The 67,850-nt window shown below is 55.9% G+C and overlaps 3 protein-coding genes and 1 long non-coding RNA gene across 5 annotated transcripts; 2 read left to right on the top strand and 2 right to left on the bottom strand.

The window, feature by feature from the left end:
* Window positions 1-7,611: 7,611 nt before the first annotated feature.
* COL9A2 (collagen type IX alpha 2 chain) lies at window positions 7,612-22,663 on the bottom strand. Its single transcript, XM_072885047.1, has 32 exons — window positions 21,855-22,663; window positions 19,850-19,924; window positions 18,971-19,006; window positions 18,814-18,876; window positions 17,335-17,388; window positions 17,027-17,062; window positions 16,769-16,792; window positions 16,569-16,622; window positions 16,190-16,243; window positions 15,934-15,981; window positions 15,580-15,636; window positions 15,008-15,061; window positions 14,659-14,712; window positions 13,891-13,944; window positions 13,596-13,649; window positions 13,454-13,507; window positions 13,188-13,241; window positions 12,898-12,951; window positions 12,563-12,616; window positions 12,323-12,367; window positions 12,090-12,143; window positions 11,680-11,733; window positions 11,548-11,601; window positions 10,833-10,904; window positions 10,713-10,748; window positions 10,429-10,473; window positions 10,158-10,190; window positions 9,656-9,802; window positions 9,016-9,070; window positions 8,747-8,935; window positions 8,477-8,554; window positions 7,612-8,114 (listed from the first exon to the last, which is right to left on the bottom strand). Exons 1-32 carry the CDS (start codon window positions 22,029-22,031, stop codon window positions 7,909-7,911), a joined length of 2,178 nt encoding a protein of 725 aa, XP_072741148.1. The 5' UTR covers window positions 22,032-22,663; the 3' UTR covers window positions 7,612-7,908.
* Window positions 22,664-24,981: 2,318 nt separating this feature from the next.
* Window positions 24,982-44,462, top strand: SMAP2 (small ArfGAP2). Of its 2 annotated transcripts, none has more exons than XM_072885007.1 (10): window positions 24,982-25,170; window positions 38,690-38,823; window positions 39,411-39,496; window positions 40,357-40,435; window positions 40,805-40,891; window positions 41,358-41,439; window positions 41,962-42,062; window positions 42,178-42,343; window positions 42,603-42,925; window positions 43,339-44,462. In XM_072885007.1, exons 1-10 carry the CDS (start codon window positions 25,068-25,070, stop codon window positions 43,462-43,464), a joined length of 1,287 nt encoding a protein of 428 aa, XP_072741108.1. In that variant the 5' UTR covers window positions 24,982-25,067; the 3' UTR covers window positions 43,465-44,462. The 2 variants fall into 2 exon arrangements, with proteins under 2 accessions (XP_072741108.1, XP_072741109.1); XM_072885008.1 differs by lacking the exon at window positions 24,982-25,170 and adding an exon at window positions 25,740-25,761.
* Window positions 44,463-52,297: 7,835 nt separating this feature from the next.
* On the top strand, window positions 52,298-53,953 carry LOC140662182 (uncharacterized). The gene is made up of 3 exons (XR_012046008.1): window positions 52,298-52,558; window positions 53,289-53,432; window positions 53,567-53,953. It is a non-coding gene; the product is annotated as an uncharacterized lncRNA (long non-coding RNA).
* RIMS3 (regulating synaptic membrane exocytosis 3) lies at window positions 52,764-57,548 on the bottom strand. The gene is made up of 6 exons (XM_072885325.1): window positions 57,296-57,548; window positions 55,669-55,810; window positions 55,427-55,539; window positions 53,575-53,676; window positions 53,313-53,452; window positions 52,764-53,089 (listed from the first exon to the last, which is right to left on the bottom strand). The coding sequence occupies exons 1-6, from the start codon at window positions 57,513-57,515 to the stop codon at window positions 52,877-52,879; spliced, it is 930 nt and encodes a 309-aa protein (XP_072741426.1). The 5' UTR covers window positions 57,516-57,548; the 3' UTR covers window positions 52,764-52,876.
* Between the last annotated feature and the right edge of the window lie 10,302 nt (window positions 57,549-67,850).

Below are 67,850 nucleotides of genomic sequence, written 5' to 3'. Positions count from 1 at the left end.
GCTCGTGTTGAACACGACTCTATAAACAGCAAATCTGCTGGGGATTTTCTCTCCTTTTCCTGCAAGACAGGAAATAAAGGGCAAAAGAGAAAGGACGGGAAGGAGCAAGCACGGAAAAGGCATTTTCAGCGGGCCGTAACAATGGATGTGACACCAGGCTGCCTCCTGACGGGAGCAAAGTTATTGCAATGGAAATCATCGTTTAAGAGAAATGCAAACACGGCTCAGGAGCCAGAGCCGTGCCCGGGGCCAGCCAGCACCACCCCAGGGCTCCCCTGCCTCCCACGAGCCGGCACCCCAGCCCAACCGGGGCCGTTTCACTTTTTCCTCTACTTTTCTCCATTTATCACCTTTATCGTACTTTTGAGTCCAGGAAGGCAGATTCTGCTCTGAGTTAAATGGAGTAAGTCCAGCAGGAGCCGGGGAAGGCAGCGGCACCAGCCGCAGCATCTTCCCCCGGCTCTGCAGCCCCACGGCAGCAACACGGGGGCTCTGCCCTGCGCGGGTGGGAGGGCGGCAGGGTGAGACCCCACTCCGTGAGCAGACACAGAACTGTGCCTGACACAGAACTGTGAACAGACACAGTTTTCCCCGTTGCAGCGAGGCGAGAGCCAGCACCGCAGCCGTGTCTTCGAGGATTTTTCCCGGTGCTGTGCAAGCCCTCACCCCGGCAGCATCACGGCGGAGCAGGCAGGGGCACGGGGACGGGCGAGCGTCCTCGTCCGTGCACCGCTGGGCTCCGTGGGAGGACAGGCACAGGAAGGGGCTGAGTGGGCCCATACCCAGCGATTTGCATTCGCCCAGCAGCAGGCTGTTTACCCAGACTGCGCTTCCATAAATAGAGGGCTCTGCAGCCCATACGTCTGGATATAAAAATATGTATGTTCTGCATAAGGGGATTAAATGTTTATGAGCCATTATAAATTCGTGCTTTTCATATTTTATTCATAGATCCTTTGCTGAGCTCAGGCTGGACTAATAGACCCATTTCCAACGTGTTTCCCCCTTTTCCTTTGCCTTTCATGGGGCGATTTGTCGCTCACACGTGGAGTTCTTCTCATGCCATGCAACGTGTGGAGGATGGTATATCCATATAACTCCGATGCCACAGGCAGAGGATGAGGAAACATGGAGAAAACCTCTTCCAGAGAAGAGGAACTTTGGGTTTTCTCCTTGACTTTCCCTTTCCTGGGAGGATGCACTCCCTGTTTAGAAAGCAAGCATGAAAAAGTCCAGCAGATGAACAGCCTGAAAGCAATTACCGGGGCTGACGGGGTTTCCCTGCGGCACCTGCTCCCGCAGCCTCCCTGTCCCAGCTGCTCTGCTATAAATGCACGCAGCCAGGTAGCCCTGACCCTTTGGGAGGCTGTGGGTCTGTCCTGTGGCTAACAGAGCCTGCACTGAGGCTCCACAGCATCTTTATTTAAAAGTTGCATAAGTTTGGTGCCTGGAAAGCCTGAGATTGAGGTGTGCTGGCTGCCGAGGGGACGCGGTTCCTGCAGGGAGGTGGAGGCTCCTCTGCAAGCAGGTAAAACAGCGTGGGGGCACAGAGGGGGACTGGGGATGTGGGTGACCAGCCAGAGGCCACCTGAGCACTGGGTGCCAGGGCAGGAGGGAGAGGGAAAGCAGCAGGGAAGTGTGTTTTCCTCCTCCTTGCTGTTTGCTCGGTCACAGCCTGGGCAGTCCGGTGGCTCGGCTGCAGCCAGGGCCTGGGGAGCAGGGCTCGGTGCAGCAGCAAGTGGAAGTGCCAATTTCTCAGCTGAGAGGAGAATGAGGTTGAGAATTAATCCTGCTAATAAGATGTCAGGATTAGTTTGTATGTCCTTGTCACCAGGGCAGGGTGATGGCGTGTGAGTGGTGCTGAGGGGTCCCCAAGGCAGGCGGCTACTTGATTTTTCCTGGAAGGAAACCAAGCTGCTCGCAGCCGGTGCTGTCGTGGGCTGTGAAGCACTGCTGAGCTCTTCTTGAGGGCTCCCGGGGAGGGGGAGCCAAGGGCTGCGGGCAGGACCTTCACCCATCAGTAGCAGGGTCTCCTCTTACTTTGCCTGCCGGGACCCAGAGCCCAGGGTCCCAGGGCAGCAATACTTGGGCAGGATTAGCATCCCGTGTCCGTCTGTCCCTCCACCCACCCAGCCCACCGAGCCGTGCATGCAGCCAGCAGCTTGGGCTGTCCTGCAACCCCCAGACGCAGTGCATTTCCAGATACCCACCTTGCCACCAGCGTGTACCAAACAAATTCTTGTTTTTATCTCTGCTGAATGGAGACTCTGGAACCTTAGGAGACGTGGGGAGAATGCTGGTGCCCTGTGTTTGTTGGCTGCTTCAGCAGGATGAGTTTAAATACAGGGCAAGAAGAGGACTGAGGCTCTAATCCTGACCCTGCTTGTGTCTTGGCTGAGGCTTACAGGGGCTGTTGAGGGGCTGGGATCGTGAGTTCACCTGTGGATGTGGGCCAAGCATCTTGGGAGGGAGCTGAGGGCCCCTTCATCGCGGGGTGCCCCAGCAGAGCCCCAGACCCAGCTCCCCTCTGGAGCCATTGCCCTGCTCCATCCTTCCAGTCGCTTTCTATCAGCGTGAAGTAATTAAGTTCATAAGGCATCAGACAATCAGCTAGCAGCCCACAAGACGTTGTGTTTAATCATGTACTAATGGCATGTTCTTGGCAATAATTACAAGATAACAGTGTTTGCAGGCTGTAATCAGAACAATTCTAGTAATTAAATCAGCCTTTTGTCAGCACGCTCCTTCCTCCTTTGCCGGGTGTGGGAGCGGAGTGGCAGGACCCCTCCAAAGGAGGAGCGTGCGCCCCGGAGAGCTCTCGCTGTGCCGGTGGCCCGCTGCCACCGCCGCGGCTGGCACCGTTAATTGAAGTCAGAGAGGAACGGAGCTGCTTGCAAGGAGCTCGTTGCAGCAGCATCTGCCTCGGAGCTCTTGCCAACCCCGAACCCTCCAGTGAGAGCATGGGCATGCACCCCTTCCCAGGGCAGGAGACGTTGCCCTGCTCTGCCCGAGAGCGCCTGCGGGCTGGCCCCAGCTGGGGGGCCATAAGCTGGGCTGACCCATAAGGGGTCAGTGGCACAACCCCCCTGGCCCCTTCCTCCCCCATCTGCGCCGGGACAGCAGCAGGCACAGGCCATGGGACAGGCACAGAGCAAAGGCAGCAGTAAGGGCAGGAATTAACCCCTCATGTCTCCAGCACTGGTCTAACCCCAAATCCACCCCCCCCTCCTGTGCTTTACAGCCAAGCATATTTGCTTTCTGCCTGGGTACGAACCCATGCCCGTAGCACGTTTCTCCCCTGGAAGCCCCTATCTCACATTCAGGCCCACTCCCGCATGCACTCACTCACCCACAAACCTTTAATTTGGTCTCTAATAAGATTTCCCAGCCTCATTATAGCAGCCAGGCTCACCATTTACATTTAAATGAATGGGCTATTAACAAAGTTAATTCTCTGCGACACCGTATTGCCTGCCATCCCTGGTCTGCAAGAGTCTCGTTGCTTTTTTGGGTAGAGCCAGTATCCAAATTTGACCTTTTCCTTGGAGAAGCAGGATCAGCTCCTCCAACTGCCCGCGTGCCCCTTGGGCATCCTGCAGCACCGTTCTCTGCAGCAGAGGAGAGCTTCGCTTCCCCTGTATGTTGCTGATGGAGCACGAGATTCATTTACCCCGCGTGCCCCGGCTGGCACAGCTACGTGCGGCACTTCTGGCCACAAGCAGCAGAACAAGCCATTTTAAAAATAATGCCCTCTTCTTAAGAGGCAAAACCATCAAACAATAATCCAAGAATAAAAATAAGCAGTTTTATGCCTCCTCCAATAATTAACTAAGTTCTCAGCTGTTAATTTATGTACCCAAAGTCCTCTGTTTAATATTCTAATTTGTGGTTAATCATCTATCAAGAGAGAACAAACGGTGATTAGCTCATTTTTACCTCCTCGAGGGTGAGGGAGGCAATTTGGTCTAATCAATGCATTAGCTTGCTCAAGGAAACTTTTATCTCATTGCCCTGAATTATTCATGTGGCAGCGCTGCCCCTCACCATGGGCACTTACGGTGGCCTCTGGGCCACAGAAGTGTCACCAGGGTGGGAAGTGAGGATGATGCTGATGGGTGACCGTGGACAACCACGCAGGAGGCAACGCCTCCTCTTGGCAACACTCTGCTAGGGATGTCCCAGGGATGAAAAGCCCTTTGTGTACAAGGGTGGTCCATGAGATGACGGATCCTGCCCTCTCTGCTGGATGTCCCCTCTCCTGGCCACTGCCGGGACTCTCTGGCTGCCCCGAGCTGTGCGGGTGGGTTTCTCTTCTCCCGGTGGCATGCACGGGAAGAGTCTCTGCTGTGCAGGGCTCTGCTGGCGTGGAAGGGAGCCGTTCCACCGCCTCCTGGGCCGTGCCGGAGCACTAATAGCACGTTCAGCTGCAACAATGGTGCACGTGGCCCCGGAGTGGAACAAGTAGTGCTTGTCCAAATGCGAACTGCAGCCAGCACCGCCGGCCTCATCAGCCTTGAATGGCAGTAATGAGGCCCCCTAATTACTCCAGGCTACAGAAATTGGACTTCAATTTTTTTATTTTCTTTTCCCCAAGGCTTTCAAAGCAGAGGGGAAGAGAATGAAAGCTGTGACTCTTGCAGGAGGTCTCGACAGGCCCGGCGGGGCAATTGGTGTGACCCCGAAGGGATCTGCCTTGATTTCCTTTCACTTCTTCCCTTTTGTCTTTCACATCATGCGAAAGCCACCTGATGATGCTTGACTCCACACCTTCATGTTTTCCAGAGCCTTTGTAGCTGCACGGACAAGCTTGAGAGCAGGTTCTTAAACCCCTCGAAATGATTTTAAGAGATTCCACGCATTTTTGCTTTGAAAATAAGTCATGACTGGCCATGGCCAGGCCCCTGATGTTTGAACAGTGCTCTCAGCTGCTGTGTCTCATGGGAGCTGCATAGCCCAAAAGCCCCAAGGCCCTTTGCCTGTGGCCAGTGGGACAGGTGAGGTGGCAAGGACCTGGGCTGTCTCCCCATGGCCCCATCCGCAGGAGAATCCACAATGTCAAATTCGGGCACGAGCAGGTGGGAGAGAAAAGAACAAGAGCTCCAGACAGTTGCTTCCTTGGCACTTTAATTAAAACCTAATCTTCTTAATCTTCCCAGACACTGGCCTTGCCAGCCTCTGACTTGTGAGCCTGCAGAGAACCCAGCTGTAGCTGTGCCTGCCCTGCAGCATCTCCCGGGATCTGGCTGGGGAGCACGGTTGCCTGCTGAAGGTCAAAGCCGCCTCTCGCTGACGGAGAGCTCAGCCACCGCTGCATTCGCTTTTGGGAGGCCGCGTGTGGCTCTGAACAGCAGCGAGGTCAGCAAGAGCAGCGTCCCTGCCTCTGTGTGCTGGAGCACTTGCTCCATCCCATCCCTTCCCCGCCAGCCCTGCCTGGGGATGTGCACGCTTGGGGGTGAGGAGCCTCTGGGCTTCTTGGAGAGGACCCTGCATCTTCCCGGGCAGCCCGGGACCCTCCGCAGACACAATGGCAGCTTCCCTGCCTCCGGCAGCTCTTTGTCCTTCTTGGCAGTGGCCTCTCCCTGCTCTCGTCCCTCAGGCCCTCCTTGTACCCATGTCCCGGCAGCAAACCTCTGCGCCCAGCGTGTTCCAGCCGTGCCGCATCCAGCCCGGAGGTGGGAAGGGGCTGAGCGAGGGGGGTTCGCCCTTTTCCCCCCAAAGCGAAGGGGAGAGCGCAGCCCCGTGCCTGGGGGAAGCCCTGCAGCGAGCCCCTGCCCGGGGTGAAAACTGGTTTTAGTGGCAATAGCTCAAGTGTTGGGCTCCCCGGGAAGAGGGGATTCAGCGGGCAGGCAGCTCCCTCTCGTGGGAGAAAAAAAAAGAAAGAGATGGTGTGGGCTGTGCAGCCGGGCCGTGGCCCCAGATGTGCTGCACAGCTGGAGCTGGGGCAAGCCCAGCCTCGGGCTGTCCCCGAAGGGGTCTGCTAACCTGAATTCCTCCCCGAAAAGAATTAGGATGAATCTCCCCATTTGTCCAGAAATGGAGACGAGTGCTCAACAAGGCTCTTTCTTCACCTCTCCTGATAATGATTTGTTATTATTTGGGGCAGAGATTGGGTGCTTTCCAGCTGTTTCATTTCCACAGATCCTTGGGTTTCAATCTCTTGTCTCTGTAATGGCATCCAAGCTGCTATTTATTGGATGAATATTTATGAGGGCTCTGATGAAGAGGCAGATTCGGAGCGGGTTTGCCACTCATTGGAAACAACCAGAGTCTGGCCCCTAATTAATACACAGCCTTCTTAATTCCTTGATTAAATTCCAACTTGCAAATAAAACATTTGCATTTCACTCCCAATTTTTTTTAAGTAAAAGACAGTCCCCTTAACGTTAGCTGATTGCACATTAAGTGACAAGGCAGCAGTTTGCAAAGGGCACCAAGAAGGTAATTTAAATGGAGAGTGAGTATAGGACACTTCCGAAGAGTCTGGGGACACGGGGACAGATAAGGATCCATAGGAGAAAATGCTCTGCTACACAGCGAGGTGCGTACGGGGAGGGAAGAGCACACGGTGCTGGGTCTGCCTGGGCTTGGATCTGGTCCTTGCCAGGATTAGCCCCCTCCAGCCGAAGCACGCCTGCGTGGGGCTGAGCCCCGTCCCGTTCTGGCTGGGCTGTGCCAGCGGTCCCTGGGCCGGCGGCAGCGATGCTCTGTGCCACGGGAGGGACCTGGCCAGCCTTTCCCACCACCTCTCCCCGGGATTTGTTACCCTGCCAAGCCGAACATGCTTTGCTAATAAAAAAAATTGATTTTTATTTATCTTACAAAGCGAAGCCCCATTGCTCCCACCGCACAGCTTTAATCCTTTCTGCTGTCGATGGCAATAATGAGAAAGACACCTGCGGATCCTTTAGAGCCACAGGCCTCCTTTTTAACTATTACAAGATCAATACCCTTTGCAATGCTGCTAATAGGTTTCTGGCCCACTTGATTGCAAGGGGACTTGGGTGGACGCGGCCTTATTTGAAGGTGCCTGATGCATTTGTGGCAAATTTGCTCAGCCTCCGACACGGGGGGGCTCAGGGGTGGCAAATTCCTCTGCATGTTTGCAATGGTGCAAGAGGGAAAAAAGAAGGCGCTCTTGCTCAAGAAACTTATTGAGAGGCTGAAATTGTCCCCAGGGATGGGAATGAGCAATTGAGACACCCGATAAGGAGCCTGAAACAACAGAAAAATGAACTTCAGCTCTCAAATAATAACCCCCCCACCAGTATAGTCTTGGTTTGATTCAAAGAAATCAACACGTCATTTCAATTCATTAACAATCCATCTCATTTTTATTGTCCGTTTTTTAAAAAGTTGGTGTTTTTCTACCCATAGTTATAAAATAATCCTATTTTACAAAGATTTACAGCTCTGTGAGTGCCCAGCAGTGAACAAGGCTGGATCTGGCAAGTCTCTTAAATAATCAAACCACAATTTTGGTTTGTTTTTTTTTTAAAAAAAAAAAAAAAGGACAAAAAAGGAAATCAGCAATGAGCCAATTCAGCACCAAGCAGGACATAACAGAGTAAGAGGGTTTGTATAAAAGACAATTTATTTCTTTGGGAAGGGGCACAGGGAGCAGAGGATGGGCAGAGGAGGCAGGTAATGCACCCCAGTAATGAGGACAGGACTCGGGGTGACCTCTCTTTATTCTCCCCCGTCCCCTGGGCAGTGGGAAGGGGGTGATACCTACACCAAATTGAATTCCCGAGGCTGCGGTTCCCCTCCGGTGGCTGCCCTGAGCCCAGCGCCCTCCCGCAGCCGGGACGGGCAGAGGTCGCTCCCTATGGATTTGCAGTTTTCTGGTCTCTTTGCTACCAGCCCCGGCAAGGGTTTGCCGGCCGGGTCTGCCGCAGTGCTGGTGCCTCCTCAGTAGACGGGTCCCTTGACAGCCCCCGGCTCCGTCAGGCGCGCAGCAGCGTACGCCGAGGCTCCCAGGCAGGCAGCCGGCTCGCAAAACCCCGGCAGGCCAGCGGGACCAGGCAAGCCCGGCCGGCCAGCCTCTCCCGGGGAGCCTGGCAGGCCCCGCTCCCCAGCCTTGCCGTCAAGCGCGTGGCCGGGGATGCCCGGGAGACCTGCAACAGGAGCGTGGCCGTCGGCGGGTGCATGGGTGCTGAGCCCAGCCTTTGCCGGAGCAGAGCAGGGGCCGGGGTATGGGAAACGCTGCTGGTGAGGATGGGGATGCCTTAGCAGAGCGGTGTGGCAAGCGAGCAAGATTGAGGGGCCAGGAAAGCGGCTGGCAGAGCTGCAGGCAATGAGGATGCAGCAAAGGGTGCTACAAGTTGGAGATTTGCGGGATGAACCCACGCAGGTTTCAAGGGATGGGCCAGAAGGTCCCGAGCCACTGCTGGGCGCGTCATTGCACCAGCAAGGGGCACGGGGTCTGCGGGGACCCACCGCTGCCTGCCCTGTCTGTGCCGGGGGGAGAGGGGCTTACCTGGGATCCCCGGGGGACCCGGCATGCCCGGGTGGCCGCGGCCAGCTTCTCCCCGCTCACCCTTCTCGCCTCGTTTTCCTGCAGGGAAAGAAACAGGGAGGGAAGGACTCGCTGGAGTCACAGCGGGAAACACGGACCCTGCAGGGGAGGGGACGGGGTTGCCCCTGCTCAGGGACTGAGCTGGGGGACGAGCGTGGCAGGAGGAGGCAGGGTCAGCCCCGAGGAGGATTTTTGCCCGGCACGGTGTGGATATGGCCACCCATCACCTACCTTTAGGTCCTATGTTGCCGATCTGCCCAGCAGCACCCAGGATGCCGGGGACGCCTCGAGGTCCCATGGGTCCATGCGGGCCCTGCTCACCGGGTGGCCCTGGGGGACCAGGGGGTCCGGGGGGTCCCATGGCACCGACTCCACCCAGGGCTGCTCTCTTGGCGCTGACTGCCACCTCCGCCAGCTGCTCTGTAGGGCAGAGAGAGGCCGGCGTGGGACGCGACGTGGTGGCAGCCACCCCGCCGGCGGTGCCCCGCTAGCCCCCTCACCTTGCAGCATCTTCAGGACCACGTCGACGATGTGCTGGTCCCCAGCGTCCCGGCCCTGCCAGCGGCGAGAAGAGGGACACGCCGTAAAGGGAGAGGACTCCGGCCGCTCCCATCTGCACCCGCAGAGCCGGTCCCATGCCAACCCCGCCGTCCAGAGCACCTCCCTGCACCCGATGCTGCCTTCCCAACCCTTCTTTGTTTTCTGTTCGGTCCCAGTACAAGTGCTCCAGCCTCGGCTCACGCCATGCCCTGCCGTGCTGCAACCTCCTCGTGGCATTAACTTTCTACAGCCCCATTTTGCAAGTCTAAAATGAGGCTTATACAGAAAAATTCTGTCCCCCGGGCAGGCTGCAAAGATACATATTGGAGCTAAACCTGCTGCTGGTGCTATATACAGTGAGAAATAAAGAACTCTTATTTTCTAGAAAGGTGGGATCCCACCTCAGCCCCCCTGGAGAGCTCGTGGGGGAGCACCGGCAGCTCCTGAGCCGAACAGCAGCCATTTCCCAGAGGAATTGGTAAGAAAAGGTTGGAGGCAATTCACCTGCCGAGCTGAACAAGCTGACGGCGGCAGCCCCCAGGTCACCAGCTACGCGGTGCAGGAGGTGAGGAGGGGATGCGGGGCGCCGGGGGTACTCACCGCTACACCCCGCTGGCCGGGCATCCCCGGCACACCGCGCTCCCCGACGAGTCCTCGTGGGCCGGGGGGTCCCGGGTAGCCTCGCACGCCGGGTGCGCCTGCGTCCCCCGAGGGGCCAGGGAAGCCAAGCTCACCCTGGATGCCTTGCTGCGGTGGGGATGGAGAGTGGCATCAGGATCAGGGAGCTCAGCCCCATCCTGGGCACAGGGGCTGCGCTCCCAGACCCCGAGGACTTCCAGTACCAACTGCTGCAGCTGGGTTCTGAACCCCAAGCGGGGTCTGAACCTGAATCCAGGGCTGAACCTGAATCCAGGGCTGAATGTGGTCACTGACGCCCGTCTCCAGTGAAAATACTTTCTCAGGTGACCAGCGTGCAGCACGCAGCAGCTCCGTGGAGTGCCGCTGCCGTTGCCAGGAGGATCACCTCCGGGTGGGGGTCCCGCAAAGCCACCCAGCGCGAAGGTGCGGGTAGCCCCTTGCTCCCAAACCCCCTGTCACTCACCTGTCCCTTTGGCCCCGGCTCACCCGATTCACCCTGGGGACAGAGGACACAAGAAATGCAATGGGGAGACAGCACGAATTTAGAGATGCAGCTGGGGGGAGGCACACGTACCCCTCCCGGCGTGCACCGTGGCTGCGCTGGGGTGCAATGCTGCGGTGCCCGGGGCCATGCCTGGCAGGAGAACCCAGCACGGCCACAGCGCGTGGGCAGGGACCCGTGTCCAGCCCTGTCCCCCCACACCCCACCCCAGGACCCATCCGTGGGGACCCACCTTCTCTCCCTTCAGCCCCGCGAGGCCGTGGACGCCCGGGTCTCCCTAGAGGAAAGGCAATCAGAAATGTGAACCTCCACTGCCAGCACCCGTCTCCTCCGCAGCCACTTTAACCCCCCTTTCCACCCGCTGCGCTCAGCCGGGATGCTGGGGGTATTGACGGAGAAAGCGCCTGGTGTCAGTGGGTGTCAGCCCCCCCAAAGGCGGGTGCCAGCCCTGTTAAACATGGGTGTCAGCGATTCCCCACCGAAGCCCCAGCCCGGGCAGGAGGGTGATGTACTCACAGTACCACCTTCAGGGCCAGTTTTCCCTGGGGAGCCCTGGAGAAAGGAGAGGGGGGGTCAGCCCAGATCAGCACAGCTTCCCTGAGCTGGACCCCATCCCCTGCAGCCAGGAGCAGTCACCTTGTCTCCTTTGACTCCTGGCAAGCCTTGGGGTCCTGGGATCCCCGGTGGACCCTGCTCGCCCTTGGGCCCCTGGAGATCAAGGTAACATGGGGAAAAGAGAGAAGTTAGTGAGAAGAGGCCATGGGAAGACCCTTCTCCCCCATCAGAGCATCCTCTCCAAGGGAATGAGATGCACGGGCAGCTCCCCGTCCCCTCCAGCAGTTCAGGCTGCCCCACAGCATCCCAACCTGCCCTGAATCTGGCCCCTGTTGGGGGACAGGGCAGAAAACGATGGAGGAGCCTCCCCGCCGGCCGTGCCAAGAGAAGGGAGCTCCACCAGGGACGGGGCCCCAGCCCTCGGGAAGCCAGAGGGACAAAGGTCACTTTTTGGCTATTTTCCACCCCAGGAAAGTCTCCAAGAGGGGCCGGGCAGCCTCCCTGGGCTGGGAGGAAATTCCTCTCCCGGCTGGGCCTGCAAACCCAGCGTGGCCCCGGGACCGCTAATCCCCGCACCATTTGCCCCGTCGGCTAATCCCTCACCCCGGCAGCCAGGCACAGCGGGACGGGGCGCGTGATCGACCCCGGCCGTGATCAAAGCGAGAGGTCCACGCAGCAGTGCCGGCCGTGCCCTGCTGCCCCTGCCCTCCTCCCCAGCCAAACGCCCCGGGCTGAGCATCCCCGAGCCATGCCGAGGCGAAGCCCGCTTCCCAGCCCGGCTGCGGGTGCAACTCACCGCTTTCCCCTGCTCGCCGGGGGGACCCACGAGGCCACGCTCGCCCCGGTCGCCCTGCGGAGACCCGGGAAGAGAGCGGAGTCAGGGGCAGCTGCTGGCACCAGCACAAACCCTGCGGTGCCCACGACTCACCTTCATCCCGGGGACACCCTGGGGTCCCTGCTCACCCCGAGGTCCAGGCTCACCCTAAGAGGGGGGGAAAAAAAAGAAAACAAACAAAAAAAACCCCAGACCAGCCGCCTCTCTTGCATTCGCATGCCATCATCTACCCTTCATCCTTGCTCAAGGGATGTGTGGCCCTGTCCTTGTCCCCTGCAGCCACACGAAGGGCTGCCAGTGCACCGGGTGGCCAAGGAGGTGCTGGATGTGGGGCTGGAGAGGTGGCCCCAGCTGCCTCCCCGTGAGGAAGCTGCTGGGGGGGAGGAAGTGCCCAACTCTGCTTTCTGTTTGACAGCAAATACGGGAAAAAAAGCAAGAGAGAGAGAGAGAAAGCAACCCCCGGGCTGTGCCCAGGAGGAACATGGTGACGTCTTGGTACTTACGATCTGCCCTGGGGCACCAGTGACACCGGGCTGGCCCCGAGCACCCGCTTCACCCTGCGAATGGGAGAGAGGCGGTTCAGGGACAGCGAGGACAGGGGAGGGGACGGCACGGGGACAAGGCTGTGGGCTCAGGGACGGAGCGTGCAGGCTGCCGCAGCACCGTGCAGGGTGAGCGGGGCCGCAGGGTGGGTGCTCAGCGGGGGTTACTCCAGCCCCGGCTGCCCCAGACCCACCTTGTCTCCTGGGCCCCCTTTGCTTCCCGGCTGGCCCGGCAAGCCCTGTGGGAACAAAGCCGGCATCAAACCCTGTGCACAGCGCTGGAGGCGGTGACCCTGCCCGGTGCCCCGGGCCCGGCGGCAGCATCCCTGCTGGGTGCTGGCCCCGCACCCTGGCACCACCCGGGGATGGGGGTGCCACCCCACGGGTAACGGGGTACCTGCCCGGGTATGGGGCTCCCATGCTCCCATACTCACAGCTTGTCCCCGGTGTCCCGGCGTTCCTGGGCGGCCGGCCTGTCCCACGCCGCCCTGCGAGGGACAGGGAGGATGTTACCGCATGGCGGAGAAAGGTGCAGAAATGAGGTGTCCGTGGGTGGGACAAGGGACGCCTGGCCGAAGGCGGACGCTGCCCTCAACCCCGTGGGGACGGCCACACTCCACTGGTCAGGAGATGCCACGTCAAGGGCCGGGACCTTATGCCACTTGCTGTCCCTGTTATTTCCAGCAAGCACTGGTACAAGGAACAGCGTGTGTCTGTCCCCATCGCTGGCGCAGGCAGCACCCAGCAGCCCCTGCCCGCAGCAGCTCACCTTCACGCCTGGGATACCCGGGGTGCCATCTTTGCCATCGATGCCCGGGAGACCCTGTGAAAGGGGGAATAGTCGCTCGGTCTGACACCTCCGAGAGGGACTGAAAGGCTTGGGGGGGGGGGGGGGGGCAAAAAAAGACTGGGAAGGGAAATGAAAGCTCCAGCCCTCCGCTGTGCCAGGGTGCAAGGACAGATGATGGCCCCAAACAGGACAGAGAGGGACAGAGAGATCTTCTCCTTGCAAGAGGTTCAGCCCTAGATGTGGGCATGGGTGCCGCTGGCTGTACTTACATTCTCTCCCTTGGGGCCGATGTCTCCTTGGGGGCCCCTGATGCCACGGCCACCCTAGAGCAGGAGAGAGCAAGCGTTATTTCAAGCGTTATTTCAGCCGCCCTCTTGGTGCAGGGGACGGAGCCGGGGGACGGAGGAGACGCCCATCGAGGCACCCCAGGCAAAGCCCCTGTCTGTGCCGGGGAGCAGGGCCAAGCTGGGTAAAAGGGGGCATTGGCATCGCCCAGGGCACGGCGCTGCCCTCCCCAGCGGGGTGGGTTACCTACCAGCTCTCCTTTCTCACCGGGGTCCCCAGGTGGTCCCTTGGGGCCTTCCCTGCCCTGGAGGGGAGAAAGACGGGGGCTGAGCAGCGAAGCCCGGGGTCCCCCGCTTGCCCCGCAGCTCCCGGGGATGAGGGAGGGCACTCACCGGCCGCCCGGCCGCTCCGATGGTCCCGACCATCCCCTTGTAACCAGCAGGGCCCTGCAAAGAGATCACGGGGGGGGGTCAATTCCTCCCATCCCAACCTCAGCCCCCAGCCAGGTCCGACCCCACTAACAAGGGGCAGCGTCCAGCTCCCCGAGACGGCCCAACAGCCATGTTAGCGATGCTCCTGGGAAGCAGCCTGCAGCCTGGGAAGCATCGCCACGGCTCAGCCCTGGGGAGCCGGCGCCCCCGACCCCAGAGCCAGGCACAGCCGCCCCTGCGCCCCTCCAGCGCTTACCGTCTCACCCTTGGGTCCCGCCATCCCGGGGTAACCCCTCGGGCCCTGCGGTCCCTGCGGGGAAGGAAACAACAGCCGGCTTAGCTGGAAACGGCCCCAGGAGCAGCCCAGGGGGAAGCCGCAATTAGAGCAGAAGCCGGTACTGGAAATCAGGCGGTTTTGCCAAATGCGAGGTATTTCAGTCCCGCCGCTCGCTCCTAATTCTGCAGCCCCCCACCAGGCGCCTTTCCAGCTGTCGGTTCAATAACAGCAATGGGCCCAAACTGCTGCTGCTTCCCCCACCAAAGCTCTTGGCTTCAAAGCAGTTTTGCCCTTTCCCGGACCGAAGGGCTCAGCCCATTAATTGCTTTTCATCTTCAAAGTGCTCGGCAAGCTCAAACAGCTTTAATCCCCACATCCCCACAGTGAGCTGGACGCCGCACCCCCCGTCCAGGTGGGGTAAGGGGGGGCTCAGGGTACATGAGCCATTTGTCCCCGGCCGGTGAGTTATCCACGTTAACGTGCACTAACGACCGAGGTGCCCAAGCCAGCGCTGACCACGGAGGTCTCCATCGGGATGCGGCTTTGCCACCCTCCTGGCGGCAGCTCCATGGCTGGGAGGAGGGAGATGGATGAGAAAAGGCTTCGCTCCGGTCCCAGCGGTGGGTCTCTGGGAGCAGGGACACACTGGTGTCACATCCCCGGTGTCTGGGGCCAAGCACAAACCGGCCACCCCCAGCCTCTGGGGCACCCGGAGGTCAGAGCAGCAAAGAGAAATAAATATGTTACCGGAGGGCCTGGGACGCCTTGTTCTCCAGAGACGCCAATGTCACCCTTGGGGCCCTGGGGAGGGATGGAAAGGTGAGTGTTGGGATGGAGTGGGGGTAAAAACCACCCTGGCGACCCGAGACCCCCTCACCTGGGATCCAGCAGGGGATGGGGACAGGTACCCCCCCGGGGAGCCACCGTAGGAAGACCACCCTGCATCTCCCAGCCCTGGATCTCCCTCCTCCCTCTCCCACCTCTTTCCTTCCTTCCCCCTTTCTCTCCCCAGACCCCCTTGCCCTCCAGTCCAACCCCGGTCCAACCTCCAGGCACGCCTGGCTCCTTCTGGGAAGCTGCCGGAGAAGTCACTCACCTGCCTGCCCTGCCTGCCGGGCTCGCCGAGGGCGCCGGGGCGGCCCCTGTGTCCCTAAGGGCGAAGAGGAAGACCGTGAGCATCCCTGGGCAGAGCAGTGGGGTCGAGGCAGCGTCCTGATGGCCACGTCACCCGCAGCCACCCTGCCTGCAACGTCCCACCCCGGGGTGCCCGCTGGTGATGTGGTGGGGCTCAGCATCCCACTGGCGATGCGGTGGGGCTCGGCATCCCGCAGCCGCCCAGGGCATGCGGTGGGGATGCCCGCTGGGTTTAATCCTCTGGGCTTTGCAGCGGAGGAGCCGGGCAGCGGCACAGCTGGGGCTGAGGCTTCGGCATGGGGTCTCGTCCCCCGGGAAGGGGCTGGCAGGAGCTGGGGAGCCATGGGGGACCTCTCCCACAGCGCCTTTGCCCCCGGGGGTGTCTGAGTGTGCATGCCCCTGTGCTCCCAGGAGAGCAGAGCAGCTTCCAAGCTCCCTGTGCCTCCAGACCAGGGAAGGCTCCTCCGCTCAGGCACAGCACGCTGGAAGCGGAGGTCCCTGTTTCGCTCCCCGGCAGCTCCGGGGCTCCCTTACCTTCAGTCCCTGCAGTCCCTGGGGGCCCTTGGGACCTGGTGGGCAGCTGGTCGGGCACTGGTGGGGAAGAAGAAACGCAGGTTGAGTTGGGAAAGGACCCAGAGGCTGCGGAGGAGCCATGCTGGGAAGGACGGGCTCCCTTGCTGTGCGGCGAAGCCGGGCTGTGCAGTGACGCAGGGGACCCACCACTCGCAGCATCATTTTGGCTGGGGACTCTGCTCCTCCCCACTCTATCGGCCCCCAGTTACCGAATCACACTGGTGGCTGTATTTCAGGCCAGGGCAGCAGACGCTCTTCCAGCTGCCGTTACCCTGCCAAGGCCTGCTGAAGGGACAAGGTAATGGCAGCTCTCACCAAGAAATCAGCGCTGCCTTCCAGTCCTTGGATGTGTCCTGGGGGGCCCTGGAGGGAAGGAGACCATCAGCATCTGCGGTTTAATATCAACACTATTTTACAGGAGGGGTGAATGTTCCACCCGGGAGGGAGGGGAGCAAGGCACGGGGTGGGAGGCGTGTGCCAGAGCCCGAGTCCCAGCCCCACACCCTGGGCTGAGGGGCTGGGGGACTTCGTCCCTCCTGCAGAAGATGCTGATGACTGGAGAGATACTCACGGGTTTCCCTGGAGGGCCTGGGGGACCCCGCGGGCCGTCAGGTCCAGGGTCACCCTAAGAAAGAACAACCCCAGGAAAGGAGATTTAGGGGTGGGGAGGTGGCAGGCACTGCCAGGGTGGAGAGGGGGTGATGAAGCACCAGAGATCCAGGCTGACAGTGGGAACTCGGGTATCCCCAGGCATGAGCTGGGAGGGGATGGACACTGCTGGGGGACCTGGCTGCAGGCACAGAGTCTGTCACCCCTCCGTCCCCGCCGCAGGACCCCGCTCGCCCATATTACAGGGTCGTCCCTGTTCACCCCAGGAGCCCTGAAGTGCGGAGAAGCGGATGCTGGGGTAAGGAGGGGAGGTTTTCCCATGCCCCCTGCTGACTCCTCACCTTGGGTCCCAGTGCTCCAATCTCTCCAGGAAGCCCAACCTGGCCTGGAAGCCCCTTAAGGAGAAGAGAGACATTCAACGAGTGAGAGAGGTTGAGCCCCGAGACCCCCCCCCCTTTGGGGGTGCTGAGATTTGAGCTCTTCCAGCGCATCCCCGAGCGGGGTCCCCAGCCGTCCATAGCCCCACAAGCCCGGCACTTACGGGTGGTCCTGGCAGCGAAGGGCCCTGCAACAAGAAGAAAGACACTATTGGTCCAAATTCTCCAACCTCCACCCCCAAAACCACCAGCATCCCTGCCCTGAGCAGGGCAATGCCCACACCACCATCAAGGATGCAGATGCGGGGGGCTGAGGCTGGATCCCCACTCTGCTCCCACCCCGCTCATGGGTGATCAGGGAGCGGGTGCCGGAGCCAGGAGTGGGTGCATCACCAGTGCCTGTGGGAGAGGCAGATACTCACAGGGAGCCCCGGTGGCCCTGGGAGTCCGGGCTGGCCCTGCCGGGACAGAAGGGGAGAGTCAGGAGCTGAAACGGGAGGGTCTGGCCCCACCAAGCCCTGCTCCACTGCTGTGTGAACTGCTAAAATTCACCCCTCGCTGGACCCAGGCTCAGTGCCCGCTCATTGCCAAATACTCCATCGCCCAATTCCTGTATCCGTGCATCCCCTCCATGGCGACGGGACTGGTCCCAGCCTGGCCAGGCCCCACCGGCTCCATGGGGGGAAGGTGGGAGCCCGGAGCAGCTTCCCCGGAGCAGCTCCTCACTTACTTTAAGTCCTGGCCCACCGATGGGCCCTGGCTCCCCTTTCGCTCCCGTCAGGCCCTGCAAGAGGAGAGATGGCGGGAGGTTATTGCCAGCCCTTCTGCTCTCCAGCCAGACGTTTTTGCTGGGGCTTTTTCCATCAGGAGGGGTCGAGGGTTATTAGTGGGGAATTTGTGCTTGTCACTGCTGTGCCCATCACGCAGCAAACCTGGAGATGAAGCTGTCCCTGGACCCAAGCCCCGATGGCACAGAGAGCCTCGCACCGATGCTCCACAGTCCCCGTGAGCTGCCCAGCTCCAAGACCCCGTGCCGGGGCTCGGCAGGGACCCTCATGCCGCAGGGCACATCCAGCACGGCTGCCCCAGCCCCAGCAGAGGCACGCGGGGAGCTCGGCCCATCCGTGACCCCGGTTATATCCGCTCCGAGTCCCTCCCTGGCTCCCTCGTCCCCCACTCCAGTGCATTTGCGGGCTGTGTCTATGCCGGGGTCTGGATCTCTGCAGCTGATGGCTTGAGCTTGACCCACGGGCTAATTCCTGCACGCTGCCGGGCACGCGGGGATGGTGCGGGTGGAGAGCCCCTCGCTCAGCCCGGCTCTGCTCAGCGTCTGTATTCAAAGGAGCTGAACTCTCTTGCAGGCAGATTAGCCTGGATGAATAATGCATGCTTATAATGACAGTTATTCTATTCATTTATTATTGAAGAATAACTAAACCCCAAAAGATTTATGAAGTGCTATCTAGAGAGACAAAAGAGGGCCCTGTAGTTTGGGTTTCCTTCTGATGAGCGAGTAAATGTCCGATGCTTGCAGGCGCTTACCCGTGCAGTGCTGCAGGAGGACAGGGGGCAGGCACCCAACCCAAACCTCCCCAGGCACCCATCACGCACCCCTGTACCCCGGCTGGGGCAGTGTGGGGCCAGGAGCCGGCCGACAAGTGTCACGGCATCAAGGCAGGGCAAGGAGGCAGCTCTGTCCCCTTTCTGCCCCCTCTGCCCTGGGCTGTGCTTCTCCCGGGGAGGGGACAGTGGGAGAAGTCACCGATGCCACCTACGTGGGTGCCAAGGGGGTGGCTCCAGGGGAGCCACGGGATTGCTCCAGATTTATGTTGGAGGAAACGAGAACTGAACCAGGGCTCAGGACAGCAGCTGCAGTGAAGGACAAGGAAAAGCCGTTTCACGGTCAGGGATGTCGGTGCTGTGCCCCGGCTTTCCTGGCACAGCTCCCACCCTGCGTGGAGTGGGGATGCACTTTCGGAGCCAGGGCAGTGGGAGGGGGTGGCAGCAGCCCTGCCCAACCTCTGCCTGTGTTTTCTGCTGTGATTCAAAAGGTGCTTTCAGCTCCCGCACGAAGGGATTTTGGCACTTTCTCACGTGCCACAGAAAAAGAACCCTGTGCCGGGGGTCAGAGGAGTTTGCTGAGACCCTGCTGGGACCCGGGGACAGTGGCCAGGGATGCCACGGGGGGGAACAGGGGGTTGGTACTCACGTCGATGCCCGTCTTCCCTGGGGGTCCATCTGGACCGGGGGCTCCGGGCTCCCCCTTGGCACCCTTTAAAAGAGAAGAGGAGTGGGGGCAGATTGAAAGGAGCTCCTCCAGAAGGGGTGAGACCGTCGGCAAGCGGCAGGGAGGCATGAATACTCACCGGGGACCCGGGGGCTCCGACAGAGCCTTTGTCACCCTGGAGAAAGGGAAGAAGGTTGTAAAAAGGGGTCTGTCACCCCACGGAGCCGGGCCCGGCAGCGCGGGGGGCTCGGGACCCGTGTCTCCCATCTGCTTCCCCAAGCCGGAGCGAGATGCTGGATCCCCCAGCATGGCAGCCAGGTCAGGATGGGGCCGGCATTGAGAAGAGAGGGATGGGGCGGGAGGGCTGCGGCCGTTCTGGGTATAAATAGCGCTTAAAATAACACCCTGGGGCAAGTGTCAGAGAAAGGGTGCTTTCTGCTGGCTCACAGATCTCCCCTCTGTTCAAGCTCCCTCCCCGCAGCCCCGGGGAGGGTCCAGAGCCACAGCTGCCTGCCACAGCCCTCGGCCACGTCACCGCTCTGCGGACACCTGACCTGGGTGTCCTGGTCCCCGCCAGCCCCCCCCAGCTACCCCTCCTCACTGGGCATCTCTGGGCTGATCCCTGTGCCCAACCCCTCCGAGCATCCTCCGCTGCCCGGAGAGGGATGCCCCAAACACCCTGCACCCAAACCCTCCTGCCACTGTGCTCCCCAAAAAGCATTTCAAGCCCCATTTCCCAAGGTGGTCAGGCCACGGGCTGCTGTCCCGGGGAGGTGGATGGAGCCGCGGTGCAGGAGCTGTGCTCCCCCATGCCATCACTGCTGCCCAGGGCCACCGGCAAAGCCGAGGATGCTCCGTCTGCCCCAGCCCGGGAGCAGCGCAGTGTGGGAACCGCACAGCATCAGCACCCCATGCCCTCCGCCGAGCCTCTGCCCCCACACAATGTCCCTCTTTGTGCTGCAGGTCCCCTCCCTCCCTCCCTCCAGCCTGCAGAGGTTCCCGGCCGCGCCGTACTCACGTCAATGCCATCTGCTCCCGGCACTCCTGGGGGACCGGGGGGCCCTCGTGGGCCAGGCTCTCCTGGTGGCCCTCGCTAAGGGGAAAAAGGGATGGGACCCACATCAGGAAGGAGCAGCCAGACCCCGAGAGATGCTGGGGGTCAGAGGGAGCCCAGGGTGCAGTGCTCGCCACCAGCATGTGCTAGGGACCCGTCTCCAGAGAGCTGGGATGGAGTGAGCACCCCAAGGCGTCAGAGCTCTGCTCCTTCCCACGGGTCCTCCGCTGCCTGGCCTGTGCCCCCCCAGCAAAGGCATGGGTGGGGAAATCCAGGAAATCTCCCCCCACACTGGCACGACCAGGTCCCCCTCCCCTCCCTGCTTTCTACCCCATGGCTGTCCCCTCCTGCCCTCCTGCCCTGGTGCCTGCGGGGCTCCTGCCCCAGCAGAGCGGGGTCTCAACGGGGCGATGGCAGCGCTTGCAAAGGCCCCTCTCGGCTTGGGGTGCAAGCCCAGCACTGGGATTTCTAAGAGCATCAGCAGGATTTAAGTGCCTGAAGCCCCGATATGAAATGGGGACCCCGAGCCCCTCCGTGGGCGCACCCCTCCCTATACCAGGCTGGCTCGCTGCCCGGCTCGCTGCCCGCCGCTCACAGCACCGTTCCGCAGCATCGCACAAAAGCACCATTCAGCCGGCGGCAGGGGAGCTCCCCGAGCAGCCTGGCCCCAGCTTTGAGGTTTGCACAGGACTCCGCAGGAGCAACTTTGCAAAGAAATCTCTGTTATCCTAACGGGGTGTTTGGGGGAAGAGGCTCCGGTCCCGGAGACCGAACCCCTGGTGTTCCTGGAAATGAAAACCAGACGGGCTGGCTGGGGCTGCATGCCTGCGACTCCTCCGTCTTTCCAGACTTATTTATTTTAAAGTGAAATATATAAGGATGAGAGGTGTTGCTGGTTTGTTCACAGAACTAGGAGAGCCCCCGCTTCACCTTGGAAGCAAACCCCGCAGTCGGGGTGGGAGCATGCACCCGTCCCCGGGAGCACCCATGAATGGCACCTTTGTCCTGCCCGAAGGATTTCCAAATGGTTCCTTGTTCCAAGAGCTCCCCCGTCCCCCTTGCTCCGACCGGAGCCCTCTCCCCTGGCCAGACCCTGCCACCACAAGCCCATGGGCATCCCGGGGGGCTGTTGTAGGAAGGCAGCTGCCCCCCCAGCTCTCCGCAGCAAGGTTGTCTGTGCCGGCAGGCAGCTCATGGGAAGATTTTTCCAAAATCTTTTCTAAAAATTTGATTTTTGCAGTTGCAAGGCAGGGAGAGTTCTTATATTTTTGGGTGGGATCCCAGGAGGAACACTGCCTGCCCCGCTCACAGCACTCGCCCCGAGGAGCAGAGGGACACCTTCCCCTCACTTCTTTCCGATGCATTTTCTCCTGCCCCCGGGTGAGTCCGGAGAGCCCACCGGGACCCCCACCCGCCACTGGTGTCCCTCCCTGCTGCCCCTGGGCAAGCCCCCACGGAGCCCTGGGGCAGCCCTGGGAGGGTCAGAGCCCCCCTCAGCCCCCCGCAGCCCAGCTCCGCAGCGCGTCCCAGCAAAGCCGAAGCAAATAAGCATTTTCCCAGGTGACGGGAGGTGGGCGATCTGGCGGCTGCTGGGGGGGGGGAACAGCGGAGAGTCCCCCGTTGCTGCCCCAAGGGGAAAATAAAACTAAACTTGTTTAGCTAACAAGTCCCAAACTTCAAGCCGTGCAGCCCAGCCCTGTTCCTCTCTCATGGGGCTGGAGCCAGCTTTTGGCACGGAGTGGTCCCCGGTGGGTCGGGGCTGTGGGTCCCGGCTGGGGGCTGCTCCCACCCACCCCCCCCAATGGGGCATTCCCGGGAAAAACAAGCGAAAGGTGCTGGGAAAATAAGCAGCAAGTCCCAGGGGTGCTCAGCACTGCGAGCGAGCGTCTGCAAGGGGGGAAACGGGGACCGTCCCCCCTCTGCCCCCCAGCCCAGCGCAGCGCGGAGGGGGACCAAGCACAGGACTTACAATCTGGGCCAGGCAGAGGCAGGCGGCTTGGAGCAAGAGCCAGAGCTGGAGAACGGGGAAGCAGCCGGCCATGGCGAGGGCGGCCGGCACCAAGCGGCGGTGGCTTCGTCTCGCTGCGCTCAGGTATGGCAGCAGCCCCGAGTGCACAGCTGGACACCGGAGGAGGAGGGGGCTCATTAATATGGAGCAGTGGGACGAGGGCAGGCGGGCAGCCCTGGCCCCCCGCCCCCCCGCTCAGGTGAGCCCGTGGTTATCGTGGGTTGTGCAGCCGGACGGCGACGGAGGATTTGGCACGATGGTGGCGGAGGATTTGGCAAGACGGCGGCGGGGAATTTGGCACGAGGGGCACAAAGGGGCTTTAATTCAGATAAGGCTGGGAGAGGAGGGGGACGAGCTGGGGGGCTGCTGTGGGAGCTGCATGGTGAGACCCCGGCCAGGACGTCTGTGTGGGCACCCCCAGGAGAGCCAGGGTGTCCCCTGTGATGTCCCCATCACGATGCCCGTGCCAGTGCCACGGGGCACCGTGCTGCCCGGGGCTGGGGCTGCGGTTGCCCCCACAACCCCGTGATGGGTCAGCACTGGGAGCCGGTTCCTGCCACCCTGGGGAGGGTCCTGGGGGATTTCTGATGTGCCTGACCCCATTTCTGCCCTGTGAACCCCCGTGCAGCCCCAGGCAGGGTGGCCACCCCGCTGCAGGTCCTGGGGCACCCCTGCAAAATGCCCCCGTGGCCCCAGCGTGGCACTGGGAGGAGAAGGGGGGCTGTACCAGGGGGTCACCGGCTGCTCCCCACAGCCTTGGCAGGGCACAAGGCCCGTGCCCGTGGGGGGACGGATGCCCCATTCATCACCCCCCTGTGCCCAGCTTTCCCCATCCAGCTCCTGCCTTCGCTGGCAGCCACCCCCCGAACTCGCCGCCCCCCAGCCCCGGCGCAGTACAGCTCTCCCAGGGAACGTGGGGATGATTCATCTTGGCGATTTCTTCCTCCTCCTCACGGAGGGCTCCAAGGCTCCGCGATGAGCTGCTGCAGACTGATTCATCGGTACTGGGGGGGCTCGGTGGCTGCTGCCTGCAGCCCGGCACAGGCCAGGGGTGGTGGGGCAGCGGTCTGCATCCTGGCTGGCGGGCACGGGGCCGTCCCAGCACACAGACCAGCCAGGACTGGCGATGCACCGCTCTGGGCTGGTATCTCCTCTCCGGTTCTTTCTCCCCACATCCCAGCCCGGCCCGGGGAAGGCCAACGGGCTCCTGCCCTCCCCGCTCCTCCGACGGGCAGCAAGAGCCGCTCCAAGCCTCGGTGGTGGCAGGGAAGTGCTTCCACCAAAACCTGGTGTTTTGAGTCAAAAATCCTTTTGGCTCTAGGCTGAGAGCACCTTGTTTTCAGAGCAGCTGAATCTGGATCCTCACCATTCATGCACCCGCTGGGATATTCCTGCTTGTGCCCGAGGCAGTCGTGCCCCAGCTCCCCCACCAAATCCAGCGCCTTTCTGGGACACGAGTGGCACTTTTGGAAGTCTTATGTAATTTCAAGTGTCTCTCAGATTACTACAGAGTGAGATTTTTTTTTCTCCTTTTGATGCCATTGCTCATTTGATTGCAGCTTTTCATGTATTGTCATTTCTCAAATTTTCCCCCCAGCACCTCGGCACGGGAACACCGGGGTTTGGTTTATGATCTCCATCTTGTTTAAAAGACTCAGTCTTTTTCTCCCCACATTAATTTTACTGTGGGGTCCAACTGGAACATTTGCCTTTGACCAGTGGTCCCCCCACGTCCCTGGGGGTAAGTGTTGCAGGGTCTGCCCCGCTGCCCTTGGGGTCCCCCTCGCTTCCACAGAGGAGCTGTGGCAGGATCGGGCCCGGACCGCTGTGACAGCGCGAGAAACGGGCTTAGGAGGAGCTGGGCCCTGCACGGCCCCGGCCCCGCGGGCGGCTGCAGGCCAAGGCCCCAGGAGAGCCGTGGGGCGGCCACGAGCCACGGGCACCTCCGTGGGGCAGAGATCTGGGGCAGAGCCTGGCCCAGGCAGGGATGGAGGCGCTGAACAGGGACCTCCTCCTCCTCCTCCTCTGCCTCCTCCAGGAGCACCCCACTGCTCAGCCCCCCAAACCCCCCGCTAGCCCCCCTGCACCCCACAGCCCCCCTTCCATCCCCCAGCCAGCCCTCCGAAGCCCCCCAGCCAGCCCCCCCCGCACCCCCAGCCAGTTCCCCCAAGCCCCCAGTCCTCCCAATCTTCCAGCCAGCCCCCCGCACCCCACAGTCCCCCTCCATCCCACAGCCAGCCCCCCAACCCCCAGCTAGCATCCCTGCACCCCCAACCAGCACCCCCAAACCCCCAACCCCCAGCCAGCAGTCCTGCACCCCAGCCAGCACCCCAAACCCCCAAACCCCCAGCTAGCAGCTCTGCACCCCCAACCAGTACCCCCAAACCCCCAACCCCCAGCCAGCAGCCCTGCACCCCAGCCAGCACCCCCAAACCCCCAAACCCCCCAGCCAGCAGCCCTGCACCCCAGCCAGCACCCCCAAACCCCCCAGCCAGCAGCTCTGCACCCCCAACCAGCACCCCAAGCCCCCAACCCCCAGCCAGCAGCCCTGCACCCCCAACCAGCACCCCCAAACCCCCAACCCCTCAGCCAGCAGCCCTGCACCCCAGCCAGCACCCCCAAACCCCCAACCCCCAGCCAGCAGCCCTGCACCCCAGCCAGCACCCCCAAACCCCCAACCCCCAGCCAGCAGCCCTGCACCCCAGCCAGCCCTCCAAGCCCCCCAACCCCCAGCCAGCAGCCCTGCACCCCAGCCAGCCCTCCAAGCCCCCCAACCCCCCAGCCAGCAGCCCTGCACCCCAGCCAGCCCTCCAAGCCCCCAGCCAGCCCTCCAAGCCCCCAGCCCAGCATCCCTGCAGCCCCCACCCCCGCCAGCCCCCTCGTCCCGCCCCGCCGCAGCCCCCGCCCCCAGCTCAGCCCGTCACGTGACCCTGCCCATTCATGCCTCCCCCGCCACGGCCCCGCCTCCTCCCATTGGCTCCCGCGGGCGCTGCCGCGCCGCAGCGAATCAACGGCGAGGAGGAGCGGCGGAGGGAAGGCGTTAAAGCGCGCGCGCTGCCGCCTATTGGCTCCTCCCCTTCGTCGCCCCGCCCCCGTCGTAGGCCGGAAGCAGGAAGCGGCGGGTGCCCGGGACGGCGGCGCCGTGACCCGCGGGCGGGCTGCGCCGGCCGTGCCATGACGGGCAAGTCGGTGCGCGACGTGGACCGGTACCAGGCGGTGCTGGCCAGCCTGCTGGTGGAGGAGGAGAACAAGTACTGCGCCGACTGCCAGGCCAAAGGTACCGGCGGCCTCCCCGCGGGCCGCGCCGGCTGAGGGGGCGGCGGGGCCTGGCGGGACCGGTGGGCCCGGTGCTGGCGCAGTCGTCGCTCCCTCGGTGCCGGCGTGTGGCGGGGCGTTCCTCCCCCTCCGCTCGTTGCCGGGGCGGTGGGCTCTCGGGGCCCTCCGGTGTCCTCCCTCCCCGGGGGCCGCTGCAGCGGCGGGAGGAGGGACCCCTCCTCCGGCTGGGCCTGGGGGGTGACGGCTCCGCGCTCCCGCCTCCCCCGCCCGGGGTCCCGGGGCTTGCCGGTGCGCAGCCCCCCCCGCCCTGAGCAGGCAGGGGAAGCTCCGGCTGCGGGCAGGGGCAGCGGTGCTGCCCCAGGCTGCTGCGGCGGGGCCCGGGCGGTTTGGGGGCTCGTAGCACGGACGGTGGTTTCCCCTTTGGCTGAGCTGGCGCTTGGCCTTTGGGACAAGCCCCAGACTTGGCTTCGGCACAGTTTAATTCACTGATAGTCGCAGCGGGGCCGTGCTGGCAGTGCTCCTGGCAGAGAAACCGCTCCTGGTGCTCCTCTAACCCCGCTCCTGCGGCTCTGCTGCGCCCATCGTTCGGCAGGTGAGTTGAGTAGGAAACTGCCCGAGATCTGCCGATGGAAGCTCATCGGCTCTCTGACTGCGCTGGGGCTTGGTCTCAAGTGTCCGTGTGAAAACTGATGGAAAGAATCGCGTGTGGGGACTGCTCTTCTGGAGAAGTCTTGTTTTAAGAAGAACCTGGAAAGCTGGCGTTGCGTAATTTTGGAGGGCATTCCGGCTGAGGAGCAATATCCTGTGAATCAGAGCTGTAATGGGAGCAGCAGATCACGTTTAGAGGGTCAGGTAGGAGCAGTGTTTGAAGGTGCAGTAACCAGGAAGGAATGGTAACCCAGCCCTGGAACCTTGTACCACTGAGGGAATTTCCTATTTAGTCCTGTGCTTCCTTTTCCACTTAATATTGATTTCAAGGCATGTTGTCATCCTTGCTTTTCTTAGAAAGGAGTGGAGTGGGGTAAAGAGGAAGTCAGATGTAAATGTCTGAATTCTAGAAGACAAAACAAATGAATACGACAACTGTTACTTGTTCCATGGTAATGCAGCTGCCTTTCTGTAGCTTGCTACTGTGAAGTGCTTTGCTTTCCTGCAGCAAAAGGATTAAGGTTATGCCCATGCCTACCTAAAATCCTATTTTAATGAGCTAGTATGATGATTTGGAGATCTGAACTTGAGGCTTGTTTCTCAGTAGCTCCAATAAATGAACTTGGAGCAGGGGTTGTCTTTCTATGTCCATCTGTAAGTGGGAGACTTAGTCACCTCAGTATGACCTCTAAAAGCTGCAGAGTGCACTGCTGAACAACATTAAAAATGGCCCTTTTAAGGTTTTTCAGCTGTGCTCCAAAAAACCCCAAAACGTGGTAACCTCACCGCAACAACCTGTCTTACCTTGGAGATGGCATATTTTGAGATGTGTTTCACACCTGGCTTTGGCTGACCATGTAGGTTGAACGTGGTGGTGTTGGCAGAGAGCAGAATGTTCCTCTCACTTGCAAATCGCTTATCTCTTGGCTCCTAATGCTAGTGCCAAGGGCAAAAATAGCTGTCTTCTCTTGTCTTTCGAGGTGTGAGACAGTAATGTACACAATATGGAAGCAAATTCTCAAAACAGTTCCAGTTTACTTGTTTTGATGTGATTATATAGCTTCTCCTGTTCATAGTACATCCTGGAAATGCAGTATTCCAGTTAATTATGTATAAAAGTCAAAGCGTGCAGGTCAGAATTGCCACTGAAGCTGGAAGCTGCCTGTCTCTGGGAAGATAGGTTGCATCAGTTGTGAAGAGTAGGCTTCTGTTGTAGTGAGTTATCTGGCAAAATAATTATCCACTCTACTAATGAGATTCATGGAGGTGTAAGATCTCATTCTTGAGGGCAACGTATGGAGTTTGTGGCCGCAGGAGGTGTATATGTAAGCTCTCCAGACAGGTATCTGCCTGGTAGTTGGTGCCAGCCAAAGCGTCATACTGGGCTGGGCTGCATTTCGGTTACTGTGGCTTGATGTGGTGTTCTCCCAGCGAGGCACTGGTGCTGGTTTGCAGTGATGGCAAGGAAGGCCTGATGTTAGTTCTTATGGCTGCTGAAAGCAGCTCCAGCATTCTGCTTTGTGTATGGAAATGAGCCCCAGGTGTCCTTGTGCAGAGCAAAGAGCACACTTTATTTGATATATGGCTTCTTAATAATGAAAACTGTGCAAGTCTGCACTAATGAGAGGCCACATGGTATTTGCTAGCTCCGGCTGGCTTCCCTCAACACTTCCAGTGCTACCTGGAAGAATAGCTGCTTTTCTGTACAGCTGCTTGTTGCTCGGTTTTTACCCAATTGCAGGTCTGGCTATGCTAGTTGAGATACATGAAGAATGTGCTTGTGTACAGTTTTGTGGATAGTAGTTTGCCAAGGTCACAGCTGAAAGCTGATCAACAGCCACTGGCTGGTGGTGTTTCTTATGCCAGCTCCCTCCTTTGTCAGTTCACGTTCCATATCATGATGATTTTTGCATGAGTTTCAACAAAGTTGAAGGCAGCTCGTACAGCACATATCAAGACGCTTTTACAATAAAGCACACTGGCTTTTGACCATCTGTTTTTATGCTGAAGTTACTGAATTTTGTAGTGGTTTGCTGCTTGATCTGAGCATTTCAAAGCTAGCATGACACATAGGCAAAGACTGTTCAGATGCCACCCACACTTCCATTATGCCTGTTCCCGATGACCTAACTACTTGCTGGGTTTCATTACTGTATTTTTTCCACTTCTATATACAGAACTAAATGAGATTACAGTACCTGTTAGCATGAGCTGCAGTGCTAGTATGTACCCCCTTGACTTCATGCTCTACAGAAGTTCTTAGTATTAGGGTGAAAGTCTAGTTTTTGGGAACATCAGCTCTCTGATGCTGGCTACTGGTTGGACCCCGCACTCTGGGACCAGCGTAGCGAACACGCTCTTGTTTGCTGTGCCGTGTTGGTGAGCAGTTGGGTATCTTCCATCTCTTCTGCCCTCATCAAAGAGATTGCTTAGAGAAAGTCGTCTTCTGGGGTTTTGTTATTACTTGCTTTCCATCAGGCAGTGCATACAAGTGATTCCTACTCCAACTTGCATCTTTAAGTGTGATAAGGAGGGAAAACTAGTTTCTCCAATATACTCACCCTTCCTTATGCATTTGGGATTCAAGTAACTTCCGTGGGCACATCGCTCTTCCTGAGGTGTTTCTTCTGACAAGCTGTTGGAGACAGCGATGGCTTCATGTGCTTTCTCTGCATAACTTTTCTGTAAGAGCTACACAGACGAGCCTGAAAGGAGAACTGCAGAAGCATGAGCCTGATGGCTTCCCTAGGCAGCTATTAATGTCCTGAGTCTAAGTTGTTGGAGGGGAAAAAGGACAAAGAAACTGGGAAAGAAAGCTCGGGATGGCTTTTGTTTCTGCAGCAATAAACGCTGCAGTGGTTAGAGGCTCTTGTTTTGGAGGAAGTTGGGCGAGATCGCTTGCCTGCTTCTTCCTCTTTGCATTGCAAACTTTCTGTCCAAAGTTTACTGTGGGTAAACTTTCTGTCCAAAGTAACTGTGGGTAAACTGGGTGATCTGATCAAAAGCGGGTGGACAGAGGTAGTAAGTAGTATGTCCTGTGCCGAAGCAGAACGTGGCTAGACTGCTTTCTGACAGTGGAGCTTAGGAGTGAAAACTTAAGTGAGAGGGGTTTTCATTACTTGATCAGAACAGGACTCGGGAGCTCAGTGGCAGCCTTTCTGGACATAATCTAGCCATGTTAGGTGCAAACAGAACAGCAGATTTCCCCTTGCAAGCGCTGTCAAAGGTTACTCATCTCGGTGGTTTTCACATGCAGCTCTGAACACTATCACGATACTAATTAATGATCAAAAGCAGTGATCCAGCATGGAGTCCTAGCAGCACTGCACCACCTGCAGTGATGCAGCTCTCCCCTCAGGTCTGCCCAGCATGGCTAAGGTGGTAGAGTGGCTGTCTTCACTAAAAGCTGGAGTGATGAATTATCATAATCCTCTTTTTTGAAGGTATTTTCTCTATGAATCGCTTGAACAACACGCCTTAAAAGAGAAGCTGTTGATGAATGAGTGGGATCTCTTCTACCAGTGCATTTCTGATGGCAAAGGGCCTTCGGAGGGCAGTTGTGTTGCTGTTGTGGTTTCAGATGTAAGACAGCGTGACTGTCAAGCAGTCTGACTGTAGTGAGTATCTGTCAGAAGATATGCTACTGAACATCAGAATGAGTCTGGAGGCTGAAATTGCAACGTAGATGGAGGAGGGATGTGGCGTAAACTGTGCAAGTTGGACTTGACCTAAGTGCTCAGATGTCTTCCAGTAAATGGAAGATGTCTTGTGTTGAGTAACACTTACACTAACTGGATTCTTCTCTGTATTTCTGTCTCTAAAGCTTTGTGCTGAACTTGTGTAACATACAGCTAATTCTGTTTGATTCTCTCCTTCTCCCAAACTCTTCCCCTCTGCTCTTCCAGTCCTATTTATCCAACAGGCTCCTTGGATCCAGTTGCGTTGACGTCGGAACGGCAGGTTTCTCCACAGGGAGCACCAGCGAGGACTGCTGTATCTGTCCATCAGTTAAGATTGCCCTGTGCTGCTCCTGGTTTGTCTGACTCTTCCCTTTGTCCTTTGTGTCTTGTGAGACCTGTGGGTTCTGTGCCGAAATCGACCCCTTCTTCTAACTTTAGTGGTTAGATGGGAAACTGTTTTTTTACTGAACACAACACAAACCCAGATCTAATTCTTCAAGGAGTCTTTTCTGAAAGAGGGGTAGAACTTTGAAAATACCTGTTAAGAGGTGGTTAAATATTGGATGGGAAGCAGGAAGAGCAGGATAAAAAGCTTGGGGCTAGAGTAGGTGCAGTTAAGGAAGGATGGCTTCCAGTGGAATGGGGGAGTCAGCTTATTATGGTTGGTTTGGTCCAGCCAAGCTAGTATTAATATAAAACATGTTGCTAATATTCAACAAAAATCTGTTGTGACTCAACTCCTCCATCAGCAGACTATTGAATCGCAGCTGAATTTCCTTTTCAGTAAAAGCAATATGAAGAGTAACTTTTTAAATAGCTGCCTAGAACAACTGCATGTGATGAAGAAATGATCATTATGGGAAAACTGAGCAGTGGGTAGTGATGCATACTGTTTGTCTGCAGTGGGCTTCAAAAACCAAAGCGGTAGGACTAAAGCTTCTCAGCTTGCCTTAGAAAATCTTGTATTAGGAGAAAGCTCAGTCTTATGTAATGGAAGCTTGCCAGAGGGGAAGCATATGTGCTTGTATACTCATTTTAATTCTTAGCTGCAGTCATAATATTCTGCAGTTATCTTAATGAGCGCTACATTTTCTTTTCTGCTTTTGAACTGTTCTACTCTTCTAAAGTCAGGTCTGAAAGGAATAGTCTTATGCATAAAGCAGTATTAATTTCAAGTGAGTGTAAATGTTCAGAAGTTAACTTTGTCTGTGAGACTGGCTTTATCCCTTAATGACCTTCATCTGAGAAGTCTGAGCAGTGCTGCCATGGTGTAAGACTCTGGCTGGGAGGGAACACAGCTCTGTCCATCTGTGAGCCTGACCCTACATTCACCTGCTTGAAGTAAGTTGTAACTTCCCATTCAAGCCACAAAGCGAGGGAAAAAAGCATCAGCCTTTCCAGTGGGGACTTATTCTGGAATTGGTTTGTGCTTAGGAGAGTTGTAGCAAGATACCCTTTAAGAAAAAGATAAGCAGAGCTCCGAGTCATGTACACAGATGTGTGTCTCTACATCTGCCAGGAAAAGATAATCCTCCAGGCAGAGGACATCTTGGGAAAACATGTCAGCTTTTTAATACAGTTCTTTGTACCAGCTGTATTGGCCCACTTGTGAAATGGAGAGCCTGTGCAGTGAGTGGCTGTATAGCAGAGGGTGTAAATTAAGGGTCCAAAAATGCCATGTGATTCTCAGAGCATAGCTGCAACTTTAGTAAAAGTTTGTTCCTATAGTAACTGCCAGATGAATTACATAAGGTATCAAACACTCTCAGGAACTTCTGTGCCAGTCTCTTCAGGAGATGCCTGTGCAATTTAAAGGTAATTCATCTTTCAGAATGCAAGTAGGTTATCAAAACCAACTAGAGAATCAAGAATAGCTTTGGTCTCCTTCAGGTTGATCCAGAATAGTGATTACTTCACGTGTCCCAGGAAATCTAGGACAGGAAAAGTTTGAGCTTTTAAGAGAAACTGTCTTAGAGCAAAGCTTCCTCTGACTGCGAAGCTGGATTTACCTGTGCTACGATCGGACCTTCAGTGCCTTGTTAAACTGCTTACCTCTATTTTTGGCAAAACATGTCATTCCTTACTGGCCAGGTTATGCCCTTTCCTTATGAATATCAAGTCCTTTTTGGTAACTTTGATAGTAAAAAAAATAGTTCATGTCTAGCTCTAGATATTGAAGAGATTCTCAATCAAGCAAAAAGTGGCCCAGGAGCTGAGGCTCCTTCCTCTGTTAGGAGCTATTTTAAGGACTTTGACTTCTACATGTCTCCACAACTCGAATGAGATTGGAAGATAGGGTCTAAATATTTTTTTAAATGCGGTTAAGAATTAAAGCTGCGTGAGCAGATGTTTTGTAAGGGATTTGATGGTGGAGAAATTCTAAGTTGAATTTTGATGGTGTAAAATAGTAGTGAAAGTGTGAGTTTCCATCCTGCTGCTCTGTTTATAAGTGCATTTGGGCACAGGGATGGTGTTTACCTATTACCTAAGGTTTTTTTTGCATTTCATGGAAATTCAGGCCCTGAAATCTGCTGCCTTTACCCTAGCAACTTCTAGGACTGACTTGTGTGTAGTTTTGGCTAAAACCTAGAGATTGGATATCTGTTATCTAGTCTCTGGAACACGATGAAATCCTGATCTCTGATATTGACCATCTATATGTTGGGACTCTTACTATGCTGACCTCCACAGGAAATACGTGGATCATGGAACTTGGCTGATTTTTATATATTTTTAGGCATTGTGGTCATCAGTATTGGTATTGTTAACCAGTCCTCTTGCATGGATTCTTATTACAGCATCTGCTTGAAATTGTCACTTTTGCAGTTTATTTACCAAAGTAATAAACATCACTTTCTTAAACAGCAGGAAGGACCCACCCTGCTGTTCGCCGCATCTATTTTAATTTCCTCCACCTTGCTCCATCTGTGTTTGTATCATCACTTCTTCAAAGAACAAGATGGTAACAATGATAAGATGCGCATTGAAGGTTGCTTCTGCAAGCTTACCGCTACTCAAAGTTAGATCAACTGCTGCTGGGTAGCTGCCTTCAAGGCCACCAGGCACTCAAATGTTACGCATTTCTGGCAAACTGTAGAAGATTCAAAGCCTGTTCCTGAGGAAACAGAGCCAGTGCCAGGCAGCTTGGTCTGACTTGGCCAGTAAGATACCTGTAGCAAAAATTATGGTTTGGGGAAGGAGAGAGTATACTGATTGCTGCTAATACAGCCAAGAAGATTTTTAAGGCAAAGCTCCAAGCTGTTGTCGGAAGCAACATTCTCAACCCCCGTAGATGCCTCTGGCTCTTCCTTTTTCCTGCGAAGAGTGGTTAAAGCCTATAATTACTGCTGCAGTCTTCTACTGAAAAAAAGGACAAAGAAAGGCCCCCAAAACAGCCCTTTCCTCTTTCAAAGGATGGCATGAAGTCGAGTTTCTGAACCACTAAACTATTTAACTAGGCCTATGTATCCTTATCGAACTCCCTTGCTACAGAGCTTTTTGGCTTTAGCATCTCTGTTTCCCAGAGTTTCAATGGCTTCCTGAAAACTACACAAATAGCTTAGTCTGGTACTAAATCTGAGCGTACATGCAAGTGTTAGTGCTTCACAAATCTGATTCCTTTATCAGGATGCGTGCTCAGGCCAGTAACTAACTAGCCTGCGTTAATAACTGACTAGCGTAATGTAGAGATCTTGAAGTTGAGTTTAACTGTACTTTTCACTCACTAGCAGAGTTCACCTTGTTTCCCCGATCTAATCTGAACACTTGACTGTAGAACAGACATCTACAGTAAAGAGCAGAGGAAGTTGTTTTGTAAGACAGCCTTTGTCATAGCTCTTCTATGAGCGGAATGAATGTCCGTAAGTCATTAAGCAATCTCTTTCCAGAATAAGGAAACCACAGGTCAAAGGAAGCTCGGGGATACTTGGCTACTTCCTCCTTTGGCTCTGCAAAAAGTAGGGCTTTTCAACTTTGACTCGATGAGAAATTTCCAAGTACTGGTGAGGGCTTGTACAAGAGGATGTGCATGTCATCTCGCAGGGATTATCCCACTCCAAGGAGAATTTCCCACATCCACTTCCCCCATGAGTGCTGCGAGGGGATGGCTGTACGATGCCGCAGTCCAACACATGTAGCAGTGTTAGCTGGGATCAATGGGCTGAGCAGGCACATTTCCCTGTTACAGCTGGGCTTTTGCTGGAGTGCTTGCAGGCAGGGAGCCTCCGAGTCAAATGATTGTTTGCACTAAGAATATTTCACTAGGCTTTGAATAGCAATGCGCTCTCCTTCCTGCCTATGAAAGCATCTATTTTTTCCTGACCCCCCTTCTCAAAAGAGCAGTGGCTTTGCAGCCAACTTCTGTTTTATTTTTAAATGCCTTCTGAAGGGTTATTACTGAAGAAACTTGCATGAGTAGCTTGAGCCAAAATCTAAAGCCTGAATAAAGGGTGAGGAGCGAATCCCCTTGGGATTCCTTGATTAAAAACAGTCAAGGGTGTGAACTTTCAGCAAGTGACTAAGACAAGGGTGTGAAGTGGACTAGCCAGGCTGTGCTGGGGTTTTAAAGGGAATTTGGAGCCTTTTCAGTAAGGGCAGATCATTCAGACTGTCCTTGTAGGCATTAATGATGCCGGCTTAGATGCTAACTTAAGCTGGTATGACCAGCTTGGTATGCGGTGTTTATTTTGACAGGCTGGGATAGAAACAGGCTGTGAAACTGTCTCGCGGAAGCACCGCCTGGGCAGCTGAGTTTCTTGCACGTAGCTTTGTAGTCTCTGCTGGATGGTGGTGCATCCTCGCTTAGGAATACACTCGAGTATTCAGTGCAGCTTTCTCAAATGAAAACTGACTGAGCAATAGATGCTTTTAAGCTTGTGGTCTTTGAGACCACTGCCAGGCTAGGAATATATCCCAAGGTGGTCTGAGCTAGCCTTAATATTGTGCCAGAACCGAGTATATAGCTGGGCTCTTAAACCTGATTTGATTAATATCACATTCTTACTCACAACTGCCATTTTCTTAACTCTCTTGTTCACCTGCAAATGGCTGGCATTCTCCAGGAAGGATTTGTGCACATACAAGGTGATGAACAGGGGCACAAGATGCTTAATCAGAACTGAACAAGCTATGCCCAGCTTGAGTTGGTGCCAAGTGCCTTGCTTACCGTGGGTGTTAAAATTAGCCATAGTACTGAAACAAAAGTGACTGCAGCATCAGGCTTGCATGTCTGATACCGCTTGTTGTTAAACACCCAGTTTTGTATATGGGAAGTGAGTTTTCATTTAGGCCTTAAGCTCTAAAGCCAACTGGTGGCTGCAAGGATGCCAGCCTCAAGGGAACTATTTTTATAACATTAGCGAGAGTATTCATGCAAGGACCGATTTATTTCATGTTTCTTTCTAGTGGTTTAACAAGCTCAATGTTTGTTAGCCTTGTCCTCAAACCTTTTGCGTATAAGTTTCCATGATTTGCTGAACCCAGAGGGTAAAATGCTCCCTGTGGCGTGCCGTGCCCCCGTGCAGGGGATTAGTGGTGAGTGTCAGGATGCGCGCAAAGGCTGCGAGGGAAGATAGAGCTCCATGGCAGCTCTAGCAATGCTGATAAATGCTGCTGTGTTGGTCTCTGAAGTGACTTACCGATATAAAAGCATTTTTCTCTGAAAAATTGTACCCTTAACTTCTGCCAAGACATTTTGCCCCTTCTGTCAATGCTCAGGCACTGTAGCTCCTGGACAGTCTTCAGCTTAGTTTTTGGGAAGTTAAATGCTGCAACATGTGACCGAACTCTCATCTGTAAATACCACCTGGGGGTTTCTGCAAGCCAACCTTGAAAATGGCATGTGAAACTGGGGGGAAATGACTGTACAAAGCTTTCCCCAGCCAGATCTTTACTGGGCCCTTCTTTGTGTGATTTCTAGTGCGAGCTCTTTCGTCGTGGCCTCAAAAGAGGGAAGTGGGAGGCTTGTTTACATTTGCATCAAAACCCAACCCCCCCTTGTCCACAAAACTAAGTGCTTTATAAGAAATGACATGGTAAAAATGTTGTTTTAGCTTAATGGTTGGGGGCATTAGGTACTAGCAAAGCTGAAGGTCTAGGAAGAGCTTGTGTTTGGGCTGGTGCCTCTGCATTTTGCATCTGACCCAGCCTAACCTGGACATGTGGGCTTTGGCCCACTGCTTCCTTGGTGGCAGCCTGGTTAGGACAGGCTCTCTTGCTTAGGATACCCTTGCTTTCAGCAAAAGAAAACCTTGTAATGTTCCTCACTGCCCAAGGCACCAAATGCTAATTTTAATTAGCATGAAGTTATTTGGAGTTTGATTCAGCTGGGCAAATTTCATTTGCCTCACACTGCTGCTGACTGGCTACTGTTCTGCTCAGCACTGATTATTCAAGCAGCAACGCTTTCCCTGTTGTGTTGCACCTTGCTATGTCAACCCTTCACCGCTGTCGAGGCAAGCGGTTCTCTTGTACAGCTGCTTATCTTAAAGTAGCTTTTCACTCTTGAGGGGTGTAGCCATATCTTCTTCCTCTTTTTATCATAGTGTTGATAGAATACAGGGCTGTGTAACTAGGCTAAAGAAATTACTAGTTATATCCAAAAGCATGGGGTGCTGAGATCTAGAGTTCAAATTCACGTGCCTTGCAGAACTGCGGAGCTGGCTGCGGACTTCAGGCAGCATTTTGGAGAACCGTCCAAATATTCTGCTTGTGTGGCTGTAGAGTCACCACCATGTGAGAGAGCAGACTGCTGAACTTCTGGGATCACTGTCTTCCTCCTGGTTCTGGACAAAAATGACCCCACATCCCCAAACTTCTGGCATTTCCTCTAGTCTGTAGATCTGAAGCCTTATGGCATTTACTGGCAGTGCAAGTACGCCCAAACCCTAGCTGGAATAAGCATCAGTGAAGAGAACTACCCTTGGTTGCATAAAATGTGTTTATCCCCAAACCAAATGCTAGCTGCTAGGAGGATTTTTGAAAGCCTACGTACGTGGTTTTTTTAAATATTCACTGGCATAACGAAACTGCTTCAGTACTGGGGTCTTCCAGAGCTGGGATCTGAGTTGCAGCAATGGTCAGCTGTTATTCCTGTGCTCAGCCCTTGCCATTTCAGACCCTGCATCACAAATGAAATAACACTAAAGCAGGATGGGTATAACAGACTGTACCACTGAGTCGTTCTCGTATGTGGCATCGCAGGGTAGGACATTGCAGTGGCTTGAGCTAGCCCATGTGACAAACCAGTGAGCTGATTACTACAGTCCTGATGTAGTATCTAGCTGACTATTAATCCTTTTAGTCCTATAAAGGCTAAATATATCTAGAGTTTAAATCTAACCTTGAATCTTATGCTTAATCCTGCTGGCAGTCTCACGTCTTCAGGGGGTATCTGGGAGGGAACTCCACAAATAATCAAACGAAGGATCAAGAGTTCCTGGCTTGGTGTGCAACAGGCATAACACTGAACAAGCCTTTTATTCCCATGCCTTACTTTGTGGCTGGCATACTTAGGTGCTGCTAAAAGTATGGGCCCCTGCTTTGATGCATTCAGTCGTAGTTTTTGGTAGGTATAATAAAGGAACTGAGGTATAGCCAAGAGTATGCTTCTGTGAAGGTCTTCACCAAGAGCTGTTCCTAAGCTGGGAAGTGACTGATCAGCTTTGTTAAATTAGTATCATTCTCAAGGGCCGCTCTTCTAGTGAAAAAGCAGAAAGCAATGGCAGGACAGGCCAGAAGACTTAATAAAGACTTTAATCATAACATAAATTATCTGGAATAGGTACTGGAGGGAAGTTAGAGGTTGCATGCCTTTGTCCTGGAAGGGACTATGAGCCACTGATTGCATTAGCAGCGCCAAATCCCTCAGGATACTCTAGACTTTCGCAGTAAACAGGAATTAAACTGTTAACAACCATCTAGCATATCCAGGAGAGTCAAATACAGTGCTGCTTTTTTAGGGCTTTGAAATTACACTTTCCCCCTCTTCCCCCTCCCACCTCAGTCTCATTAGCTTTGAGGCTTGCTATTTTAACTATGGTAAGAAAAGATGGAATAACTCTTCATCTGCAGGAATGCCTATAAAAAGGGCTGGTACAGCTTATTGGAGGCTATTGGTCCCTTATTCAGGATGTGGTTTTGCTGTGGCTGTTTGGCCATACCCGTGGACAGTGATATCCAACCCATGGTGGAAGCTGGCCACGTTAACTGTGCAGCTGGCTAGCAGCTCTAGCCAGATGATTTAGTTTTAAAACCTGCTTGTCTTGCACTGCAGAGGACTACTTCTGAAGCTGGTCTTCCTTCAGCAGGACTGAGGGTTTTGATGGCCAGGGTCTGTTGGCCCTGGCTGGGAGGGGGGCTGCGAGTGATGGGAGTGCCTGTGGACCTGTGCCGTCCCCTAGGTAATGCATTGCCAGGTTTCCTTCAGAGAACTGTTTGCAGTGAGTAAAATTAAGCTTGTTAATCTTTCCTTTGTGGTTTTTTTCCTGGCATGATCTCCCTTCTACACCTTGGAGCTCTCCTGCCTGTCCGAAAGCCGCATGCAAACCCTGAATCTGATTAGAGCTGTAGAAACTGTGGAGTGAACTGTTAATCAGCCTTGTGCCAGGATTGCAACCTGGGGTTCTGCCCCCAGCTTTACCTTTTTGGTGGCTAGAGTACTGGGCTTCGTGCTGCTCCCCTTACTCAGCTGTATCTTCCTGCGTAAGACTAACAGAAGATTTCATGATGCACTCTATGTCAAATGCTGAGTATTTTATGCTGCTTTTCCTAGAGCAGTAGTGAATATTCTGGAGCTGATTCCACTGCAATAAGGTTATCCAAGAAAGATTCTCCATTGCTAAAGCAGGACCACAGACTTATATTGACATGACTGTTACCTCAGTTTAAACAAGAGGAAATTAGTGTTTTGTAGTGTCTTCAGTGGTTTGAATGCCTAATTTCTTCCCTCCTCCTTTTAGAGTTTGTATGTCTGGTGTAGAGCCCTCCAAATGGAAGAGGGAGGCGATAAAATACAAGCTCTAAGTATAATAATTGGGAGACAACCTTTAAACATCCTGCTGATGTTTAATGCCAATTTCTAATCCGGATGAAAATGTAAACGCCTCAGTCCCAGTTCACTTGGTACAGTTTCTCAGTTGCTGAAGGCAACTCCAGGTTGACTCGATGGTATGAAACACTTGTGTCTCTTTGCAGGGCCACGATGGGCATCCTGGAATATTGGTGTATTCATCTGTATTCGTTGTGCTGGGATCCACAGGAACCTAGGAGTTCACATATCCAGGGTAAAATCTGTCAATCTCGACCAGTGGACGCAAGAACAGATACAGGTAATGTGAGTGAAACGCGTGCAGTGTGGTTCTGTTGGTGGGGCTTGGTAAGCTTGGAAATAAACGAAGTCTGAATGGGCCGAAGATGTGGGAAGTGAAGCAGGAAGAAGATAGCAAGCTAGGTTAGACTGGGAAGGAAAATGTCATGATTTCAGGCTTAGGAAACATCAGAAGGTAAAGACAAACACTGCAAGTTCTGTAAAACTGCCAAAGGCTGCTGTTGGCTGGAGCTGCTGCCTACCTCCTCTCCTTGAGGTTTCCAGAAGACAAATTCTGGACTTCCAGAGTGACATTAGGTTGCTAATGTCATACTCATCTTGTCTTTGAATAAATATTGTGCTGTGGTGCTTAGGATTGGCTAATTGTACGAGGGGGGATCATGGCAACTACATCAAGGATTCCCAGCTAGCAGGCTTGCACCAAAAGCCTGAGGAGTGGCTTTTCAGGTACAGAACAGACTTCAGAAGTCTACACGTGCCTTCTAGTTAACACGGATAGACTCTTGCTTGGTAGCCTGGCATGCTAGTAATGTGTAAGAGCTTTAATGTCTGTGAAACAAACTGTTCAAGAATTCTTTTGAATTGCAGTGCATGCAAGAGATGGGAAATGGAAAAGCAAATCGTCTTTATGAAGCCTACCTGCCAGAGAACTTCAGGCGACCTCAAACAGATCAGCATCCTTTCTTCCTTTGCTGCTGAGGAGACATGGAGTCTTTTCATCTTGTTGCTTAGTAGCTGCACTCCTTGCATAGGAGGCTTAACTTCATGGGCCTGGGCATCAGCTGTGAGAATGAGTTCCTACCTAGGCACCCTCCAAGTGTTCCTTCACCCGCAGGCTGCTTGCTTACAGAACAAAGCAGAAGAGAGCTAAAAGAATTGCTTCCAAGCTATAAGGGTGGAGAACCGGAACACCAATGTTACAGCCTGAAGCTATTGCATGAGATGCACTTTAGGGTCTGTGGCAAACAGGAGGGTTGACTTTCAAAAGTGCTGAGCATTTAAAAGTCTCGGTGGAGACAGATAAAAAGGTTTAACACTTGTGAAAGATTAAGCTGTGCCTTTTACCTTACAGGAGGGTTTCTAGATGCCCAGTGCAACAGGGGTATAGTGATGTGAACCTGAAGAAACACAGGAGTACCTCTCTACCATCATTTTTCTCTTAAGCTGGTGGCTGAGGTGCTCTTGTATGTGCAGGATCCATTCTCTGACCACTGTGTGATTTATGCTAATGATATGTATGCTCTTAAGTGATGGTTGAAGTAAATATAGATCAGTGAAGAAAACACACTAGGAATTTAAGCCCTGATTTAATGTACCTTTATAGCACTGTCATGCTTGGAATAATCCAAGGGCAAAAATTGAGTAGCTAAAGTAGTTGGATCCAACACTAAATTATTTTAAGAAAGTTACTGCTGGAAATGCTCTTTAAACAGTCATTAGTTTAGTTACAGCCTGTACCTTGTATCCACATGTCAAATAATACTACGTAAGTCTTCTATTCTTGAATCATTTGTCTTTAACAAGCTGCTTGCAGAGCTGTGGAGAGCTTCATTCGGGATAAATATGAAAAGAAGAAATACATGGACCGAAGTATTGACATCAATGCATTTAGGGTTAGTTTCTAATCACTTCTACAGAAGCTTGAATACATGTATAGATATAAGTGTATGTCTATCTTATGAGTAAGCAATGACTCTATGAAAATAGACGGTTTAAATGTTTCCTGTATTAGTGACTAATATCTTCTCCAAGGCTGATTGCATTCAGTCATTCCGTAGAAAGAATTTAAATTGGAGGAGACCTTTGAAGGCCACCTTGTCCAAGTCCTTGCTCAAAGCAGGACTAGCTTCAAATATAGGTCTTTAGCTGTATCTTTGAGGCTTTTTAGGTTAGTAACAGCATCACGTAAAGCTCTGTATGAACTTTCTCTTGGTATGATGACATGAGTTTTGACCCTCATGTCAGTGGTTTTTTCCTTACAGAAAGAAAAGGATGACAAATGGAAAAGGAGTAATGAGCCAGCGTCAGAAAGAAAACTGGAACCTATCATCTTTGAGAAGGTGAAAATGGTAAGACCAAAAGGCATGGTCACGGATCAATTGTAAAAACTTCTCTCAAGCAGAACAGAGGCAATCCAGCTTGATCTGGAAGCATTTTTTCTGGGCTCAGTCATAGCAGTGGATGCATTGAGTCACACTAATGGTAGTAGGTTGTTTTCCACTGCTCAACCAGATACTAAGCAGACATGCTCTGCCTTGCAATGCAGAGCAGATTGGAATCCTGCTACTCCCTGCTTAGCTTTCCAGCTTGAGCGGTTACTTTATTCCTAGTTTAGAGCATGCTTAAATTTGGCAGTGGGTTCCAACACGGTGGGACAGTAAAACAACTATGTAATACTCTGAAATTCTGTTCACGTTGGAAGCACTTATGCCCACTGGAAAAAAGGGATTTTAAGGGTTAATCTCACATTAGAGGCTTTAAGAATCAGCGTAAAAGCAAAATTTGAATAAGACTTCTGGTGTTCTCTTTCCCTAGCCTCAAAAGAAAGAAGAAACTCAGCAGTCTAGAAAAAGTTCTCCTAAATCTACTGAACCAGTAATGGACTTGCTAGGACTTGGTAAGAGCCTTTCCAGCCTTATTGCACTTGTTACAATGACCCTATACACCATCCTTGATCCTGTGAATTTGGTGAGCTTCTAGTACTTACTTTTCACGTCAGGTGAACAATAGCTGGTAGGAATACTAGAGTTTTGCTTAAACTACGCCAGTGCAACTCAAGCACAGTGCTCAGCACTGCAGCAGAAACAGTTTTCCTTACGTTTTCCTTTATGCTGGTGCAGTGGCTGTGCCTATAGTGTTACAGGAGCAGCTATAGTTGTCTCCAGACGGTGTGGCTCCTGGCTGCTCTGAGGTTAATAGGAGAGATAGGGTGCAGTGCACTTCCTTGGTCGTGAGCCAGTTCCTTCTCGGCACCAGAAGGACAAGCGAAGAGCTGGCAATGTGTGTTGGCTAAAGTAGGTTACACGGGTCAGGTCACTGGGTTGAGTGGCATATGTGCAAACTGCTTAATTGGCAAGGAGGCTGCCCCTCAGCCTGAGGCCATCTGTGATGGATGTTCACACAGCTTTGTCTCTCCCAGATGCTCCTGTGACAACCACCGTTACAAACGGCAGGCCTAGCAGCTTAGAGAAGGATCTTGATCTTTTTGCATCGGTGGGATCAAACTCTGACTCCAGGAAGGTAAGCAGGGAACATCGGTGCTCGACAAAGCCTAGCTTAAGTGCTCGGATGAGATGATGTGTGTCTTCCCCTAGTGCTGAACGCAGCTGTTGCACTTGCGCTGTCTCTGTCTTAGGTCACTGGCTCGATGCCAACATCTGGAAGTGCTGGTTCCGTTCCCGAAAACCTGAATCTCTTCCCTGAGCCGGGAGGCAAAGGGGAGGAAGTGGGGAAGAAGCAGCTCTCTAAAGACTCTATCCTCTCCTTGTACGGCTCTCAAACACCTCAGCTGCCTGCGCAAGGTAACAGATCTCAGAATAGAGCTGTTGAACAGCAGTACACTAATTCAGAGTGGGTGGGGTGTCCTGACAGCTGACAAGCAAAGATGTGGGAGTGTAGGTGGTCCTTCTTGAGAACTGGTGAGTAGCATAATGAGCAGCTTAGGCTGGATGTCATGGCCAAGTGACTGTTGTGATAGGCTCCGGTTTGAAGGTCGGCATTTCAGCCCCTGACAATGAATGCAGCAGTTCTTCCCTTCATCGCTTCTCTGCCTTTTTCTAGGAGCAATGTTCATGGCCCCAGCTCAGATGGCATATCCTGCAGCAGCATATACTAGCTTTCCAGGAGTAGCCCCCTCCAGCAGCATGATGGGAGGCATGATGGCACCATCAGTGGGAATGATGGCCCAGCCTGGAGCTGCGGGGATGGTGACTCCCATGGCCATACCAGCTGGATATGTGGGTAATGTGCAGGCAACTGTCATTGGTGTCCCCAACGGGATGATGGCTGCACAGCAGGCTGGCTACGTAGCTGGCATGGCAGCAGTTCCCCAGCCCGTCTATGGTGTGCAGCCAGCACAGCAGCTTCAGTGGAACATTGCCCAGGTGAGGTGTGATCTTCTGCTGACCCAGAGGTGGATGGAGGGCAGGGGAGGCACATGCGATTAAACCTAGCCTGTTACCTGAAGACTTCAGTGCTTTTATAGCCTGGCTCCTGGGGTTGGGTGAGGTCTGCTGATACTGCAGGCAAACTGAGGGATCACAAAGGAGTAACTTGTTCAGAGGTCTCAGTGCTTGGTGGAGAACAAAAATCAGTGCAACATCAGCTAAAATGAAAAATTCCTCAGCTTGCTCGAAGGGCACGCACCTGAGAAGCCCATGACTTCTGTTCACCGTAACTCTTTAGAAGAATTTGCTTAAGCCTGTAATATGCTGGGGAGCAAGAGTTCTACCTGTGACTGCTGTGGGCTGGCAGTCTCCTTGACATAGCCTTGACTTCTCTCCTCTCCCCTTTGCAGATGACCCAGCAGATGGCTGGGATGAACTTCTATGGAGCTAATGGCATGATGGGATATGGACAGTCAATGGGTGGAGGAGGTGCCCAGGGAAGCAATCAGTCCGTCAGCACTCAGATGTGGAAATGATCCCTTGCGTTGTGACCATTTTTGCCTTCTGTTCTGTTCTTCAAAACTGCTCCATGAGACATTCAGGGTTTTTCTTTCTGGCTGGCTGCCCAGCCTGAACCTCTTTCCATAACTGAGACCCATCTCTGCCTTTTCACTGTCAGACACGGTGAAACCTCAGTGACCAGAACATGAGCTCCCCTGTATTTAGCACAGTCAATGCACACTTCTGGGGTGGACCCCCTCCTTGCACAAACCTCCACTAATGCTTCTGGGTAGCACTTAATGTCCTGCTGGGTATCTTAGCAGAGGTGTGACTGAGGAACTTGGGAAATCTGTACTTCATACTGCCTGTAATGTCAGGCCTTTTAAGAACCACTTAAACTCTAGTATTAGTAGGGGTTTTGGTTAGCAGAGGGGTGGAAACCTTGTTTGGTGCTGAGGAACTGGATTTTAACCCAAGCCCAGGGGCAAGCAAGCCTTGCTACCTCTTCCCTTGAGTGGAGTTCTCCGGAGCTGAGGCCTCGCTGTGCTTGGCTCGCCAACCCTCATTGGAACCAAAGTCATTTTGAAGACCCTCTCCCTCCCCCCATGAGCAAGCAGGATTCTCGCACAGTGTGGGGGCAAGCTGTTTGGAATGTGAAACTTGCACTTCAGAGTGGCTTTTCTGTCTAATATGTGGTATTGATGTATTTAACTTTTAACAATCTAACAGAGTTAACTTATCAAGGGCTGAGAGCCCACTGCAAGTTTTCTTACACTTTTAAAATTACTATGGCATCCTAATTTATACGTTTTTTCATATTTTTTTGTTCCTGTGTAATCCTGGTACCCTTTCCTGGCTAGCTTTTGACATTTTAATCTAGGCATAAAAAGTGGGTGGGTCAGATTTCCTTTCTCATCTTCAGTAGAACACAACTGCTTAAACTCATCGGCGTGAGCAAGAAGTCAGACTTCTGCGGTCTACTTTATCCTGTGTATATGTAAATTCCCAAATAAAATATTGCAGTGAAACCTCAGCTGACTTACCTTGTTTTTAAACAGCGTAACAGATTGTGTTAAACACTACTGTCACTGGTGCGAGTTGTTCGCTTCAGGGGTGTGGGGATTTGGAGCTTTTCATCCAAATCGGACTAACTCCATCTGCTTTGTAGCAGGGCTGTGTCCCAAATGTCAGGCGAGAATAGTGTTTGCCTGAAAGCTAAGGACTAGCAGCGTGCAAAGAACCAGGCTCAGCAGAGGCAGAATCAGGTCAGTTGACACTTTTATATACAAGGGAGACTCACAGCGTAGGGGTGTGGGTGAACGCAGCATTCCTGCAGCTGTGGCTGCAGGGAGAACTTAAATTATTAGGACTGGAACTTTACACTGATGTTCAACAAAACCTGACCAAGGCCTATTCAAAAGGTAAATTTTTAAGCTTTTACAAAATGTGGTAACAGTGAGAATATGAAAAGCTGGGGGGATTTAGGAGTTGCCTAAAGATCAGATATGAAGGCCAGTTTTCCTTAGGCTTGTGGGTGGCTATGTGCAGCTGCAGGGGAGAGAGCTCAGCTATTTGTGTGAGCCTTGAGTTGATGGTACTCTGCTTGCATACTAATTATGGTATTTCTTTCCTCAAGTCAAAACCTGCTCTTCTCAGAAAAAAGAGGGTTTCTTCCTTTTCCCCTCTTCCCCAGCATATCAGTTGGGGGGGAAGGTTGGCTTTTTTTTGAGCTACACATGTGGTTTTGGGCTGGATGCTTTGAGAAGCTCAACTCAAGCACAGAAAAAAGTTTTCAAGCTGGCTTTAATCATCTTCACTTGCTGCCCCAATACTGTACATGCAGGTACAAGCCAATGAAAATGTGAATACTTCAGTTTTTTCCTCCTTGGGAAAACTGGCTAAGAATATTTTACAAAATAGCGTGCACCCTCACAGCCATCAGTCCTGCTGCATATAAACCACAAAAATACAAGAGTTTTACATTAAGAAAGACCACACACATATAAAACATTACATAACACAGGTATAAAATTGCCATTTGCTTTTTTAAATCTATTACCATTCTCAAGTATCCATCACAAGCCCATCCCCTTGTCTTGAACATGGAACTGGGGCTTAAAGGACCCCCTAGTTCACCCTTCTGCGGCATTTATTTTAAGGTGGAGTTGTTAAAACGTACGAATCTGTCATCAAAGCAAAGTTTATCACAAAATACGAGTGGGCTAGTGAAGGCAGCCACATTTGTTCACTAATGCAATTACATCCTGGCTGCCAAAAGTACAAAGCTACCCAGGGTGAGCGTGTCAGTCCTGTACGAGTTCTGCACCTAACTCTCCTTTCCCCTCAGGTAACGGATGCACACAGAAAGATGTAAGGTTGACGTGTGCCACTCAAATGGCGAGGTGTCTGCTACCTTTTTTCCTTAGAGGTGGAAGGCTAAGCTCGTAGTAGCAATTCACTTGTGGCTAATGGAGTTCTGACCATTTCCCAGTCTCATGGGGCCCTCTTGGTTTAGGTAAGTCTCTTCAATGCAACTTGTTGGGGACTTAAGGATGGAAAATGTGAAGTAGCACAGATTCGTGTCCTCGCATGGCTGTATCGCTTTCCTGTGATGCAGCCCTCCCAAGACACTCGTCTGAGCCTTCTGAAGCAGCTACTGGGAGGAGAAAGGCTGTGGTTAGAAGTGGCTGGCTGGCTGAGTTGTGCTGGGTGCATCTCTCATTGCCTCGTACCTTTAAGGATCTTGGACCCTTTTATGTAAATTTTCCTTGCCAGTGTGTGTTAGTATTCTGCCCCCTCCTACTTTTTGGGGGGCTAATGCAGTTTAAAAGGCATAGGCTGTGTTTAAAGATTTGTAAGGTATAGGTAAAATCCCTCAGGTGTCTTGTTTGGGAATATAAATTCTGAATTTTTTGATAGGATGAATGCTTCAGTTTGGATGCTTCTAAAAAAAAATTCATTGGTGCTTTTCTCTGTGTGCTTATGTGGGTTTGGTTTTGGTTTTTTACTGGTGCCGTTAGTAATCAAATTCAAGGACAAAGTTCAATTCAAACTTGGAGCTGCTGCTTTACCAAGTGTTGTTACTAAGACAGATGTATATGTTTTTATATTTGAGGTATAAACTTCTGAGATTAATGACAGATTCTTGAGTCCTGGACACTATCTTAGATGGTCCAGGTGCTTGTTCATCGCTTAATTTTGAGGTGGGGAGTAGGACAACATGATGGGGAAGATTATTTAGTTTTAACTGCATGAAAAGATCAAGCCCTTTTAAGAAAACAAGGCCACCAACTTCAAAGTGCTAACATTCAAGAGGCATCCGCTGCCAGGGTCCCTGGCCAGTTGGGTACAAGGAGGGGGGTGCTGCTCCGTCCAGAGGCCCTCTGACATCAAGCATTGCTTCACAGTTCTCACTGCAAGCGTTAGGGCAAAATTCCCTTTTTTTAGCGAGTACTGGGATCTAGCAGATATATACAGACAGCGATCCTGTTAGGAATGGGGTCGGCGTTCAGTACCTGTCCTCCCGCCGGAGGAACGCCCTTTCCGCTTATTTCTGACGCTCCCGCTCTCCATCCACGCTACAGGCAAAAGCTGTAGCGAGGGTTTACTGCTCCTCCAAGAGCAGCAGCGCTGTCCTCGGCTCGTCGCATCCGAGGTGCTCCCCTCCTTTGTGGGAGGGGAGGACTGTCAGGGGAGCAGGACTGCGAACACCCGCCCGTGCCAGGCTAAGGGGCAGCCTTTGGAGCACTGTTTATCTACATGCTTTTGAACAGGAGAGATGAGGGGGTACCTACTGTCCGGCCAAATCATCCCTCCCTCCAGAGAAGCACTCTGGCCTCTTGCTTCCCTTGCCCTTTAGCTCAGCAATCAATAGTGCAAGTGCTAAACGAAGCAGAGGTTGGGCTCGCAGGAGCCAGCGTGGGAGCAGGTGGTAAATGCACACCCCGTAAAATTGCTCTTCATTGCACAGTTACAACAAAAAATAACCTGAATGTGATAGAGTGCACTAAGCTCTGGTTCTTAAAAAAACGAGAAAAAGAAGGGGCGGGGGGGAAATGAGGTATACCAATAATCGGAGCTGCAGACAGGCACAGTGGTCACACCAGCTCTTGGGTCTTGGCGGCAGCTGCTTTCTCCTGGATTCCGAGATGCTACTGTGCTCCGTTCTGGTGTCTGTGCCCGAGGCAGATGATCGGGGTTAAACAGTGTGGCGGTTATTCAGACAGCAAGACAAACACTTAGGCCCTTTACTGTACATTTTTCCAAGTCTACTTTTAAAACCTACATCTTCCCCAAATACGGACCAGCTCAGTTGAGTGTTATTGTCACATCTGGTCACTGAGTCTGTTTTGTACAACTTCAGCTGTGTTACGCGTAGCACGTCTTTACCCCACCAATTCCAAACATGCTTATTGCAGACACTTCTTTTTCCATTGGAAGTCTTTTCTGCAGCCTTTCAACCTTCTTTTTAGCTCATAAGCATAACTCTTGCACCTCTAACAACCAGCCAAGGGTTGGGGTGTTTTCTATGCTTGTGAACGTGAAGTAGAAGGAAGACTTCCAGTTGAAACAGCTTTGCTAGAGAAACATTGGAGCGGGCCGTCATGCCTTTGGCACATCAGAGGATGCAAACCTTGCTTTTACTGAAGGGAATTTTATAGATCTGTCTGGAGGCATGAAATCCCAAAGGAAAGCAGAGACAGCTCTTAATATCTTTTTCCATCTGTGATGCAAAACACATTTAGACTTTGAATTCAGCCATCAAGAACAACGGTGCCTGAACACTGTTCCTTGACCTTTAAAATGCAGTTATTTTCCAAATCAGTAACTAAATGCACACCCCTAAGGAAGTTTACAGATGTGCATTGTCCAAGCGTTTCACATCAATCTGGGAAGAAGTGTCTGAGTCAACTGGAAGAAAATAGAAGGTGGACTCTTTATGCCTGAAAAAACATCACCGGTGCTGGTTTTATAAACGGTCTTATATCAGTAAAGACCCTTAAATTGTACTCACTGCTGCTGAGTAGTTGCAGGCCCACTTAAACAAGCAAAGGTGTTTAAATGCGTTAACTCCTCTCACGTGCACCGATGTGCGCAAACACGTACAAATACAGGCTTGACTTTTCAAGTCTCATCGCAGTCGTGTAAGACAGTGAACAGAAGTGATTCCCTACCAGCGAAGGGAATCCTGATCCCGCTCCTGTAGGAATTTCTGGTCTCGTATTTGCAGCCGAGAGCTACCTCTGTAACTGCTTCTGGAGAAAAGGTTTTAAGAGTTGGAAAAGGTGGCTGTGCAGGGAATACTTCCCATTGTCTCAGTTGCTCCGTGGCATTTTCCAAAGCCACTGAATTAGTTTTCTGATTGCTGGCCAGGTAATTGGTTCTCTGTCTCACTTGGTTTCAGGAAAACTATGTCTAAGCATCCTCTCCCCATGCTTTCAACATGCTGTGACACTGATGAAACAGGAGCTAATTTCTGACTGAGCCCAGAAGCCTGGCCCACCTTCTGGTGCCCTAGGAAATTTTCACTCGCCTTTGGCAAATAAAGCCCGTCCCAGGCTTGTAGAAAACCCAGGGATAACTTAGGCTTGGGCATAGAATCATGTAGCGTTTTCTGTGCTTTGCTGTGTGGACGTGACTTTTTTTACTGGAGTTTAGGGGATGTTTTAAGTATCATTTCAAGGCTATTTTGGCAAAATCCATCCCTGTTACTCAAGTAGGGCGCCTTGATTCTGACACCGGCATCTACTGGCAGCTGTGCTATACAAGGTCTTCTGTGTCTCAGGTGGGTGCTGCGTGCTACTTGCTCCTCGCTTACTGCTGGGGGTGCTGGCTATAAAATGGGCTGCAAAGCTGATTCAGTTTAATATTAATTATTCTTTCTAGGAGAAAATATCTGGGAAGTTGAATGGTTTGAATTTCCTTTCCTGATGGAAGGTGGAGGAAAGGGAGGAAATAATCTAACGCGTCATACCTAGTCAGTGCAGCCATCTTTTGCAAATCATATAGTATATCTAAAAAAAAAAATAAATGCCCTTTGCAATAAAACATTCCCCCAGGAAAAAACCTGGAGTCCAGAAGCTTGTGGTTTTTGTGGTGTGTCGCGTGTAGAAAGCAACTGGGTGTCTTGGCTTTTTTGTTCTTGTTGTTCGAGGAGGGAGAACATCTGACACGTGGTCTCACGCATTCAGAAACGAGAAGGAGCTGATGTTGCAATGTAAACGTGGCACACTTGGGTCTCTTCTCCCATTTTAGTTTTTCCACGCACGTGTAAGGTGGGTCCTCACCCAGATGCTTCCCCAGAGAAGTGAGTACCAGCTCCCTGGGGGGACCGGACGCGTAGTGCTGAAAGTGAAGAAGTTAAGGTTTTGATGGATTGCAGTTTGTCTAGTGAGTGACAGTCATTTGAAGTCACCGGCACGGTGGCTCCACCTTGCCAGTCTCTCAACGAGCAGGAGGAATCGTTCCCACGAACGTGTCGCGTTGCAGCGAAGGAGAATTACACCACTAAGAACTGGGGTGCAGCTTGTTCTGATGTTAGCTACGCCGTTATCCTCCAATGCATCCTCAGTCTATCAATGATAAAAAATAAGCCAAAGTATTTGGGTTTTCCATGGTCCCTGGAGTGCCCAGGTGTGCCTTCTAGAGGACACTTCTTTTCTCTGGATTTTCCACGTGCCAGCAAGGGCAGGTTTTTCAGCTGGTGCAGAACCAGGGAGCCTTTTGCTAGACCTCAGGCGTCTGCTGCTGTGGGTACGTGCCCGGCTGTCCCGGTGTTCCTGCTGCTCTTCATCCCCTTCTGTTCTCTGTCTCAAGAAAAGCGTTACGTTGCTCGCGGAGAGAGGGAGCAGTAAAGCTCTGCAGTAAAACTCGCTGGAGAAATTTACAGCCAGCGAGCTCTGTGCTGGAAGGGGAAGGGGGTGGGATGCTGTGTCCACACCAGTGAGCAGAAAATACCTGCAGAGCTCCCTGCTCTGCCCACGCTGCTATTCCATTTCCCTGTGGACGTGGTTATTGTCCCACCACAGGCAGATTTGTCATTTTTGCCATTGCAATAGAGCTGGTAAAGCAAAAGCAAATAATGTTAGCTTAAAGGAGCAAAAGGCTTTTCCTCTTAAGATGCCTTCCCTCACGTATATTCAAAAAGCCAGCACGCCGGGGCAGAGAAAGTTTAGCCTCGTCCGGGCGTCGTTGACCTCGTATAACTGCTTCGTGCTCTGGAAGGAACGTCGTGTTCAAACCTTGTTTATTCCTGTTTCAGCAGTCAGGGCGCTGAGTTTGCTTCCTCAAACCGCTGGAGAGGGTTAGGGCATCCCGCCGTCCTATGCGTCGCCATTCAGCACGAGCTCAGAAATCGGTGCCTATTGCTTGAAAAAGCACTTACCGCTCTAGCAGACGAGGATTTCATCTTTTACGAGGCAGGCATTGGGGTCTCGAAGCAGACCCCTCTCCATCCCCCATCAGCAGCATCCAGCCCACTCTCTTCCTCAGAGGTCTACAGTGATTTTCGTCTGGTAAAGATCCAAAGTCCACGATAGCAGCTGAAACTCCTTGTCACGATGTTGCTAAAATCGTGGCGGTGTCGGGTAAACCAGCCGCCGAGCGCTGGAGTTTTGGGTTTGTGGAGGGGACAGCTTCATCGCAACAGTCTTTTCCTTCACGTTGGGTTTTGTTCCGTTGTGGCAACAGGTTCGAGCTGGTTCATCGTTCCTGGCGTCACCAGGAGAACGGCAGGTTGGTTTTGTTGTGCTCTGTGCATTGTGAAATTATCTGCTTTGCCAATAAATAATTGTAAAAAATCCCAACTGTGCTGTGGGGTGATTTGCGTTAAAGACTGAAGGTCAGAGCCATCTGGTCAGTAAAAATTCCCCACTAACCTTTTGTCCTCTTCCAGTCTCAAGACTGCTCATCTTTTGCTGTGTTGGGTTTTTTTCTCTCTTTTGGAAACTGATCCTTTAGGACAGTCATTGCGTTAAGTATATTTTATGAAGAAACCAGAGTTTCTAGTGGTGTCTCCCCTGAGTATTTTCAGCAAATTTCATTAGGCACCTTCAAAAAAAGCTTCCGTAATTCTCGGTTTTGCTACAAGAACTGGTCCCTCGGGGGGAACCAAAATGCTGCTTTAAAAACAAACAAACAAAACATACAAACAAAAAACCCAAAACACTCATCCTGATAATAAATTCCAAGCATCTAGTCCTTTGTTCGTAACCTCTCAGTCACCCTAATTCCAGATCAGCAGAAGATGCTGTTGAGATGTTCCCCTGTAGCGTACCAACAAGTCGAGAGTTGGAGAAAGGTGCGTCCAGCCGCCGGGTCTGGCAAACCCTCTGCTCCTCCTTGAAATTCAGGTATCGAGGAGAGCATCCCAGACCCGAGGAGAGCATCCCAGACCCGAGGAGAGCATCCCAGACCCGAGGAGAGCATCCCAGACCTCGAGCTGGCCCTCGTGGGAGGAAGGGGCTGGGAGCCAGACGATCAACCAGCATCACGGTACTCCCGCTCCATCGGGTCACCTTCTCCTGACTCGAATTTTCATGTGAGGCATCACAGAGTTTATATTTTGGGTCTTGCTTTGGCTGTACAAGACCACGGTCAGTGGTGAAACATGAGGAGAAGACCAGCGTATGCGTAGGTGAGGCGAGTGCACCTTTTTCTGTTCTCTCTCGCTTTGGCAATGTCACTGGTCACAGGCTACATGCTACCAAAAAAAAAAATAAAAAAAGAAGAAAAATGGCCACCAGAAGTGCTTGCTCAGTGCGGCAAGATTTGTGTCGGAAAACGAACAAACAGGAAGTGACTGGCAGATGTTTCCGGTCAATCCGGAGTCTCTTAGATACTGAAGAGAGTGAGTGTGGTGTTAGTACGTGGCAAGCTACATAATAGAAGATGCTACATTCCTTGGAAAAAAAAAAAATAGTAGTGCTGAGTTGGATTTTTTTTCTGAGTTTTTTTTCTTTGAAAAGCTACCTTTTCCTCAGAGGCAAGGAAACAAAATCGGAGGAAAAGAAACCTCGTCAACATGCTGCTTCCAGCGGCGCTGAATGAATCAGCCCGAGATGCTCTCGCCGGGTGGTCAGGAGAGAAACGCGTCGCTTCGATTCCTTTCCGACGGGGTGACGGGACGAGGTGCGGTAACAGTCTCGGGATCGGTCGGCAGTCGCAGCCCTCGGTCTGCCTCATAGGGGGTTTGGGTTTTTTTTGCTTCTCTTTCCCCCTCCCTCAAAACACACAGCCCTCGCTCCCTCTCCGACGTCCCCCTCTGCGCGCCGGGACATGTGCTCGGGGAGGAGCGTGTCAGGAGTGGGTTTGTTTCGGGAAGGAGATTTTTTAAAAAAAAAAAAGGGGGGGGGCGGGGGGAAGGACAGGATATTTACAGCTATCCACTAACAGTTTTGGTAGGTCAGGACATCTTTCCCCTCCCGGCCTCTCCCACCAACCTGCCGCCTACGGGCAGGAGGGGCTGGTGGAGCTCTCCAGGGAGGACTGGGAGAGGCGGCGCGTCAGAGGTCCGATGCTGGAGTCGGCCAGCGAGGAGGTGGGGAAGAGTTTGTACCAGCCCATGACCGTGCTGGAGAGATCGAGCTCCTCCAAGACGATCTGGGCCATCCCCATGAAGCACTTGTGGTCCATGCGCCCGTAATCTCCCCAGACGATCACCTGGGGGGAAGAGAAGGGGTTAGGGGAGCTGCCCCGCTCGCTGGTTGGGAGTTTTGGGGAAAACTCGGCAGACTCGGTGTGCCCGGCTGGGAAGGACCCGCCGTGATCAGGACGGGGAGGCTGCAGTCTAAAGGAGAGCGGTGGGGACGCTGGGTTTCTGTGCCCTGTCCTTGCTCCCCTAATCCCTCCCTGTCCCCAGGTATCTGTGCGGGGAGTACGTCACCTGCAGGACTTTGCCCTGGGGGCTCTCCTCGAAGAGCAGAGGCTGCTGGTACGATGGGTCGCAGGTTTTCTTCACCACCTTGGTCTTCTTCTTGGCCAGGCAGACGCCGTTCTCCAACAGGTAAACTTTCACATAGGTGGCTGCGTTTGGAAAACGGGTGAGAAACACTGACTCGGAGCAGGCTCCTGCGATGGTCCCGGCACAGCGCCCGTCCCCATCACTCCCGCTCCGTCCCTGACCCCCTCCCTCTCCAGCCACCTACCAGGGATGCTTTTGGAGCCCATCTTCGGGATAAGTCCCCTTGCCTGGATCACCTCCACCTCCAGCTGCCCGTTCCGGTCAGCCATGCCGACGTGGACATCGCCTAGGCGGAGGAACGAGACGCGCTCAGCGGCCTCCCCGATGGCCACCTCCCACCGGGGACGGCCGCAGCCCTGGGCTGGGCTGGTCCCCACCAGCTCTCCCTTTTGGTGCTGCCAAAAAGCAGGGGAGAGATGTCATCTCCGGGGCTGGCAGCCTCGGCACCCCCACACCGCCGCCTGCTCCCCATCCTCAGCACCCAGCGCTCAAGCACACCGAGCATCCCGCCACCGGGTGCGTGATTTATTGGGAATTTGGAGGAAGGACAAAGCCGAGCTGATGTGCAGACGCTTGGATTTGAGCAGCGAGGAGAGAACAGGGTAACAGCCACCTCCTCCCCTCCTCCCCACCCCCCCTGCCAGCTCCATCCCACGGCAGCCTTGCAGGGGGATTTTTTTCCCTCGTGATGGGAAAAGGGGCTGGGATTAACCAGGGCTGCGCCTTGGCCGGGCGATGCCCTCAGCCGGGGGCAGGCAACATTCCGGCAAGAGCAGGAGAGGCTGGGGCAGGAGGGGTCAGTGGCTGCGCACCCCCCTGGGGCCGGCACCCACCAGCCCCCGTCTCCCCGGGGCACTTCACTGGGGTCCTTCCCCGCTCCCTGCGGAGGGGCATCTGCAGGAAAAAACATGGCCGGGCGCCTCTTGAGCTCGGTGTGAAGTTGTTCTCCCACTTACGCTGTCCTGCTCGTACGTACATATGTCCCTTGGCTGGCGGGTCCCCGTCGCTCGCTGCCTTGTGGCCCCGGCGAGGGGAGTGGGGATGGGGAAGGGGTGAGCTGATGTCCCAGCGGGGTTTAATAGGAGCGAGATGAACCTGGATGTTCTCAAAACACACTTGGCATTTCAACAGCAAGTCAGGGCCAGCGCCGGGGGCTGCGCGAGGAACCGGCCGGTGGGAGAGGAACGAGCTGATGCCGCGGTGGGGGAACGGCAGGAGCCGTAGGGATTCGGCGCGCCACGGGCTCTGCGGGACCTTGCGCCAAGGGAAGCCGGTGGTGTCCCCTCCCGGGGAAGGTGGGCAAGCCCAGAGGGGTGCAACTGCCCCCTTCCCTTCCCTCCCACCGGGGGTTTATGCAGGGCCAGCAGGACCAGGTCCCTGTGCTGCAGGGACTGGGGGCAGGACGGGGTACCCCGGTTACTGTGACCCCCCGGGGCAGCTCTCCCCGCTCCTGGCAGCTCCGGCCCCTCAGCAGGACATGGGGCAGACACCCCGGCGTGCCCTGGGAGCAGCCGGGGACACGCTGCTGCTGGCTGGAAATTCAGACTTAGGGCGCAACTTTCTACAGCCATTTTGGGTTTAAAAGGGAAAAACGGAACACACGCCAGTTTTGTTGGCTCCCCTCTGCAGCGGGATGCTCGGAGGAGCTGCTGTGCACAGCACACGGGCAGAAGAGACCTCGGGAAAAGGCAGAGCGGCTGCTTCCCCTGCGGTGTCCTGCCCTGAGCCCTGCATGGGACGTTCCCTCCCCTCGCGGAGCCGGCAGCGGGAGCAGCAGGGGAAGGCCAGAGCATCTCCAAGCCATGCACCAACCCGGCACACGCGCAGCAGCAAGGGCCGCTGCCGGGATCCAGTCCCCAGAGCCGGTGCCCTGCGGAGGAGCGTGCGGCCACTTTCCACCCCGCAGCCCCTTTCCTCTCGCTGGAGCATCTTCCTGCACCGCCCAGCCCCGCACCAGGCAAGCCGCAGCCCTTGCTCTGCGGGGCTGGTGACGGCATCCCCCTCCCCGGGCAGGGACCCCCTCGGCCGGCACTCACCCATCGGCGGGGTGGCCAGCGTCTGCCGTCCCACCAGCTGGCCCGGCCCCAGCCCGTCGAGGAAGTCGCTGAACTGGCTCTCGGCACCCAGCCGGGTCGTGGGGAAGATGAACCTGCCCGGGGAGAGCAAAGGCCCTTTGTGGAGCATCGGGCTGCCGGGTCGCAAGCGAGATCCTCCGGGAGCACAGGGAGGGTGCCCGGCCCCAGCTCCTGTCCCCCCATGCCGCCCCGCGGTGCCTTACGTGCCGTCGGAGCTGTTGCTGTTGGTGCTGCCGTCGGTGGATTCCCGGCTGCCTTGCCGGGTGACCCTGGTCCTCATCTCCACCGCGATGCCGGTCTCCGTGCTCCTCCGGATGTTGCTGCGCAGCTTTTTGGGGCCGCCCTCTGGAAGCCAAGATGGGGGGGGGGGGTGAGCCCGGGAAGCGCTCGCTGCCCCTGGACCCTCCCGCGGGACGGGCGTCAAACCAGACGGAAGAACCGGGGTGCCAGGCACAGCCAGAGCCTCCCCGTGTGCTGCTCCCCACCTTCGGTACGTTATTCATTGTGATTTATGCAACCTTTCCCTGGGATGAAGCCCTGCAGGACCCCGCACGGGCACGTGTCCCGGTGCCGCTCCCGCGTGCTGGAGAGCCACGGGCTGCCCACGCTCCCCGCGTCCCAGCCTCGTCTCCCGCAGCCCTCGCTCAGCGCTGGTGTCGTCGTGCCTTTGCATGGCTGAGAGCCCCACCTGCACCTCAGTCACCTCCCTCGTGTGCTGAGACCTGCCAGACTCAGCTCACACGTGCTGCCACCATCCCAGCCCGCCGCCTGGCCTGTGCTGCTGCAGAGCCACCCCCCAGCCTCCAAAATCCCCAGGGCCCCATCGACACGTGCCGATGTCCCCATGCCACAGGGGACGGTCCCTCCGTGGGCACCCCCAGTGCCGCAAGCGGGCACAGCCCCGACGCTGACCGATCAGCGAAGTCTCCCTTTCTCCATGCGGTTACGCCGTCCCTGCCACCGCACGTCCCAGGCGGTGGCAGATGGCAGAAGGAGGAGTGTGGCCCAAGCATCCACCCCTGGCACTGCCGGCAGCCCTGGCTTCGCCGGCAGCCCCGCTCCTGCCGCGTGAGCACGTGTGTGCCGGCACCGCGCCACGGCTGCTCCTGGGGGAGTCAGGTTGGGCTTGCTAATTCGGGGCTGTCCCCGTGGAAGCGTCTGCCTCATCCTGGCAGCCCCCCCAGAGCGGGTGCTGCTCACCTGGGCACCGGCAGCCGGGACGGTCCCGGTCCTGCCGTCCCCGGGTGCGGTTCTGCCCGGCTCCGGCACTTTTTGCTTGGCTTTGGGGGATAATTATACCCCTTCAGCAACACCTCGGATGTGCAGGGCTGGAGGGCTCCAAATTAACTCCTCTCTTTATAGAACATCTCCCAAATCACAAAATGCCAACAAGAACCAGAATAAAAAAGCAATAACTAGAAAAAAAGGCTGCACTAAAATGAACTTTTTGCTTCCCCCGCCCTTTAAAAAGCTATTTTAAGCATTTAAATATTTCCCAGAGGCAGACCGTTTGACAAGTCCTTTCTCTGAGTTCCCTCCCTCCCTCCCTGTCCACAGCCGGGACTGGCCGTTACTGGGGGGGACGCTGAGCCCAGACCCCCCGTGCTGGCAGAGCTCCAGCAACGTCCCCGCTGCGGGTTTACAAATGGTTTTGGCACGTGGAGAAGTGCCGGTGTGCCAGGGGGGATTTACAACGGGCTTTTTTAGGTGTCTTCATCAGACACGGGCAGCTAGAGCATTGCTTTGGGTAGCCGGGAGCGTGCACTTCTCCTAAAAGCAAAGGGCCGAGCTGGGGGGCCCGGCAGCGCTGGGGGGCCCGCGGCAGCTCACCGGTCTGGTTGAGCTGCAGCGTGCTCTTGCTCCACTGGGACAGCCCCACGATGGCCACCATCTTGGCGCCCAGGCTGGAGCGCCTCTTCTTGCTGGCAGTGATGGTGACGGAGTCGGCGCTGCCCCGCGCGCTCTTCTCGATGTTGTACATCTCACCGCTGATGCTGGAGCTGCGGATGACATTCCTGGCCGCCGAGGAGCTGGCATCCCCGTTGAACATGGTCAGCCGCTCGCGCGCTCGCCGGCCCCGGCTCTGCTGGGTGGGATCAGCTGCGGGGGGGAAGCCAGGGGATGTGTCAAGGCCGGCACCCGCTGGGCGGGGGCACCGGCCGTGTCACCGTGCTCCCACCCAGAAGAGCCCCACGGGGATGGACGGTCCCCCGAGGCACTTACAAAGCCGTGAAATTCAGGTGGCACAACCCATCGGGACCATTTTTCCCCACCCGTGGGGGCAGGGGCTGGCTCAGGGTGCGGCGAAGGAAGGGGTGCGGGACCCCCCCGTGCAGCCGGCTCACAGGGTGGACCCACCAGCCCTGCCCCAGCACCCGGCGGGGACCCGGGCAGTCCCTGACGGCCAGGAGAGACCCATCGGTGGGCAGAGGGCTCGGTGCATCACCAACCCGCCTGGCTTGGGAGCAGGAGGGGACCCTGAAGCTTGGGGACAGCCCCGTCCGCCCCCGCTGAAGGTGTCCAGGCGAAATCACAACTAGCAGAGTTCCTCCCGCGCGTCTCCCTCTCCGAACCGCAGCTGCAGCATCCCTACGTGCTGCTCCGGGCATGCCTCCGCTCCACCCCGAGATGGCTGCCTGCCACGGGGGCTGGATCTGACCCCGGCCCAGGAAACCACGCCGGGCTGCTGCTGGGGTCCACCGCCAAGCCCTGGCAGCAGACGCTGCCTGGAGGGGCCCCGCAGGTGCGCCGAGGGTGCCGGGGTGCCGCGCTGCCGGGGACCGGGGCGTTTGCCAGCGGCAGAGGCCGCGACGCGGCTGCCAGACCTCCCGCGTGGAGCGGCAGTCGCTGCCTTCCCTTCCCCATGAATATTTAAACTCCAGCGGGACGAGAGCATCCATCTTCCAAGGAAAGGTGAATTATTAACTCCGGGCCAAGTGAAGCCACTTTATGGTAATGGATGGAGGCAGCGCCTGGAAAAATATTTCTTTTTCAAGAGAGACAGCCACAAACGTAGAGGATAAGTTATGGCCGGGAACGGGGGAGCGGGGCAAGGCAGGGGGCTTCACTGCCCATTGCCATCGGGGAACGAGCTTCGCAGAGGCACGGTCAGGCTGAGACGCGATGGGAGCCGCGGGCTCGGCTCCAGCGCTGCTGTGCTGGCGGATTTATCAATTACAGAAGGGATACAAACAGGGGCAAGTGGGCGATTAGTCATTAATATCATTAATGAGCTCCCAGAGAGCAGCAGCCGTCCCACGTTTCCCTTCTGGCTGGTGGTTTCCTCTCCTGCTCTGCCCAGGCTCCCTCAGCGCGTGGCAGCGACCCACCGATTTCACCTTCCGCTCCTCGTGCCCGGCGGTGCTTGTCGCTGAGCGGGATCCTGGCACGGCCACCTGCTTTCGGCAAGATTTGGGGTACACCACGACTGTAGCCCGTGCTTCCCCTCGTGCGCGCGTGTGCCCGTGGGATTTTCTGCCTTCGCTGCTGAGGAGACGCTTGCACGAGGGCTTGAGCCCCTGGGATAAAGCTGTCGGCACTGGGTGAGCACCAGCTCCGTGGCCACGTGCTGACGGGAAGCTGAGACAGGCGAGAGCAGCCAGCAGCGCTCGCCCTGCACTCAGTGTCTGCTCGAGGAGGGGTTGGGGCTGAGCCGCGACCTTTGGGACCTTTGGGACGAGCATTTTCGGATGCCACCCGCCGCTCTCCAGGCACCCTCCGGGCTCCAAACCCGCTGCGGCCACTCGCAAGGGCCGGGGTTTCTCTTTGGAAGTGGCTGCCGCAAGGAACGGATCCCAACCGCTTCCCCAAACGCAGCCCCAGCGCACCCTCGGTCGCACGCCACTTCCCTTCCCCGTGCCTCAGTTTCCCCACCTGCAAACCTGGCATTAGACTGTGCCTAAACAAACGCAGGTCCCTTTGCACGAGGGCTCAGCCGGGCGCAGCGCCCAGCTCAGGCCTCTCCACGCGGCATTATGGGCAAGAAGAGCTGTGGCACAACCAAGCCCCGTTATTTCTACGGCCAGGAAAACACAAAAGGCTCCCGCTGCTGTTTTCCCCGCTCGGCGCTTCAGCCGTCAGGAGAGCACCGGGCTCTGGTGGAAGCAAATTAGATCAGGAGAGCACAGTGCTCACGGGATCATTTCCAACGCAACACACACAAGGATAATCCACTGCAAAGGAAGGGGAGCGCACGCTCCTCAGCCCAAAGGAAGGATTTTCTTTACCCTGCCCGTGATTTTACCCCTCATCTCTTTTCACAACCTGCTTCTGGCCTCTGCGGGAGCAGGTGCCGGACGGGGAGATCGGGGAGGTGCCCAGCACTGGCTGCCGAGACAAGCTCGGCCAGAGACTGTGCCCAAGCACCAAGATCACCGGAGCCCGCGGCTCCCACCGCCGAGCCGGCCTCAGCACCGCGACAGCATCCTCGGCCGGCACTGGCAGCCCTGATGCTGCCTCTCCCTTTCCCGGCTCCCCTTCCCCAGCAGTGGGTGGGGGATGCAGGGAACAGCACCAGGTTTCCCTTCACCGCCTCCCCCCCGCTCTGTATTTTATTTCTTCTCTATATTGCAAAACACCGGGATTCTCAGAACAAACCAACACACCGCTCCAGCAGCGGCTGGATCGCATGCAAGCCCCCTCCTTCCCTGCCGTGGAGACACGTCCCCAAGCCACCGGGGTGGGGGACAGCGCCTGCAGCCCCCGCCAGCGCTTACCGCCACCACGCACCGTCCTCGCAGGAAACGACAACAACCGCCGCGAGCACCGAGAAGTTCTCCGGTGAACCAGCCCCGGTTCCCCCGCAGGCTGGGATGGCTGTGGGATGCACGGAGCCACCGGGCACCAGCTGAGCAGCCGGGAGAGGTGTCATGGCTGTAGCATCCCCCCGGCTGCTCCGCCGCTTGGCAGACACGCAGCCAGCGCCCAGCACCGATGCACAACACGCAGACAAGCACGACCGGCAGAAAAACAGGTTCCCTGTTGCGTTTCGATCGCCGCCGCGGTGCAGGAGCCCCGGTGAGGCTACCCTACCGGGGCCGAGCCCTCCCTGCGCTCACACCCCAAAGGAAAAGAGGAGACGGAGGCATCTTACCGCCCTGCGCAGGTGGAGGAGGACTGGGCAGCGCCTGCCCCGCTCTCCCCGCCGAGGATGCTCAGCCCCCCAGCCCCATCCCTGGCTGGAGACGGAGGGTGACGGGTCTGGTTAATCTTTAAAGGGTTCTGGAGAGCGGGGCTGTGCCGGCGCTGCTTCAGCATCTCCTTCAGCATCTCCATGGTTACATCGCTGACCCAGTTCTCCTCCCAGCCCCAAGCAGGGGCAGAGCGGTCCAGCGGGGTGGGATGTGTCTCAGCAGGGCTGGGGACATCCCTGTGCCGGGCTTCGGGCGCCCGATGACCCCGCTGGGTCCCCCCAGCCGGGCGTCACGGACCTGCCAGGGGATGGCAGGGCCGGGAAAAGTGGGGAGCGAGGGTAGCACAGAGGGTGGGGGATCACGGGCGATGCCAGGGAGCCAACAGGACTGTACGGTCCCACTGCTGGTGCATCCCCGTGACCGGACGGTGTCAGGGACTGCACACGGCGAGGAACAACCTGGGGCTGCCAGGGAGCTCTGGCCCCAAATATCCCACTGAGATAGAAATGGGGGGCAAAATATTGATGGGAAAAATTGGGTGCTTTGACAAAGGCTCTGGGGAAGGAGGGAGGAGCCCGGTGGGTGCCCCCCTGCAGGTGGGGAATGGCCCTTGATGGCGGGTGGGGAGACGAGGAGGAGGGAGGTGATAAATGAGCACCCGGAGGTGGGGCTGGCTGTGATGCTGCCTTGCCGGGGAAGGGGGGTAGAGGGATTTTGGGGGCTGTCTGCTCCCTAAAGCCCCCAAGGTGGGTGTCTCCAGGGAGACATGGGGTTGGAAAGCCCCAGCAGTGGGGCAGCAGGTCCTCTCGCCCCCGGGCTGCCCCTGCAGCCTCCGGACCCTCCCCATGCTGGGGCTGCCTCCAGCCTGGAGGGAGAGCACTGAAATGCTGCTGACGTCTGGAACGGGTAGGCCCTAAAATCAGCACTTTTAGGGAAAAGAAAAGCTTGCTAGAGCTGCCGCTACAAGGCCCTGCCAGTCCTGGGCAGGGCACAACACGCCGGGGCAAGCCACAGCAGCGCAGCTCGCAAGCATGTGCTCCTCCTTGTATTGGGAAGTAAGGCAAGGGCTTATTTCCCCTAAAAGTACTTAATTCTAATTAATTGCTTCAGGTTTGATAGGCAGTTGCTCATATAAATTTAATTGCCCAGCAAGAGGTATAATTCACTGCACATGAGCTGAGAACTTGCAAGTAACTCCAGCTACTGGAGTTACGCATCTCATTGCTCAGGCAGGCTATAAAAGTCATGTTCTGGCTGAAACAGGCTGGAGGCACAGCATTAATCCTCCTGCACAATCTCCATGGGAAATAGAAACCTTGAAATGAAAGGATGGGTCTGAATGCGCTCCATTTGCGGGAAAAGCGGAGCTTAGAGGGGAGCAGTTCGGACGGGGCCGAGCCAGGGCTGTGCTCGGGGATCCGGTGGGAGCAGCCCCTGCCCGAGGGTGCTCCAGCCCCTGCCCGTGCCCCTGGACAACGGCCTGACTGTTGTACGACGAGGTTTAGCAAGCCTGCGCCAGGGAGGAGGAGGAGGGCCACGGGGCAAACCCTGCGGCATGCTCCTGCCAGATTGCTCCGGTCCGGGTGGGAGCGGGAGGACAAAACACTGGAGCCGTTCAGCCACTCCATCTGGCGCTGGAGCTGCTCTCTGGAGGGACGGCAGGGCAGCACCGGGAGCTACTTGTGTTAGCAGTGTCCCGGCACGCGGGGCTTTGCCGAGAAGGCGACTGTGCAGCCCGGTCTGTCTGTGGCAGCCGGAGGCTTTCTGCCGGGACGGGCGGTGCTGGTGGTCGTGGTGTGGGTGAAGAGGACGGTCCCCTGCACAGACCTGCCGATGGGATGGTGGTGACAGTGGCCGATGCTGTGGCCTGGGGACATCCCTACGGGCTGAGAGATGGCTTCATGGAGACCAGCTCCTCCAGTGACCCAAGGGACGCATTGCATCTCTCCTGGGATAAGCGGTGGGATGGTATGCCTCAAGCCTGGGAGCAGGCCGGGTCTGAACAGCCTTTCTGCTGCGGGCACGCTCCTCCGTGCTCCTGTACACAGGGATGGACCGGGAGCGATAGATAACCGGAGCTGCAGCCCTGCCTGGCGGTCTCCAGCACAGCCCCGGCAGGGACAGCGTGACACGCGAGAATCGACTGTCCCATGCTGGAGCACACATCTTCCTCGGTCCCGGCTGTGTCCACACGCGCCTCGGCCACGGTGACTTCCTTGCCATGCCCGTGCACAAAGCACGTGTCCATCTCCAGCCAGCCTGGGTGCCGCAGCTCCAGCAGAAGTGATGCTCCTGGCAGACGGGATCCGTCCGGGAGCACCAGGACAGGGAACCGAGTATCTCCAGGAGGGACAGGCAGGAACACGGCATCTTCCCACACCCACCTCGTGGACATCTTTCATGGGGGGACGAGTGTGGGAGCCGGGGACACCCATGTCCGCCCCTGCCTGGTGGCCTGATCTTGGGCTAAGCCCCCTCCAAGACACCAGGAGCCCAGGGCCAGTGCCCTGACCACGCCGTCCCTTTCCCCCATGTCCCTGTGTGACGTCTGCCACTCGGTTAAATCAGATCTATGCTGAATCCCGTCGTTTCCTAGGCAACATAAAAGAATCAGAGGAGCAAAAGCCACAGCGGGGCTGCGGCTGGGGGATGGCCAGCTCCCGCTGAGCCCCGCCGGCTGGGTGAGCTGCCTGGCAGACGAGGGCTCGTGGCACTGCGGCAAGCACCGGGGCATCCCTGATGGTCCGGTCTCATCCCGTAGACATGCTGCCTGGACCAGGCTCCCGCAGGGCAGAGCTCGGTGCCTCTGCGTTGGCTGCACCCCGGTGCTGGTTTTGGCCACGATGGGAAGCTTGGGAGGGAGCAAGACCTCACTGGGGACGTGCATGGGCAGGTGCGTGGCCACTGCCAGCAGCCGCCTTGGCTAGCGTGATGCTGCAGCCATGCGGCCCTGAAAACTGGGCCACTTCCATGGGGAGGCAGCGGGGAGGTAAGAAACCAGCCCAGGGCCTTTGGTGGTCCCTGGGATGGGTTGGGGACGGGATCATCCGTGCTCAGACCCCAACCCCTCGCCTCATGCTTGGGCACCGAGGGCTTGCACCGCTGCAATGGGGCTGGGGCTGGTACCCATCTCCACCGGCACGGAGGGGCTGTGGAAGGAGCTTTTCCCATCACCCAGCAGCCGCTGCCTTCCCGGCTGCACGGCTCCAAGCTCTGCAATGCAGCTCACACCGCTCGTCTGCTGCGTGTGAATCCCATCAATATTTCATGGAGCTGCTTCCTCCAGGGGAAGGACTGCTATCAGCTCTGGCTTTCTGCTGCTCCTACCAGCGCTCCTCTTCTTGCAGAGAACATCTGATTTCCTTCCACCGGCAGCCAGCACCCAACAGCCCCCCCTTTCTGCATTAGCAAATACTGCTTTGCCTTTCAGGGGCTCCGTATCCCGCATGGGCCAAGAGCTCTGAAGTCCCCTTGGGTTCAAATCAAAGTACTGACCATATTCTGCCCCTGGTCGCTTCAGCCTGCCCGCAGCAGAGGTGCCCAATGCTACAGCCCTGCGTTGGGCTCCCCAGGACCAAGCTGACGGCCCCGCAGCTCCAGGATGGGTGACCAAACCCGCCCGTGGCCCCCCCAGCTCTGCGTCCAGCAGCAGGTTGGTGAACGTGGCCCCGTGACAGCTTGGTGCCAGCAGCCCAGACCCCATCGGACTGGGTCCGATCTGCCCTGCCTGGCCAAATCCAGCCCGCAGGTCCCAGCTCGCTCCAGAGCCCAGCGGGAGGCAGGGGGTAAGGCAGGCTGTTTGCAGAAAAAGTTGCTTTTTAAATGCTAAGACTGCACTATGATAGCAAAGCTTCCTAAGGAATCAGCAGAAAACTTGCTTGCCGTAGGAAGACTTCTGTGAGCCGGAGTGATGCCAAGAGACAGCAGGAGCCTGGCACTGCCCATGGCAAACACCCATCGCTCTGCCACAGTCTGCACCCGACCTGGTGAGAGAAGCCAGGGCAGCTCTCCTGGGCCGGCACCGGCACCCGCACCCCCAGCAGAGCGGGAGGACGGGCCGATGGGGCAGCTGCTCCCGGCAAGATGCTGCTCACCGGAGCACACATGCCGCGGCCGGGGAGAGGGGCGATGCACAAGCGTGCCAGGGCGAAGGCGAAATGCTCTCGCATTGCTCCACCACCCAGCAACTAAAATAGGTGCAATTCACTATTTGCAGGCTGAGAGACCTCTGGCTCCGGGAGTCCTTTTGCCACCGTCTGTGGGAAGGATGCGGGGCCCGGGAAGGCTCCCACTGCGATCCCTCTGCGGTCCAACACAGCATCCCAGGGCAGGTGGGGAGCCCCTGAACGCGGCAGGCAGCGAGCACGGTGTGTCAGCAGGGCTGTCAGTCCTGCGCTAATTCACTTTAAAATAATTACTAAATGAGCCTGTTTCCCTGCTAGTTGAGATGCTGTGACAAAACATTTTAAGTGCATTGAAATGGATGCAAGGAGATGGTGTCGCACGGCTTGGGTTTTAATAAGCAGGAAAATTGGGCGTTTTCATAACCTTAAACTGCATCTTGCATCAATGTGATGCTTCCCGTAGGGCTGTGGCACAGCGAGAGCAGGCGTAAGCCCACAAAGGGCCCGATCCACATGGGCTGACTCGGCTGAGCTCAAGGGGGAGCAGAACCTGTGGGAGGACGGACCTCGGGGTGTGCGGGGGAAGCCGGTGGGGATTTGTGTCCTAATTTGGGGTGCAAGGGGCCAAGCAAGGGGCAGACCAAGATGCCATGATCCGATCCTCTGTCCGTGGCCCACAAAAGCTATTGCGACCGGTGCTGCAAGGATGGGGCTGAAACGGGGATGAAGCGAGAGTCCAGGAGCGCTGTGCCCGCCGAGAGGAGTGCTGGGACGTGGTAGGCGGCAGGAGTTTGCCCTCACAAAAGGATGTCAGAAGGCTGTTTGCCTTCTTACACAGCTCTTTGGGAGAGATGTGTAAGCACAGCAGAAGGGCTGGCTTTCAAGAGGTGTTGATGTAGAAAGAAACGGGCACACGTCTAAACCGGGGCTGGAGGTGAGAGGCGTGGGAGCAGCCGCTCCACTGCTCGAGGAAGGGGCTACGCAACGCAGCCGGCCGTGCCAGGGCCGGTTCGGGCAGGTGGCCCCTCGTCCTGTGGCACAGGGACGACCCTGGGCTGCTGTGCCGGGCAGCAAAGCCGCTGGGTTTGTGCTGCAGGTGAAGCCCATCCCCGTGCCGCTGGCCCGAGGGGATCCGCAGGCTCCTGCTCTCAGCACATTAATGAAACAAGCAGCGCAGCCCCACGGGATGTTCCCTGTGCGCCAAGTAATGCAATTCAGCCCAGGGCTAATTGTTTTGCTCGGCCTCGAAAGACCCCTCGCGATGCTTCCCGGACCCCCGGGAGCAGGCACCGGCCATCGCAGAGCCCGGCACGGCCGCCACCTCCCTCGGGGACAATTCTGCAGCTCAGTGTGAGCACCCACACGGTGGCCCTGGCTCTGGGGACCATTTTGAGGCACAGAGCAGCCATCGCTCCGCAGCAGCTCAGCGGATGCGGTGGCTGGCCAGGCCTATGCCCATTCCGGTGTTTCACTCCTGCGGGGGATAAGCAATGCCCACGCTGCCCTCGGGCTTCTCCCCACTTGCTGTAGCCCCAGCTATAGTAAGCAGGGAGCCGCGCAGGGGCCTCTGCCCGTCCTGGGGCATCGTTTCACTCCTCCTCACCAGTTCTTTAACAGATTTCCCTACAGGACCAGCCACAGCACCTGCCCAAAACGCCACGGAGGGCAGAGCGGGCTCTCCAGATGGAGCGGAGTCAAATCGATGTACGAAGCACAGGCCGGAGACACCGGGAAGCTCGGGGTGAGGCGACCGCTGGCATTAGGTGGGCCGCTCGGTGCGAGGATGAGGCCCCGAGGCAAGCCCTCCCCGGGCAGGACCCCCCGCTCTCCCCGCTCCCTACCCCCCGTTTTCCCGGCGGCGGGGACCAGCGTGCACGGGACGGGGTTGACGTCAACGGGCTTTCAGCGGGGATGATGGATGGCACGGGAAAACGCTCCCGTTCCCGAGCCGCTGGCTGGGAAAGGCTGCCCCGCCACCCCGAGCCAGGGAGGGCTCCGGTAAACCGGCCCCGGCAGTCGCCCGGCCGGGGAGCCCTCGGGGACGGGGGAGCACGGCCGCAGCCCCCACGCTTGCGATGCAGCGTGGGTGTTTTTGGGGTGTTCACGTCTCTGCTCGGAGCCTGGGGTATGTTTTAGGGGTGCCAGGCGCACCTCGTTGGCAGCCGTGGGGTGCGGGGGGAGCACCGGGGCTGTCCCACCGGGGATCGGGACACACACACACACCCCCCCCCCACCCCACCCCCACCCGTCCTCCTTCTTCCCCCTTCCCCCCCGCCCCGGGGCTGCCGGAGCGCCCGTCCCGCTCCTACCGGGCACCGCATCCGCGACGGGCATCCCCCAAAACCACCGCCCCCCCCACCCTGCCGTCGGCGGGGGATGCTCCGGGGCAGGTGCGGCCCCGCTCCCCGCCGGTGGCCGCGGAGACCGAGGCGGTCGCCGTCCCGGGCGCCCGGGAGCGCCCCACCCCGCGCCGCCGCCGCGGGCACTCACCGCCGCCGCTGCCGCCGCCGCCGCCGCCGCCGCCCGTGCCCGCTCCTCCCCTCGGCCCCGGCGGGCTGCTGGGAGCGGCGGGCGGGGGAGCCCCGGGCCCGGGCCCGGCCCCGACGGCCCGGGCTGCCGCGGAGAGGGGCCGGCCTCCCCCCGGGGGTCCAACCCGCGGCTGCCGGGTGCCCCCCGAAAGCTGCCGGCTGCGTCCCGCTCCCGGCGGCTGCACGCCGAGAGCTGGCAGCTGTGCCCCGAAAGCCACCGGCCGGACCCTGCACCCATCAGTCGGATCCTAAGGGCTGCTGGCTGCACCCTACACCTGCCGGCCAGACCCCAAAACTCACCAACCAGACCCGACACCCATCGACCAGACCCCAAGAGCCTCAAGCAGGACCCGACATCTGCCAGCCAGACCCCAAAACTCACCAGCCGGACCCGACACCCAACAACTGGACCCCAAGAGCCTCAAGGAGGACCCGACACCTGCCAGACAGGCCCCAAAACTCACCAGCCGGACCTGACAGCCATCAGTTGGACTCCAAGAGCTGCGGACCTGACCCTTCTCCCACCAGCTGGACCCCAAGAGCTACTGGCCAGACCCCACTACTGCCAGCCGGACCCCAAGAGTCACCAGCCAGACCCCAC

Source organism: Ciconia boyciana, chromosome 21 (genome assembly GCF_034638445.1).
Source record: "Ciconia boyciana chromosome 21, ASM3463844v1, whole genome shotgun sequence".
NCBI classification, from domain to species: Eukaryota; Metazoa; Chordata; class Aves; order Ciconiiformes; family Ciconiidae; genus Ciconia; species Ciconia boyciana.
Note: the sequence above shows the minus strand (reverse complement) of the source record. Positions and strands in the feature narration are given on the sequence as shown.

Excerpts from the sequence above, each read along its gene's own strand:
- COL9A2 (XM_072885047.1), bottom strand. The coding sequence starts at position 22,031 with ATGAGCCCCCTCCTCCTCCGGTGTCCAGCTGTGCACTCGGGGCTGCTG. Across the intron at positions 15,982-16,189 it reads CAGGCCCTCCAGGGAAACCC|GGCCCCCCAGGACACATCCA; the intron begins GTGAGTATCTCT and ends CCTTCCCTCCAG. Across the intron at positions 12,144-12,322 it reads AAGGGGGCCCAGGAGACAAG|GGTGAAGCGGGTGCTCGGGG; the intron begins GTGGGTCTGGGG and ends TCCCATTCGCAG.
- SMAP2 (XM_072885007.1), top strand. The coding sequence starts at position 25,068 with ATGACGGGCAAGTCGGTGCGCGACGTGGACCGGTACCAGGCGGTGCTG. Across the intron at positions 40,436-40,804 it reads TTGACATCAATGCATTTAGG|AAAGAAAAGGATGACAAATG; the intron begins GTTAGTTTCTAA and ends TTTTCCTTACAG. Across the intron at positions 42,344-42,602 it reads ACCTCAGCTGCCTGCGCAAG|GAGCAATGTTCATGGCCCCA; the intron begins GTAACAGATCTC and ends GCCTTTTTCTAG.
- RIMS3 (XM_072885325.1), bottom strand. The coding sequence starts at position 57,515 with ATGTTCAACGGGGATGCCAGCTCCTCGGCGGCCAGGAATGTCATCCGC. Across the intron at positions 53,677-55,426 it reads GCTGGCCACCCCGCCGATGG|GCGATGTCCACGTCGGCATG; the intron begins GTGAGTGCCGGC and ends TCCTCCGCCTAG. Across the intron at positions 53,453-53,574 it reads GGGCTCCAAAAGCATCCCTG|CCACCTATGTGAAAGTTTAC; the intron begins GTAGGTGGCTGG and ends TTCCAAACGCAG.